Source organism: Beta vulgaris, chromosome 7, assembly GCF_026745355.1.
Source record: "Beta vulgaris subsp. vulgaris cultivar EL10 chromosome 7, EL10.2, whole genome shotgun sequence".
In the NCBI taxonomy this organism is placed as follows: Eukaryota; Viridiplantae; Streptophyta; class Magnoliopsida; order Caryophyllales; family Amaranthaceae; genus Beta; species Beta vulgaris.
Genome location: NC_079208.1, coordinates 12345986 through 12418074, shown reverse-complemented (window position 1 = coordinate 12418074; position 72089 = coordinate 12345986). Strand labels below are relative to the sequence as shown.

Sequence of the window (72089 nt, the reverse complement as noted above, 5' to 3'; positions counted from 1 at the left end):
GATACTGACCATAGTTGTCATAGAAATATGAAGAAAAATAGGCAACTTAAGTCAACTTGGGTGGCAAGACAATTTCTTGAGGTCTTCAAAGCTAGACCTCACTGGCCTGCCGAAGAAATCATAGAAACTGTTAGAAGGGCATTCAAGGTGGTTGTGAAAAAAGACTTTGCCTATAAAAAACTAAGTATGCAGCTCATAAGCTTCTCCATGGGTCAATGCATGAACATTATAAGAAAGTTGGTGGGTATTTAGAGGCTTTGAAGGCTAGTAGTCCTGGTACTACACTGGACTTAGTCACAGACCCAACCCATAAAAAGTTCCCTCCTATATTTCAGAGGTTGTGTACTTGCTTTGAAGGTTTGCAGAAGGGTTGGAGAGTAGGGTGTAGGAGGGTAATATGTGTGGATGGATGTTTTTTGAAGACCTTCTTAAGGGGGCAGTTGCTATGTGCAGTTGGTAGGGACGGAAATGATCAAATGTATCCTATTGCATGGGCAATAGTGGAGAGTGAGAACAATCTGTCCTGGGAATGGTTTTTGTTGCACTTACAGAAATGCTTGGAGCTTGGGGATGGCAATGGGGTTGCTATTATAAGTGATGAGCATCAGGTAACATTCTTTACTCTCACTATCTTTATTATTACACTAACTGCTCTTATTTTATACTACACTAACTGCAATATTATAATAAACCTAGGCTATATTGGCTGATGTTGCATTGGTTCTACCTAAGGCTGAGCACAGTCACTGTCCAAGCATATCTTTGCTTTGTGGCATAAAGTGTACAAAGGAGATGAGCTTAAGATTCTTTTTTGGAAGATTGCAAAAGCCTATAACATGGCTGATTTCAGTGATGCCTTTGCTGAATTAGAGAAGCTAAATCCTGCTGCTGCCACAGCCTTTAAAGGTATAATCCTAAGGTCTTTTAATTTGTAGAGCATACTTAGATCCTTTCATTAGAACTGATGCAATAACTAGCAATATGGCTGAAACATTCAATGGCTATATAATAAATGCTAGAATTAAGCACCTTATTTACATGTTGGAAGATATAAGGGCTGCTCTTATGCAAAGATTAGTTTTAAAGAGGCAGGAAATGCAAAAAGCTACATCTAAACTTTGCCCTAAAATACAATTGAAACTGGAAGGAGAGAAGACTAAGGCTGCCAATTGTGATGTCTTTCCCTCAACTGAGACACTATTTAATGTCAATTATTACCTGGATCAGTTGGTAGTTGATTTAGAGGCAATGACTTGTACATGTAGAAAGTGGGAAATGCTAGGCATTCCTTGCTGCCATGCTATTGCCTGTATCTACTTCCTTCATAGAGAAGCTGAGGACTATGTGGATCAGTGGTATACAAGAGATGTATACCATCAAGCTTATGCAGGTGCCATTACTTTCTTATTTGTCAATCTTCAAGTTTTTTTTTCTTATTTGTATATTTACCATGTAGAGATGTACTTATACACTTCCTAATTGTACTTGGCAGGGTCAATTCCGCCATGTGAGGGGGAAAGACATTGGCCTAGACCTGAATTTCACTTGGACCCTCCTCCCATGAAAATTGGTCCTGGAAGAACAGGATAAAGGACCCCTTTGAGTTGCCTAAAAAGGCTGGAACTTTGTCCAGGACTAGAATGGAGATGATGACATGCTCACTTGTAAAGTCAAAGGGCACAACAAAAGGAGATGTCCGAACAGGGACAGTGCTGCTAGTGTTGTTAGTGAGCCACCTCCTAAGAGACCAAGGGGTAGACCAAGGACTGATGGACAACCCCTCACTCTAAGTCCACACTGCGGCACCCTCTCAACCTCAACAAACCACTCAAACTGTGACATGAGCACCCTCTCACTCTCAACAAAGCACTCAAGCTACTGTCCATGTACATCATCATGCTACAACCCAACCAACTTAACTTGGTAGAGGGGGAAGGATGATAAGGGGTGGCAGAGGTTCTAGGGGTGGGGGAACAAAGAAGGGTGGTAGAGGTAGGGGTACAAAGCAGGTTTGGCTTTTGTTTTTTTTACCAGTATTTCCTCAAATTATGTGTATGGTCTTGCTCACATAATCACTTTTGTTGTTTTTTCTCCCTTTTTTCAGGTGTCAGTTGGGGTAGGGAATTACATTCCATGTGATGGGGCTGCTGCCACAAAATCAAGCCAAGTCTAATGCTTAGTGGATGCTTAATGGATCTTAGCTTACTTGATATTTTATTGAACTTCTAGATCTTAGGAAGAACTTGTATGAGTTGTAATGTACTTTGTTGTTGGTTTTTGGATCTTCAAATTAGCTTACACAATGAATCATATCAGTTGTAATATACTTTGCTTTCATGCTAATATAATGTTTCAAACTCATATCATAATCAGACCATGATTCAAGTAAGCTAACTTCCTTCATTGCTTTCATAATCAAACCACAGTGCATTACTTACAAGCTAATTTAAAGTTCTTTCATTGTTTACTTATTATAGACTACAACAATTGCAAATACAAGCCAAGATAAAGCCAACATAAATGTCAGATTTTTCTCCTTCCTTGAACTCTTCATCAACTCCATAGCATTTCACAAAGATCACTTTTCATCTCCCTTTGCAACTTCAGTTTCTTGATTTTCTGTTCCAACAACTTCTTCTCATGCTCAAGTTCACTTATGGTGTTCTCCTTCTGAAGTAATTGATAACGCAAGTCATCATCTTCATTGTTGTCAATTATCCACTTCATAAAATCGCACTTAGTGTCCTGCAATCACAATCACATATGGTCAACTTTTGGGGGAAAAATTGAAATTGGGGGAAAATTTTGAAATTGGGGGAAAATTTTCAAATTTTAGGAAATGAAATTTAACTTACAGGCCATAAAGGGCAACCATAAAATTTCATTCCAATGTTAGTTCCATTCTTCACAGTATGCACTACAGCATCTCTTCCACATCTACACTTCACTCTTGCACCCCTTGAATGTGAGGAACACCCAGAACCAGATGTTGGCCTACGCATATTCCTCCCTTCAATTTCGCAAAATGGTGGATTAAGAAGGAGAAAAAAAGAAAAATCAGAGGAGAAGATTTTACAAGGGGTGGGGAAATGGAGAAATTAGAGAAAGAAGAAGATTCAGGGGAGAGAGAGAGAGTTAAATAAGGTTGGAACCTAAAAGTAACGGTAATATGCCACGTGGGTTGGTTACCTACTTCTCTAGGTCACTTACCTGTTAGGTGCACTAAAAATTAAAAAAGGTAAAAGGTTAGATTATTAAATAATAATCCAAAGGTTGGATTATTTTCAGCGAATGGCCAAAAGGTTGGATTATTGGAATCAATTTTTCCTTGAAAATAAACTTAGTGTTGCGGTTCCCAACCAAAACCGCAGCAATAGATGTTAACGGGACAATTTTTCAAATTTAATTGACTACTTTGACAAGCTATATTGCTACGGTTTTTAAAAGAAACCGCAGCAATACATTAAAATATTAATATTTTAATGTATTGCTGCGGTTTCAATAAAAAACCGCAGCAATATAAAAGCCCAATATTATTTAATAGTATTCAAATTGCATCTCTCTCATTAAATCCTAAAAAACTGGCGCCCCCCTCACCTCTCTTACTCCTCTCACGCCTCTCTATCTCCTCTTAGTCTCACGCATCTCTCTCCTCTCCTCTCACTCATCTCTCTTTCTCCTCTCAGCTTTAACCACCCAAAGTTTCACGCCTCTCGTAGAGTAGTAGTCGTCGTTCCGTTCCATCGAAACCACATTCGTTCGTCGTCCCAGTCTTCGTCGTTCTAGTTCGTCGTTCGTCGGCGGTCCAGTCCTTCGTCGGTACAGTTCGTCGTTCGTGCGGCGGTCAGACGTTTATTCGACGTCCCAGTTCGTCGTTCTTGACCCACGAAATCGCGAAACCACCGAGACGCGACAACAATCTCTGTCACCAAGCCGTTTACGGCTAAAATCACCGGTGCTTCTCCACCTTGACACGAAAATGAAACCACCGGCCAGATATGTTTTTATTTTCCTTTTTTCGTTTATTTTTTTTCTATTTTTAGATCTCTAAATTTTTTATTTTAGGATTTTTTTTATTTTCAGTTGCTTAATTTTTTAATATAGTTTATTTTTATTATTTTTTTTTAATTAATCATTTAGTTATAACTATTGTTTTTTATTTTTGTTTTTCATTTGGGGTTGAGTATGATTTACAGTATTATTTGTTTTTCATTTGTGATTCATTTTAGAGGATTTTTTTGATCCACTCACACTGTTTTTATTTTTATATGTCACTTTACTTTTCAGTTTGTGTGTGAATTTGGTGAATGAGTTAGTGAATAGTTTTAATCTTTCAAATTTAATTGTGAAATGCAAAAAAAAAAAAAAATTGACTTGTACTAGGACCTATTGCTGCGGTTTTGGGCAATAACCGCAGCAACAGGTTAAGATATTGCTGTGGTTTCTAGTCAAAACCGCAGCAATATGTTGTACTTTTTTAATATAAACTACTTATATTGCTGCGCTTTGGCCTAAAAACCGCAGCAATATTAACCAATATTGCTGCGGTTTAAAACCGCAGCAATATAATTATTACCTATTACTGCCCCCTTAATTGATGCGCGCCCAAATCGCACCAATAGGCCACTTTTTGACCGCAGCAATAAGCATTTATTCTACCAGTGGGTGGAGGATGAGGATGTCGCTTGGATTCTGCTTGTTTTTTTTACCGTTATCATGTGAAAATTTTGTGCAATCTTTCATTGTTGGTAAAGATTTTGTGTCCCTAGAAGAGGTTAGATCATCTCTTCATACTAGGGAATTGCGTCATAAGGCATCTGGTAGTACATGTACAGATAATCAGACTTCTGGATTAGTGGCCAGTAGTAGTGGTAAGGACGTGGTAAAAAGAATTTAAAGAAATCTGAATATTTTAAAGGGGGTCCTAAACCTAAGGATGTCTGTAGTTACTATAAGGAAAAGGGGCATTGGAAAAAGGAATGTCCTAAAAAAAAGCATCAGGAGAATAAATCTGGGTTTGGTTCTGCTGCTAGTGCAGTAGAAATTCGAATTCTGAGGATGATCTTGCTCTAGTTGCTAATGAGCAAACATATTGTAATGATGTGTGGATTATGAGCGTCGTATCATATGATTCCTTGTAGGGAGTGGTTTACTACTTATGAACAGGTAGATGAGGGTAATATTTCAATGGCTAACAGTGCAGTGTGTAAGACAATTGGAATAGGCTCTATCAAGATCTGGACACGTGATGGTACATTCTGCACTTTGAATAATGTTAGGCATGTTCCACAGATGACCAAAAATCTGATTTCACTTAGTCTGTTAGACAGTAAGGCACTAGTGGAAAAACCTTATATGTCACTTAATAACAAAAGCAGTTTTTGTAAAATCGCATCCGAAAATCAACCAAAAAATGGGAGGGAAATTTGGCAAACAAAATCTGATGCGGTCCTTCAAAAACCGCATCAGATTTTAAATTTGATGCGGTTTTTCATGAACCTGATGCGGTTCATGGGACCGCATTCGAAAATCCGTTACTAACACTCGTGGCCCAGTACACTCGTGGCCTCATAATAACCCTTAGGCGTGCATTTCCTTAGGCGCCCCCTCAAACCCTAATGCCTCTCTCTCTCCTCTCCTCACTCAACCCTAATCTCTTCTCCTTCTCAAACCCACGGCGCCATCTCTCCTCTCTCTCCTCCCTCTCCTCATTAGATCTACTCTCCTCTCCTCCCTTTCAAACCCACGAACAACGTCGTCGAATCATGGCAACGCATCTAATTCATCGTCCCTCCTCCCTCCTCAACGAATTTGAGATTTCGAAGCCACGAACGACGAACTGTTCATTTTCTTCATCATCATCAACTTGGTTCATCATCGACCACGAATCGTTCATTTTTTTCATCATCATCAAGCACGAACCGCGAACGACGAACCACGAATCATTTCATCATCATCGTTTTTTTCCAGATCTATGTTTATATTTTTTCGTATTTTGTTCGATTTGTTTTGTTCGATTTTTTTTTGGTTGATTTTTTTTTGTTCGTATTTTGTTCGATTTTCGTATTTTGTTCGATTTTTTTTGTTTATTTCTTAATTTTCGTATTTTGTTCGACTTTTTGGTTATATTTTTGTCTAAGTTTTCGGTTTTTATTTGGTTATATTCATTTGAATTTTTTAGTTTGTACAATATTTGTATAATTAAATACATTTTTAGTTAGTATAATTTTTATATAATTGAATTCATTTTTAGTTTTTATAATGTTTGTTATTAAATCTGAATTTTTTTGAAGTTTCGTTACTACTTTCGAGTGCTGTTGTTTGGGTGTTCCTACTTTGTTGGTGCATACCTGCAGTGCAAAACAGGTTTTTTTTTTAAATTCCTTCAGTCCAAAATCTGATGCGGTCTTGCAAAACCGCATAAGGTAGTGAGAATTTGATGCGGTCATGGACCACATCCGATAATTTTCTTAATCTGTTGCGGTCCCATCTGATACAGACCAAAACCGCATCAGTTAGCCAGATTTTGACCGCATCAGATGACCTTTTTTCCACTAGTGAAGGGTTCAATTTCAGAGGTGGGGGTAGAGTTGTGTATGTCTACAAGGGGGTCAAAGGATGTATTGAAGGGGCTCAAGTGTGGTACCTTGTATGTTTTGCCGGGTTTCACTCTCTAAGGTTATGCTGCTGTTGCGTCATCTGAAATTCAGAAGGAGGATATGACCAAGCTATGGCACATGAGACTTGGACATATGAGTGAGAGAGGGATGCAAATCCTCTCCAAAGCTGATCTTCTGGGTGGCCATAAGGTCACTAACCTGGAATTTTGTGAGCATTATGTCGTTGGGAAAGTATATCGTAGCAAGTTTCCTAAGCGCATTCATAGAACAAAAGGTACTCTGGATTATATCCACTCCCATTGTTGGGGTCCTTCACGTGTGAAGTGTTTGAGAGGTCACACATATTTTGTATCTTTCATTGATGATTCTTCAAGAATGACTTGGTTAATTGTCATGAAGTTAAAAGGTGAAGCTTTAAAGAATTTCAAGCAGTGGAAGGCATTCGTGGAAAATCAAACTGAGAAGAAGATCAATAGGCTACAAACTAATAATGATCTGAAATTTTGTTTGTCTAAGTTCGAAGAGTTATGTAAGAATGAAGGGATTGCTAGGCATCATACTATCAAAAATAAACCACAATAGAATAGTGTAGTAGAATGAATGAATCAAACACTTCTGGAGAGAGCTCGGTGCATGCTCTCCAATGCTGGTATGACTAGAAGGTTTTGGGGAGAAGTCGTTAGTACAACATGTTATATGATCAACCGTGTACCTCACTCTGGGATCAATATCAAAACACCATATGAGATGTGGTTAGGTAAGTCTGCAGATTACTTAGATATGCGAGTTTTTGGTTGTAATGTTTACTATCATGTAAATGAGGGTAAGTTGGAACCAAGGGCTAAAAAGGGAGTGTTTGTAGGCTATGGGGATGGAGTAAAGGGTTATAGAATTTGGTCTCCGTTTGAGGGTAGGGTTATACTGAATAGAAATATTGTCTTTGATGACAATTCTATGTTTACTAGCGTGAAGTCTATTGTTGTGTCAGATAGTAGTAGTGTTGATAAACAATTGGAGCAGCAAGTCACTCATGATGAGAGTGATGATTAACAACATGTTATTTCTGAAGAACCACCATTTTCAATACCAAGTGAAGAGGCACCTAGCCTGATTCGAAAGCGTCCTATAAGGACAAATTTTGGGAAACCCCCAAACAGGTATGATTTTGAAGATATGGTGGCTTATGCACTACAGGTTGTTGAGGAGGTGGATATCTATGAGCCATCCACATACATGGAAGCAATTACATGTACAGATTCTACCCATTGGCTTGCTGCAATGGGGGATGAGATGGAATCACTTCATAAGAACGAGACTTGAAAGCTTGTGCCTAAGCCTCCAAGGAGAAAAATTGTTACTTGTAAATGGATTTTCAAGAAAAAGGAGGGGATAACATCTGCAGAGGGGGTCAAGTATAACGCTCGACTGGTTGCAAGAGGGTTCACACAAAGGGAGGGTGTAGACTACAATGAGATATTTTCACCTCTAGTGAGACATATTTCCATTAGGGTGCTACTAGCAATAGTTGCACATCGGAATTTTAAGCTTGAGCAACTAGATGTGAAAATATCTTTTCTACAATGGAGAGTTGGAGGAGGGACCAAGTGCATCAAGTGCACGCTATAGCAACGAGATGCCAAAGGGATAGATTTAATTTCGTTTAGTTTGCTTCATACGCTAAATCGATGTCAAAAAAATAAAAATCATACTTACATGATTTTGTAATTTTTTCTATACAACATCAATGTTACACCAATTAGGCCTTGTTTGGTTGACAAAACAAATCATGGGAAGTGCAAATTCCTAGGAAGTCGAAGTATATAAAGTTGTTTGGTTGGCAAAACCATGGGAATTTGCACTTCCTAGGAAGTTGTACTTCCTCCAAAATGGAGTAAGTTACTTACCTAGGTCCCCCTAGGTAATTAGAGTTTCCTATAGGAATTTCTACTTCCCATTATCAACCAAACACAATTTTACACTCCTAGGAATTTCAAATACATGGAAAAAATAACTTCCTAGGAAGTATGACTTCCTATATACAACCAAACAAGGCCTTAATGTTACGTATAGGACAAAATCGTTTTTATTCACTTTTGTATCATTTACACAAACTAATAAACATAATTTTCGTTTTAAATTGTAAAAAAAAAAAGTGTTTCAAATTTAATCTACACCAATCAACAACCTTCGAACTTCATATTCTTCCCTATAGATTCATCTCCTTCTCTCTCCTCTTTCCTCTTCTGCGCTTGTCCCACCTCCTTCTCCGTCGGCCATGTCCGCCTGCAAATCTCTCTTACCACCAATTTTCGCCGGCGTCTTCGGTACTCCTGACATAATGATAGTGAAATTGAAGGAGAAGAGGTTATGGTGATCCTCTAGGATTTCTAAGAATTCGATCTGCGCTTGAGAGAAATGGCTCGATTTTCTAAGAATTCGATCTGCGCCTAAGAGAGATGGCTCGATGAGGACATGAAGATTTCACACATAAACTTATTGTGTTTGGCTCAAATATGAGCTTCCTTCAATCAAGATCATTTTGACTAACATCTTTTCCAGAAAACTTACCGTCAATGATTGGAATGAGGAGCGAAGTAGTCTTCTTTGGTGGCACCATCAGAGGTTGTGGAAATTAAGTCTATGTTCAGTTCACCTTATTTTTGCTTATTTCAGATCTAATTAGATCAGATCAGATCAGAAAAAATAAGTTCAGATCAAATCAGAAAAAATAAGTTCAGATCAGTTTAGATCATGCTTATATTTAAAAACTCATTATTACTATTAAATATCTTTCATTACATATTAGTAAAAATTATACTAATTGAATATTAATAAAATACTCATTGAGACGAATCAAACAAGACCCCACATGATATATTTTTTCTTATATATTGAGAAAAATCTAAAAGATTCTCTCTAATTCTGAATAGTGTCAAGATTCTAAGTGAGAAAGATAAAAAATACAAAGGGAGTATTATTATTTACTAGTATATTTGTTCAAAAGGATTATTATTATTGTTGTTGTACTTATTAATTTTTTAATATTGGTAATTATTATTGATCTTGTTGTTACCATTAGAAATGTCATTGTTATCATTATATTAAGTTATTTTGTTGTTATTAAATTATAGAAAATTAAAAGCCACGTGTTAAGAACATAAGATTGACACAAAAATAAGAAATATATATAATATGATAGCTCAAATCCATGACAACGAAACTACTAAGTTCGGATTACATTTCAAAATAAGCCAAGTGTGAGATACAAATTATAAATTTAGAGTCGGTACACCTCTTCCTACCGAATTCCAAATCTCTCTAGCTATTTGAAGTTCCACGCTATTTATTTCTTTTATGCGCAAGTCATAGTTGTTTGTATATCTTATTTTATTTTATATGAAAAAAATAGTTGAGTCTGCCGACTTCTCAAATGTGAAACATTTTTTTTAAGGGAAAGTGTGAAACATCATATAAGTGCTCTTATAAATTAAAGACTTGAGTCATATAATTATTTTTAGTAATAATAATTATTATTATAATTATAATTATTATTGTATGTTGTTCTTATAATAATGATTATTATTAGTATTATTAATAATAAAAGTTGTGTAAAAGGCGTAATAGAAATAAAATGATAATAATAGCAATACTATAAAGAAGATCTTATAATGTACTCCCTCTGTTTTTTTTTATCTTTCTCACTTGGAATCTTGACACTATTCATGCATAGAGAGAATCTTCTCAAATGTTCTCAATTTATAAGAAAAAACATAGTCATGTGGGGTCTTGTTTGATTCGTCTCAATTAGTACTTTATTAATATTCAATCGTTATAATTTTTACTAATATATAATGAAAGATATATTTAAGTTTTAAAACTTGCATTGGAAGACGCGCACAGATTAGTAGGAATGATAAAAAAAAACAGAGGGAGTATTGCATAATAATGAATTACAAAGTAATAATATAATAGTAATAATATATTTTATAAAAGATAAGATCTTGTAAATCAGATCAGTTCAGATCAGATCAGATCATATCAGAAAGAATAAGTTCAAATCAGATCAGATCAGAAAAAATAAGTTCAGATCATATTTGAAAATTTCAGGTGAACTAAACATAGCCTAAGAGAGAAAATAGGTGATCTGAGATGTTCTAGTGGTGATGGGAAATTGGTTAAACAGTTGATTAATTTGTACACATGTAAATCTCTGACGTTATTATACAATAAATTAGTATGTAATTGTTACACCTAAAACTTTTACTTGTATTAAAGGTTCATGACATATATACACTTGTTTATTAGAGTTATATCCCGTAAAAAATTTTAAGCCTAAAAAAATGTTCTTTTAAATTTTTTTCTAATATTAATTTTTTGGAGTTACATCACTTATTCGTAAGAATTATAGCGCGTAAAATTCATTCTCATTTCTCATGTAAGTATGCATTCTCATATGAACTCACTTATATATATATATATATATATATATATATATATATATATAATATATATATATATATATATATATATATATAAGTCAAAATTTTTATGCTAAGTAAAATAATATTTTAATCCATATCACTGCTAGCGCAATAAACAAATACTACCTTCGTACGTATTTTTTTAGTTGCACCATTTGTCTTTTTGCCATTATTTAGCAACCAACTTTGTTAACGTTATGTTGGTACAAAATCAGTTGGTTGGCTTTGCAAACAAGTCAATGCACACCCAATAGTTAGATACTGAGTGCCACATAAGTCTTAGTTCCTGTGGGTTACCGATTTTAATTGATAAAACCTTGCTAACGTACTTTGTTGTAATCTAATCAATTTAACTACAACGTTTAAATAAATTTAGGCGAAAAACATTAACAAGATGCGTAATAATTAATCTATTAATGAAAGCTAAGTATTCTCATTCAAATCACAAACTTCTAGAATAACTTTTTATAACACACATGAGGATAATTCAGGGTGGACAATTAGAGGGAAACATAAAGATAATTACCTTCATGAGTTCCGGCTAAAACAAGAGATGAACAAACTTCTCACTTAGTACATGCTCTAGATCTAAGAACTAAAATATAACCCCAGAAGATGGTTGGCTAGGCTAGGCTAAAGCTACCCTAGAAAGAAAGTTGTACGTTGTTGTGTGTTGTGTTTGTTGTCTTTTACTTGATCCTTTCACTCGTATTTATATTCCAACATGATACGTAACTCCCATGCATCTTTGGAGGGAAATGATTTGAATCATCTATGATTCAAATCATAACTACCTTTTTTGGCGCTGGAATGACCACGTTCAAATGCCCACGTAGCTTGCCCCATGATCAGATTGTTGATTACCCACGTCTTCATCGTCGTTTGACCTCCATCTCCTGAACAATCTATTTGGTTCTTGACTTTTATTGACTTTCTTTTATGGGCTTTTGGTCCTTGACTTCTGTTGACTTTCTTTCATGGGCCTCTTGATATAATTGGGCTTCTACATTAACATAAATATTAAACCCTTTGGGGCCTAATACAACGTACCATAATAAATGATTAGTCATCGTTCTTCTAAAAATGGTAATAACATGTTCAAAAAGTGTCTCGGTAAATGTGAAAAAACAAATGGTTCAACTAAAAAACTACAAAGGTAGTATAGGAAGACGGAAGAGAAAACATAGACTAAGGCTATATTTAGTTCACTTGAAATTTTCTGATCTGAACTTATCTGATCTGATCTGAACTTTTTTTTTCTGATCTGAACTGATCTGATTTACAAGTAGAATATATTATTACTATTATATTATTACTTTGTAAATCATTATTATGCAATACATTATAAGATCTTCTTTAAAGTATTACTATTATTATCATTTTATTTCTATTACAACTTTTACACAACTTTTATTATTATTAATAATAATTATTATTATCATTATTATAAGAACAACAATAATAATTATTATTATTACTAAAAATAATTATATAACACAAGTCATTAATTTATAAGAGCACTTATACAATGTCTCACACTTTCCCTTTAAAAAAATGTTTCACACTTAAAAGTCGGCAAACTCAACTCTTTTTTTCCATATAAAATAAAATAAGATATACAAACAACTATGACTTGAGCAAAAAAGAAATAAATATCGTGCAACTTCAAATAGCTAGAGAGATTTGGAATTCGGTAGGAAGAGGTATACCGAATCTAAATTTATAATTTGTATCTCACACTTAGCTTATTTTGAAATGTAATCCGAACTTAGTAGTTTCGTTGTCATGAATTTGAGATATCATATTTTATATATTTCTTATTTTTGCGTCAATCTTATGTTCTTAACACGTGGCTTTTAATTTTCTATTATTTAATAACAACAAAATAACTTAATATAATGATAACAATGACATTTATAATGGTAACAACAAGATTAATAATAATTATCAATATTAATAATTAATAAGTACAACAACAACAACAATAATAATTCTTTTGAACAAATGTACTAGTAAATAATAATACTCCCTTTGTATTTTTTTTATCTTTCTCACTTAGAATCTTGACACTCTTCAGAATTAGAGAGAATCTTTAGATTTTTCTCAATATATAAGAAAAAAATATAGTCATGTGGGGTCTTGTTTGATTCGTCTCAATGAGTACTTTATTAATATTCAATTATTATAATTTTTACTAGTATGGAATGAAAGATATTTAATAATAATAATGAGTTTTTAAATATAAGCATGATCTGAATTGATCTGATCTGATATGATCTGAACTTATTTCTTCTGATCTGATCTGATCTGAACTTATTTTTTCTGATCTGATCTGAACTTATTTTTTCTGATCTGATATGATATGATCTGATTAGATCTGAAATAAGCAAAAATAAGGTAAACTGAATATAGCCTAAGACTTTTTTTTTTGGATGGGGCTAACTGCTAAGGCTTATTTTCCCAGTTGCCAAAAAAAAGGGAGAAATCATACAAAGGTTTAGATAATTGCACCAAAAGAGAGAAATATGTCGATGGTTTAAACTAGATGCGAAGGCTACGCATAATTTTATTCACTCCCAGTCAAACAACTGGTCAAGAGTCTAAGACAATTTTCTAAAAGGCAAATCTACATAATTCTACCTTAGTGCCCTTTAAGATTATTTGTGGAAAAATGGGAGGTAAAATTCAGTGTAAAAAACAACGGTAGGGAAAATAGCGGAAAATGTTTGAATAACCTTTACTGTTGTCAATTCTTTTAGGCACATTAGAATATAATATTGATATGTATGTAATAAATGAGGAGAAAAGTGATATAAAAATAATATTTTAATGTATTTCTAAATAATGAAAATTCAATAATAAGAGGGTTGGCAACCCTTAGGATCACTCAATCAATCTCCAAAAACAGTACGATGTTTTGTCATTTTACATCGATGGAGCGTTAAGGATAAAGTGTTAGTGTCTCATCTAGGAATGTCAATGGGTCGGATTTGAACCGTATTATGCATACTCCGACTTCGACCCTACAATAAGCCAGATTTTAAATATGGGTCTGAGTCCGACTCCAACATCTGACTCCGAAAATCTGACTCTGCCCCGATTTAAAAATTCGAACATCCGACCCCGAATCTGACCCGACTTAAAATTCGAACATCCGAATATGAACCCGATCAGACTTATTTTTCCGCCTATCTTTATAATAGAAAAATCTTCTATAATACAATAATCTAGTCATTATAATTTTTTGTAATAATCATATGAAAATCTTATATAGTACAAATAATCTAAATATTACTATTATTTTTAACAACCATTTATTCAATGGGAATATATTATATAATACAATTTCTTGAAAGACGAAGTTAGATTGTACATACATAATACATTAATATAAATAAGAAAAAAAGATTAATGAACTTAAAGTCGAAGTCGAATTTGGATGTCTGATTTTTTTATGCGATCCAACTATGTCCCTCCTTAGACTCGAAGTCGAACTTTTTAAACGGAGTCGGATTCGAATTATTGTTTTGTCAGAGTTAGCTCGTATTTTTTCTTTCGGATTGGAGCAGACTTGGTTCGGATCCGGACTTCATTGACATCCTAGTCTCATCGTGAAAGGTTAAAATGGCCTCTCATTTTGGTATTTGGAGGTCGTAACAGTTACTTTGATACCTCTGGTACCAAAGCTCGAGAGGCCAAGTTTTTTCAAAATTGATACCAACGTAAATATAACTGGTACCAAAGTTCAAAGTTAATACAAAATTTTATTTACAATTGGGTACCAAAGTAAGAGTTATTTTGATATTGGTACCAAATTTACTGAACTTTGGTATAAGCTGATATCAAAGTTCAGATCAATTTTTTGATTTTTTGCACAAAATGTCCAAAATATTCATATAAGAGACCATTTTCATCTCTCACGATGCGACATCTATCCAACCTGGATGGAAGGTAGGTGGGAAAATGAAAAAAAAAAAGGGTTTTATGAGTCATGTACTCACTCGAGTAGGTGGGAAAATCAAGTGGGTTTGTTATGTGGGAAGATGTCAACCCAACAACTATGAAGGCAAACATTTCTAAAGAAGCATTATTTTCTTAATTGTAAGTCTGAAACAACTTTTAAAAGAAGGCAATACTTAATTTTTTGCAGAAATTTCATTAAATCAGGCGTAGAGTTAAGGCGAGAGATTTGGGTTCTTTCTTCTCTTTTTAAAAACACCAAGGAGGGCAATTTAAGCAATTTCTCCCTCTTTAATCTCCATGGCCTTACAAAGAAGACAATACTTAAGTTTTTGTCCTCTTTCTTACTATTAAGGAGGGTAATTTATAAACTGAAATTTTTGTAGTTTTTTTTGTTCTCTTTGTTTTGATTTTCACGTTTGCTAATGTACATTTTTGACCTTAAATATCTTTTATTTTGTATTAGTAAATATTATAATAATTAAATATTAAAAAAGTACTCATTGAAACGAATCAAACAAGACCTCACATGACTATAATTTTTTTTATCATATGTTAAAAATAATTTAAGAGATTCTCTCCAATCTCTATTATATAAGCCAAGGGGAGCTATGATATCCCTTTTTGAAAAGACTTTTTAACCCTTCATTCAATAAAAATACTTACCTATTAAGGTTTTGAGATTTTCCTCAATCATAGCCCTTCATAATTTCACTAGTAGAATAATTGCTTATTGTTGCGGTGGTATTGCTGCGGTTTTACCCATACACAGCAATATATCACGCAAAAAAAGTTAAATATAAAATAACGATATTGTTGCGGTTTCGACAATAAACCGCAGCAATATGGTGTTAACAGGAAAACCTTAGAAAAAAGTTGACTATTTGACCAGATATATTGCTGCGGTTCTTGACAAAAACCGCAGCAATATATTAAAATAATATCAAAAAATAATATTTTAATATATTGCTGCGGTTTTTGACAAAAACCGCAGTAATTACATTAAAAAATATTAAAATAAAGTATATAAAGCGTGTTAGGGTTTTTTAATGAACTTTCATTTCTCCTGCGCCTCTTTCAATCTCACAACTCACGCCTCACTCCTCTTTCCTCTCAACGCTCTGTCATAATCTCTCTCCTCTCTCATCCTCTCTCTCCTCTCATCCGTTCTCTCATCCTCTCTCTCCTCTCTTTCTCTCCTCCTCTCTTCCTCTCGACCACAATTGTTCGTCCACCATTGTTTCAACAACGACCGGTCGTCCACCAGAGCTTCAACCACTACGTTCGTTCGTCCGCCAATTTCAGTAGTTGGTTCGTCGCTCGCAACCCTTCTTCATCACTCGCAGACGCTTCGTCGCTGCTCGTAGACGCTTCATCGCCGCTCGCAGACGCTTTGTCGCCGCTCGTAGACCGTCCGGCGCTCGCAGACCCTTCGTCGTTCATTCATCTTCGTCGGCCGTTGATCTTCGTCCTTTGCTCAACTGTTTTGTTCTTTTTTTTTCATTTTTTTTTTGTTTTATTTTTCCTTTTTTAAGATCTTTAGGTAGATTTTTGGTTTTTTTTTTTTGGTTTTAGATGTGTATGTAGATTTTTGTTTTAGTTTTTTGATTTTTTAGATCAGTTTCTTATTTCTTTTTATTATATTTTTTGTTTTTATTATATTTTTCGTAATTATTCAGTTAGTTGTTTTTTTTTGTATTATACCTTTGATTTTTTTTATATTATGTCTTAAATATATTGTAATAATATATTTCAGTTTGTATTTTTTATATTTTTGAATTTTGTATAATAATTTTTTGTCATTAGTTTCAAGTACTGTTTATTTTCTTTTAGCCTTTTTATCTTTCAAATTTGATGGCAAAATGCAAAAAAAAAAAAAATTTTTTTGCCTGTACCAGTTCTGTTGCTGCGGTTTTCCCACGAAACTGCATCAATATGCCCATACTAAATCTGATATATTATAAATATATTGCTGCGGTTTTACCTATAAACCGCAGCAATATGTTCAAATAGTGCTGTGGTTTTAAACCGCAGCAATATATTAAATACCTATTGCTGCCCCCTTAATTGCTGAGTGCCCAATACCGCAACAATATGTCACTTTTTGACCACAACAATAACATTTATTCTACTAGTGTTTAAAATATGTATATCAAAAGAAGTTCAAAGTAGCTAAAATAAACTTTCATAAAAATATGTGTAGTGAAAGAAAACGTTTATGATTGAAGAACAAATTAACATAACTAAGGCAGTTTCTAAATCAATTACAAAACCAAAGATATAAAATTAATTTTGCCTAAACTTTGAAATGCAATAACAATACCAACATCCATTAACAAGTAATAAAAATACCAAGAAAACTACTTCATCAGGTAATTTTTATATTTTTTTTATTTACACCACATGGTATTTAATTAGAACTGATGATGATTGTAAATTATATTCTTCAAAATTATATTTAGATGAAATTTAATGATAATCGGCAAAATAATCCACGAACGCATCGCATGCAAAGAAGGCTAGTTGTGAATAGTGTTAAGACTCTAAACAGGAAGAACAAAAAGAAACGAAGAGAGTATTAATTTAGAGAGTCAATATATAATTGCCTTATTTAATCTTTTGAAATAAGGCAAATTTATGTTGCGTTCTTTGTTCTACTTAAATTGCTTTCTTTGTTGATATTTTGTGTAGTGTTTGTATACATTATTTTTGTCAATAAAATTAAACGTCGTTTATTTTTATTATGTTTACGTTACAATTATATCTTCTACCGCAAGATGGATGTTAGCTTAGATACAAACTTTCATTTTCGGTTTGTTTACTACAGGGTACTAGTAACAGTTAAGTCCAACACGTCGATACTCACATAGCGTGCACAAAACTTTTTGTGTACAAGTGGGGGGGGGGTGATGTCCCTCAAATTAAATTACAACTCTACCATTAATAATAAGAGATGATAACATACATAATAATCATATACAAAATATTGTAAAATAAATTCTCAATCAACTCAAAACCTTCCTCAATCAATACATATCAACAAATTTAAAGTTCATGCACAAGCAAGGCATATTGGACATCATGTTTGACAAAGAAAATAAAAAATGAAAAGTTAACATGTTTTAAACCATACACAATATACAAAATACGAAGTACATTGAGTAACTACCATCTCAAGAATGTTTTTATCTCAAAAAACATCGCATTTTCAATTACAAACACTTAAGAAAAAAACTCAAGATGATTGGAACATCACAAATTTTACGATTTGCAAGCGCGTTATATACTTTCAATTAAGTATGCAATTTGTTTATCATGGTATATAACACATGCCTCCCCTACTAAATTTACAAAAATAGTAGTATGTTAGATAAACATAAGTAGTAAAAATTTAGAAGAATGAGTATTACTCACGTAAAGAAAGAATAGTCTTTAAAAGGCAACGCAATTTTAATTAAAATAAAAAATTCGCACTTTTTGTTATAAAATAATCGTCAATATAAAAAAATATACATAATGCAACAAAAAAGGCATCTAGAATTTACAAAAATGTTATGTAAGTGTAATTTATCTTAAAAATAGTACACATCAATGCAATTTTTAAAATCAAAAATAAAATCAATCATGTTTAAAACACACTTAAATTGAGTAAAATCATACGTGTTTATGATGATGATTCAGTTAAAATTATATTTATTTACTGATTTTATATTATTTTATGATGGAATAATAATATTAAGTCAAAAATGTCATCGCATGCAAAAATCATATTACGTATATGTAAGGCTAGTTACATATTATTGGCGCAAATTATGTGATGGGATAGAGTACGGACTCAATAGATTTACAAGAAATAATTGCACACTTGTTTAAGCAGTACACACCTTAAAAGTTAAAACCTGCATTTTGCAAGTCAACATTATTGCACGAGTGGGCAGCCACGAGAAATGATAAACCTCTAACTGCTAGATGTTTGCCAAACATCTAGCATTCATGTGGCAACATATAAGTGGTACACATGTCACTATATTGTTTATCCAAACAAATTACCTTTTCCAATTTTTTAAACTTGTATATCTCAAAAAATATATTTTAGAAAAAAATAAAAATATACCAATATTCATATATTTTTATTCTCTCAAATAGACATCCATCTTGATATAATTTCATCATATTTTTATTTTACTCTTCTCTATCTCTTATTTAGATATGTAAAAAAAAATACGAACACTATCTGTTTATACACAAACACTATTTGAGTTGCATAAACACTAGTTATAGTTACACGAACACTAGTTCTAGTAGCATGAACACTGTATATTAGCATCGGAATCTTCTAACAGTGTCCAATTAAAAAAATACGAACACTATCTGTTTATACATAAACGCTATTTTTAGTTGCATAAACACTAGTTATAGTTACACGAACACAAGTTGTAGATAGTAGCATGAACATCATATATTAGCATCGAAATTTTCTGACAGTGCCCAATTTTCGAGATTACTTTTTTGTTTGACTGATAACTTTTTTCATGTATATTGACAATTTTACCCCTGCTAGATGTTTATAAACATCTAGCAGTTAGAGGTTTATCATTTCTCGGCAGCCACGACCACAGGTTTGCACTCACTATACTATACACTCAGTACGCTATCTTTTTATAAGGCATCAGCTACTTTTCATGTAAACTTTTTTCAGCTTGTTTGGTAGTTGGTTATAAATTGTGGTAATGAGAATAAATTTGTATGTAAATTTGTGAAGAATATTATTGTCCATTCCCATGGCAATGATAATTTATCCTAAAGTGTTCACTTTCCTCCTTGAATATTCATTCTCATCCAATACCACCCTTGTAGGTGGTAATGAAGATTGCTTTCCCTTAGTAGGGATGGGCGTGGGCGAGATCTGGGGCAGGTCCAACTAGACCTAGACCCAGACCTGCATTTTTTTATTTGGACCCAGAACCACAGGGTCTGAAATTTTTGGACCCAGACCCAATGGGTTTGGTGGATCTTGGGTCCAAAATGGGTCTCAAGCATATTTTGACTTTCTATTTATTTTTCTACCTTGCAACTTTTTATGCACATTTTCCTTAGTAATTAAAATGATATGGGATCAGAATAGTAGTTTAATTCTTCCACAAAATATCCTAAATTAAACAACCACAACAATGTAATACCAAAATGTTACAACTCACAATTGGTCTACAATAAGTTTAAGTTACTCAAATTCATAATAATAATAAAAATTCTTTCAAAGTAGAACTAGGGATTCGAAGTCCGAAGTGAAGCAGAGAGAAATAGGAAGGTCGAAATTCGAAGTGGTCGGTTGTGGTCTGTGTGTATTACTGTGTGTTAGGGTGTAGGGGTTTAGAGTAAAATTAGTTTATATATTTTATACTATTTTTTATATATTTATATGTTAAAAAATACATCGGGTCTCCGGGTCGGGTTTGGGTCTACAATTATCAGACCTGGACCCAGACCCGTTTTTAGACACTTAGACCCAGATCCGACCGGACTCAATGAGTCTCAAAATTTTAGACCCAAATCTTAAATATGGGTCGGGTCCAACCGAGCCTGGGTCGGGTCTTGCACCCATGCCCATCCCTACCCCTTAGAGACAAAAACACAGGTTTAATTAAGGGTGAGATTGATTGCCCATGGGAAAAAATATCTCCTCATGGAGATTTTAAGGGTGCTTTCCTAATAAAGTTACACTTAATATTCATCCCCGTTACCGCAATTTATTAACGACTCCAAATAGGCCCTTTGGGTTTTTGGTAGATGTTGTGAAATCCTTGTAACATTTTAGTTGTTGCTAGGGATGGTAATCAGATTCGAGTCTTCCTATTTGAAGGGAAAAATCCGACTTTACTTTAAAAAAAAAATAATCTGGATCTGACTTTGTTTAATAAGAGTTTGAATCGAAGGAGAGTCGAAGTTGGATCCCATAAAAAATTCGACTCATTCGATTCGACTCCGACGGGTAGTCCAACGCCAACTCCGACTTCGACATAATCCAATCCTATATTCAGATTCGACTCGGATTTTGAGGCAATTGGTCTTTATTTTTTTATATAATATATTATGTATGCATATTTTGACTCCATTTTAAGGCAATTAATCTTATTTTATATTAGTTAGTATTAGATTACTTTATCCGTTTTTTTTAATTGTAACGTTTCTCTTATTTGAAACTTTTATATTATCAGCAACATTTTCTTATTTGGTAATATCTTCTATCTATCTCTCTCCTATCACATGGGTCATATTTTTTACCTATCTCTATATTTTTCCTGCTCACATGAATTTCTTAAAAAACATGTCAATAAGGTATATTGCAATGATTATAGAATGGAGGAAATAATAATTAGTTTATTAAATTTATCTATAATAAAGGGGAGGAAAAGAAACTCGAAATTGGATTAGGTCAGAGTCGAATGTTAGGATTTTAAGTCGGTTCAGATTATGATATCAGAGTCAGATTCGAATTCAAAATTCGATTTCTTTTAATGTCGTAGTCGAATTACGTATGATCAGGTCCAAATCTGACTCGTTACCATCCCTAGTTGTTGCTTTGCTAAAAGAAGACAAGGAAAGTTAACTTGAAAAATGAAAGGATAGGTAGAAGAAGATATATAAACTATACGAAGGAAAATGTGATATTTGTTTTATACTTTAATTAGGAGAAAGGATCGTATAGGTAAAGGATGAAAAAAGTTATGAAATTAAGATTTATTAATTGTTATGGTTGATTTTTGCAGGTTGACATTGACACAATGACTCAACGACTTTTACGTTACGACGTGAGACTAGTTGCACTAATGCGACACGAAGACTAAGTCAATGAAGTCAGAAACTAATAATCCGAGAAAGGAGGAATCAAGCTATATTCTGCTTGGCCAACGAAAGTAAGAGAACCCAGCAACTGCACAAAACCAGGAAGTACTTACAGTAACGAGAGCATAGCACGGAGGATCTCCGAGATTCCGGCAAGACAGCCATTGGAACGGTTTTAGCATAGAACTAGAGTATTAAAGTAAAGAAAAAGCCATAGAAAAGATAACTTGATTGATCAGAGAAAAATATACAAGTAAAAAGCAAGTTATCCTTATTTCAAAGCATCACTTGTACTTAGATAAAAATCATAGTCTGCAACGATCGTTGTTCATCCAAGATGACGGTCATTGATATCAGATTGTTGGAATCATCTCCACCCGCGGTTTTTGCCCAACCACCTACCGTCATTGGGGTTTTCCGCGTCACCATTTCCTTGTGTCATTCCATTGAATTTCCCCCTTTGCACTAATTTCTTACTTTGATCATATAAACATCTGGTTGTTGTGTCCCTAACTTCAATTCTGTCGTAAGCAAAATTTTAGCATAAATAATTTGGCACCCACCGTGGGGCCACAGCCAGATCAATTACTTTCTCCCAAATCCCATCAAATGGCTGAAGCAATGAATCTCGACGAGATGCAAAACCTCTACGATCAAATGAAGGCAGAGATGACAGATATGAAAAAAGCTAATGAACGCCTGTCCTCTGACTTCTCCTCGTTCCAAGAGAAAATCTAGAAGCTGCAAGAAGAGTTGGCCTCGTCAAAGGCATTCTAGGCAAAACGTCATGTCAGGATGGAGGATATCCCTATTATGCAACCCTTCACTGATTCTGACAATGTCGATTCTGATGGCAACGAAGAATTCAAAGAAGAGGATCCCCTGAACGACTCCGAGAAAATCCCTGAAGTAGGAGATGCATATCCTATGTCAAAGCGAATGATCCTGATTGAGAAGAAAAATCGACGCCTAATGGAGCTTATATCCCAACTCCCAGGGACACCAACACGAGGCATTGTCGAGCATCCTGATGGCTATGCAGAGTCACCATTCGTGGAAAAGATTTCAAAGGCGCTTCCCCAAAAAGCTCAATCTGCATGTCCTCATTGCCACATATGATGGTTCTACTGATCCAGGCGAGCATGTCGCCTAATATAAGCAGAGAATGTGGCAAGCGTCAATTCCCTGGCATCTCGTAGAACCTGCATGTGCAAATCTTCCGGAGCCACGTTGACTGGTCCCGCTCTCAAATGGCTCGGATCCTTCAAGCCAGGTAGCATTTGCAACTTCTCCACCTTGGTCAACAAGTTCTACGATAAGTTCGAAGGCAGCCACGGCTTGGAAAAGCAGACCAGTGATCTATATGGCGTCGTGCAAAGACGAAGAGAATCCGTCCGCGACTATTATAATCGCTTTAACAAAGAAATGATTAGTATTAAAGACCTTGACACTAAAACTGCCATTGAATATTTCAGGAAAATATTGATTCTCCGGTCGAAGCTCTACAATCGCCTGACGAAGTATCCATGCCAGACATTCGAAGAAGTCAAAGCCCGAGTGTAACAACCCGCTCTCCTGAGCTGCTAGCGAAGCACACTCAACAATAAGAAACTAAAATTAACTCCTAAATATATTACTTCGCAACGGAAAATAACCTTAATTACACCAATATCTCGACTAATATCCCCAAATATTATATATAACGAAATATAAATAACTATTCTCTAATCAACTATTTAGATACAAACTCAATCCTTAATCTTGGACGACATCATAATCTTGCTTCACTTCCATTCTCGAGCTCTTGATACCAAACCTGCAAATTCAGAGAAGAATTACAAAACAAACAAAATTTCTTAATGAGTGGAAAACTCGTAACCTTTACTTCAGCCCGTTATAAACATTTTATTTCTCAAATCATTTTGAACTCATTACAATGCTGGCATAACTCACTCTCTTAAGCAATTCAGTGGCAAATACAGGCTTTGGACAAAGGACAAACGCTGCCTCCAAGGTTTGTTATGGAGCCCAGCAATACTACCCCCAAGGTTCGTTATGGAGCGTAGCCGACCGTATCAGGTCAAAAGAGTAACTATTTTCCGCCAATACCTTGCCCACTTTCTATTTTCAGTTCATAAACTATGCTAGCAAAACATTTGCATATTCATATTCAATCAATGACATTCATCATCAGATTCATATCTATGGCCATAGTACGAACTTAATTATTAAAAATAGAGATTTACTCAGAAGGGTATGAGTAAATTATTTTACTGAACATAAAAGTTACCTGAACGCATTCAAATTCCACCAACATAATCAACTTCATAATCCCGAATGATACTTCACTCCCAAAATCATCCTTCAAGAATCACCTCACAACAGTAACAATAATCAATAACCAATCTTGCTAATCTAATTAACTTCTTCTAACGCAACCACTATGCTAATCAAACTAAATCCCGCAAATAGAAACTAACTAATTCTATATAATGTCTAAACTTATCTTGGAATATATAAACTCCAATTGAACATATTACTAGTAGTAATAATCACTAGTGAATTATACTAAACTCACATAAGAATTTATAACCCATAACTCTTTCTTGAAATGAACAGAATACTAATTGAAAATGCTAATAACCTACAAAACTATTCTTTTTGGTTTACCAACCACAACTAGCAACAACGCATCACGACACCGACAACATCAACAACAATAACCCAACAACAATACCACCACAAGTACAAAACATAAGGAGGGGAATTTATGAAACTAAACCTATAACTCCTAACCATAACTGCATATCAACTCCAAATGAACTGGCTACTACTCATAACAAATAACTAACTAATAGTTTGAAATTGAAAAAAAATAAATTGGACAAAAGTATACCTCCCACAAAATTGGGTCCTTTGCAATAACAATAGTTAGACACAACAACCAGTAGCACCACCTCAGTTAGGCGCTGACACTAGTCACACGACTGTACAGACGAAGCAGTAACCTATAACACTAGCAGCAGCAGCACATGGGACAAAAGTAGAACATGAACAGGGGAGAGAAGCAAGGACACGCTGATCCCGGCAACAAACAACCCCGAGCAACGAATAACAACGGTAGTAGCACCACCACCAAGCTGAGAGGGGAGTCGTTGCAGCGGCTGTTGGAGTTTATAATGTTTTTGCTTCAAAAGAAGTGAAGAGTCAACGTGAGACTCTTGAAGTCCCTCGTCCCACATTGGAAATATAATAGAGAGAGGAAAGGTTTATAACCTTTTCACTTCCACTACTCTTTGAGTTGAGTAGCAATGAGGATTTTAGTAGGCTTGTGGTGATGTGTGGTTACCACACGCGCGCGCCCGCCCGGTCCGGGCCAGGGCCATGGGCCATGGGCCATGGGCCTTGGGCCTTGGGCCTTGGGCCTTGGGCTTTGGGCTTTGGGCTTTGGGGAATAAACTTAACTAAAGTTTTGGGTCAAAAATCTGTTAGTTTTTGACCATTTTTTGCCAGTAATTAAGTTACCGTTTTTTCCCCTGATTTCCTCCCTTAGTGTGCCGTTATTTCCTAATTACGTGCCATTATCTCCTCCCACTAAGTGTCTGTTGGTAACCACGTTTTTCCCCACTTTCTGGTTTTATTCTTCTATAAATACCGCGCTTACTGTTCTTATTAAACACACAAACTCATAAACACTTTCTTCTTCCTCTCTCTAAATTCTTTTTCTGGGCAATATTCAAGATCGTTTTCAATCTGTTTTTCCATCTACACTGGAAACGTAGAGACCGTGTACCCCTGGAGGTTGATTGCTATGAGGCCGTGTGTTGTAGCGGGGCAAATTCAACTTTAGGGCAGTGAATTCTTCACGCCACGGTTTTCCAGATAAGTTAGATTTATGTTCTTAGCGGTTTTAATTCCTACATTCTAAAGTTGAATTTTCCGAAATATTTTTTTTGTTTTTCGGAACTATGGCTGCTAATATTCCTGATGAAAATGCCCGCATTTTTAATACTGTCCCTATAACCAATCCCTTTGTCCCTAATATGTCAAAGCTAGAACCTTTTGATGGGAAAAACTATAGGATGTGGTCTGATAAAATGGAATTTTTCTTGGGTCAGATTGGTGTTGATTATTGTTTGGCTGTTGATGTTGCTCCTGAAAATTCTGTTAGGGATTTCGTAAAAGATAATAAGACCTGTCGTGGGATGTTATTGCATTATATGACTGCTTCCCTTTATCTGATTTATAGTAAGTCTAAAAATGCTAAGGAGATTTGGGATGGTTTGAATGCGAAGTATGGGACTAATGATTTTGGGACTAAGAAATATGCATGTAGTCGTTAGTTGAAATTTTCTATGAATGATGAGAAACCTATCCTTGATCAAGTTCATGAGTATGAACATTTATGTGCTGATATTGTTGCCGAGGGTATGGCTATTCCTGACCTTTTCCAAGCCAATTGCCTTCTAGAAAAATTGCCTGCTTCTTGGGAGAATTTTGTTCATTCCTTAAAACATAGGCAGAAAGATTTTACCCTTCAAGAGTTAGTGTGCCATATAAAAAATTGAGGAGCAGAACCGTATCCAAATAAAGGGAAAATCAGTTGATCATTCTTCTTGTTCTGCTAATCTTGTGGAAAGTAAGACTACTGCAGGTAAAGGACCAAAAGGCAAAGGTCAAAACCAGTTTCATGGTACCAGGCAGAATAACAACAACTTCAAGGGAAAAGGTAAATTTAAGGGTAACTGCTTTGTGTGTGGTAAGTATGGGCATGCTGCCAAGGAGTGCCGTCAAAGGAAGGAAACCCCAGTCAAATCCAAAGATGGCAAACCTCAAGCCAACCTTGCTGAAGATGAAGTCATTACTGTTGTGGTGTCCGAGGTAAATCTGGTAAGCAATGTTTCAGAATGGATCGTGGATACTGTTGCAACCCGTCATATCTGTGCCAACAAAGAAGCGTTCCAGGACTACCAGAAAGTTCCAGAATCAGAGTGCATCTTCATGGGAAACTCAAGCACTGTGAGTGTTTTAGGCAAAGGAAAGGTTTTCCTGAAATTAACATCCGGGAAAACCATTGCTTTGCAGAATGTTCTGCATGCTCCTGATATCCACAGAAATCTCATTTCTGGTTCACTTTTAAACAAAGCTGGGATTAAGTTGTCTTTTGAATCTGATAAACTTGTATTAACCAGAAATGGTATTTTTGTGGGTAAAGGCTTTTGTAATGCTGGACTTTTTATTTTGGATGTTGTTATTGATAATAAAAACTATACTGCTTCTGTTTATATTGCTGAGTCTGTTTCTTTATGGCATTCTAGACTAGGTCATGTGAATGTTGCCTCTATTAAAAGGCTGTAACGCCCCGATCCTCAATCACAATTAATACAAATCTTAATAAAATAATATCCTAATTTGACTCAAACTTTCAATAGCATTTCCTCTGAAAATTGGACAACCCAAAGTGGGAAATAATTTAAACCTGTTTACAAACTCAATAAAATATAATATTCTCCATCTCAAATCCTAAAACCGACAACGCTTTTGCGGAAACAACCTCAAGAGGGAATCAAACCCAATGGCACTAATCAGTATCACAAACTAATTAAAGAAATCTTCAATCAAAACCTCAACAAGACTAATATAACTAATACATATTTAAACCCAAGTACAATTTACATTTGGAAGTCTTCGAATATAAAGTTCCTCTATGAATTTCCGTCCTCACCTTAAACTTCGCGAATCCAACCAGAAACCTGCTCTAGTATCAACTGCTCACCATTATACAAAGTATATGGATCATTACAGGTTCAACCCCACACGGGAAAGAACAACACAAACAAAACACAAACAAAACACTCATCAGCAAAAGCTGAGTACCAACACTCCACCTTAAGCAAAATCAGAAAACATCAAGATATATACTTCCAAAAGATAAAAGTACTACTCAAATTCTCATTATATTCTTATTTAAAGTTTCCCTTTTATAAACGTTCTATGTCAATCTATATCCATTCAAAGCCAAAGGATTTCGTATTTCGAAGCTACATTAATTATATTCAATGCTCATAATCATCAAGTTCCAAAACAAATTACATAGTCATGATAAGTAAAATAATCATATAAATCATGTAGACAAGAATATAGTCAAATAGAGTTACCAATAAGTTTCATCACCGAAATCACAATGTAATCGAGTAGCATGTTGACGACATTTGAGTATCCTAATATATTAATAATGGATTCATCGAGTCCATATTCACGAGTAATTCATCTTTGATAATCAAATACGAGACGTGGAATAAATATCAATTATTATCAAGTTCAAAGATCATTTCATCAAACAAGAGTTATCAAATAATCCAAAGACAAAGTCAGAGTGGATCCGGGAGCCCCGCCCGACCCACTAAATAGCAAATGATAGACCCGGGAGTCCCAGCCGGTCTATAATAATGTAAAACCCGGGAGCCCCGGCCGGTTTACCAATAATATCAATGGCCAATAACCTATAGTGTGCACACCCTCAACTCAAGCTTTTATGTGACCCGGGAGCCCCGGCCGGCCACGCTAGAGAAGAGGACGGTTTAGTATCTTGCCACATGCGGCGAATATCAATCAATCCAAAATCTTCCCAATTCGTGAGAAGATAATATAACAAAACATCTATATTTCCAATAGTTAATCCATGTAATCTTTCATTTTCCACGATTAATATCTTTTAAGAAATCAAGAGCAACTAGGGTGCAATCTTTCTTTCACAATGATCCAAAAATCAATAACCTTCTCACGTATCAACCAAATCAGACAATATTATCAAGATTCCGAAATAACACGAGTTAATCGATGTATTCAATAACATTGTAGTTCATACTATGCATTTCAATAAAAATCAATTCTATACCATTCCCTTTCTACATCGATGTCATCAATGATCCTACAATCACACGAATGAACCAATACATCTTATATCAGTGTAGTACATACGATATACTTGGATCCATATCAATCATATACAAGTCCATATCCATTTTAAGTAACATAGGAAATAGCCTCAGCAATTCAATACACTAAGTTTCATGTCCACCTTGACAAGTAAATTAGTATATCTCAAACAACTTTCATAGTCATCAAATAATATACAAAATCTCGAAGTTACACTCGAATTATCATCCTTCAATACAACACCAGAGAAGTAAGAATTCATGACTATTAACTCACTAGAAGGATCCATGTTTTAACCCCAAATTTAGTCGATTTAGAGTATACTAAAACTTGACTCAAGCACCCATAATCATTCACATCTTAGGTGACTTCTAAGAATCTAATTTTTAACAATATTGCTTCTCTATAGTCCCATGGTTACAGTAAATTTCACAAGTAGCATGAATTAAGTATCATGAAGTCTAGAATATGACTTATTTGGTCATAGTAATGGAAACCTTAATAAGACCTAAGATTTAGGTGCTCACTCTATCAATGATTATCCAGAAGCAAACTTAGTCCCCTATAGCGAAATCATTTCACAATGATCAAATAATCAATAACATGAAAGGCACCACAATTATACAACTAATCAATCCCTTCAATTTCAAGTGTAACTCATACCATATACTTCAATTTCAATAAATCAACTCCATACCATTCCATATTATTCACTTCAAATAGGTCCATTAATCTATCATAGGTCATATCTTATAACACAAAGATTGTAAAGCGGAAAAGATACTCATCGTAGTTAACCATAACACTATCCGCTACATTTCAGTTTATTAACAATAATTTAGTATGATCTATGTAACTAAGATAGTAATTTACATAGAATAATAATCGATCTATACTAGAATAACCTATACTCCATTTCAAATGAACAGACAAATGTTCTATAATCATATTGATCACATCTTTTCATATATACTCATTAAATAATTCAAGAACATCTCTGAATAAATAACTATAAAGAATCTCATTTAGACTAATTAGGAATCGAAATAGCTCTTTACTCCATAATCTTAAGTCCTAACTGAGAATTTCATATGGTATACATTGAAAGTTGTCATCTTCAAGTATTACATTATAAATGCAATCCTGAATCAAGTCACAACTACTAATATGAACTCTACTTTCGATGAACCAACAATTCTGTCTTCAATTTCGAGATACAACTCCACAATTTATTCTAATATAGACTTTAATTAGTAGTAACGCTTTATCCAACGACTTTATCCAATCTTCATAATCCATAACAAGTTTCAGTTACTTTAAGGTTAAATATTTGGCTTTAGGAAGCTACATATTTCAATCAGAACCTTCAATATGGTTTAAGATAAATCTGAAATTTAACCACTTTAAAGACATTCCAATTCCAATTATCCTGACATCAATGATTTACACATGAAAAATCCAGAATGTCATGAAAAGAATTTCTAAACATAACTCACATACTCAGATTTGATTTTACTAGAATCAAAAACATGAAAACTACTCATCAATATAACTAGCAAACTAAATCACAAATCAAAGAATATATAATTGAAATCAACCTCATAATTCCATCAAAGTTCAAAGGAGAAAACAATAGAGAAGCAAAAAGGGTGAGTGTGGCACCTCACTGGCGGGCCAGAATTGAGCTGCAACACCGCGACAATGTCGGCAGCAGCATCGCGGAACAACAACGCAGCAGCGACAACATCGCTCGATCGTGTCGGCAGCGACATCGACGCAACAGCAGCAACACACAACAGCAACAAATCGAGCAAAAGAAAGAGAAAAACAGGGCAACAACACCGCTAGTTTGCGGTGGCAGACAACGAAGCTCCGACGAGCCTAGGGAAACCGACGAGTTCCAACAGCAAACCAGGGAAGAGAATTAGAGATGGTGCTCAAGGTGGAAGAGAATGAATGAGGGTTTGGTTTTCCATGGGAGAGAGAAACGGTAGGGGGGTTTTGGTTTTTTTTTTCTTTTGTTTCTTGACCGACTAAAACAATAAAGGGGTGGTGTTTATAATTTTCGGGTTTTCTTTTCTGTTCACATCTAAAATACAACACGACTTACTAACTTAATACTGTAAATGTTTCTAACTACAATAAACTAACATACAACGATATTATCCTTTTGAACTCCAAGTTATTCAAAAACGTTTTCCGAAATATACTTGTAGATTAAACACTTCCAAAGTATTGTTCAATTAACATATAATATCAACAATAATAAACTACTAAAATATCGCTAATTAAAATATAAACTTCATATTCCAACTAAAATATAATAAAAAGATCTAACACATATAATTTTGGATAATAATAATAATTAGAACATTCTTAAAAATCTGGGTTGTTACAAAGGCTAAAACAACTTAGTCTTATTTCTGACTTTAGCAATACTTCTTTTGATAAATGTGAAGTGTGTGTAGAAGCTAAGCACCCTAAGAAAGCTTTCAACAAAAATGTGTCCCGTTCCTCTACTTTATTAGAGTTAGTTCATAGTGACTTAGGTGACTTTAAGAATTCCATGAGTAGGGGAGGAAAGAAATACTATATTACTTTTGTTGATGACTTTTCTCGTTATACTAAGGTTTATTTATTGAGTTCTAAAGATGAGGTAGAAGAAAAATTTCTTATTTATAAAGCCGAAGTAGAGAACCAATTGGACCTTAAGATTAAAAGGGTGAGATCAGATAGGGGTGGAGAATATGATGGTACTTCCCTTAAGAAATTTTGTGAGTCTAATGGGATTATTCATGAGGTTACAGCCCCTTATACCCCAGAACAGAATGGAATAGCTGAGCGGAAAAATAGAACTCTTAAAGATATGATGAATGCTATGCTTATTAGCTCAGGTATGCCTACTAATATGTGGGGTGAAGCTATGCTTTCTGCTTGTTATGTCCTTAATCGAGTTCCCCATAAGAAGTTAGATAAGACTCCCTATGAATTGTGGAAAGGCTTCAAGCCGAATCTGGGATACCTCAAAATGTGGGAGTGTTTGGGAAAGATAGGACTTCCTGACTTTCAAAGGAGTAAAATTGGACCTAAGACTGTAGATGGTATTTTTATTGGTTATGTGTCTAACAGTGCTGCATATAGACTCATTCTTAAGGATGCATCTGGTTTTGGTCCTATTAGAGAGTCAAGAGATGTTGAATTTTTTGAGCATATATTTCCTATGAAAGTTATTTGCAATCATGCTTGCCTGCTGCATATTCTTCTGTTTTGCATCGTGACATTGCATCATCTAGTGAGACCTTAGAACCTAGAAGGAGTAAGAGAGCTAGAGCTGAGTCTAGTTTCAGACCTGATTTTATTACTACCTTTCTAGCTGAAAAAGAGTGCTTAGATGAGCAAGATATCAATGCTTTTGTGTTAGAAGAGAACCCGAGAACCTATGCTGAGGCCACGAGATCGGTAGACTCAAGTTTTTGGTTAGAGGCTATTAACAGTGAAATAGAGTCTATTATGAGTAATAACACTTGGGTTTTGATAGACCTTCCTAGAGGTTGTAAGCCCTTAAGCAGTAGGTGGATTTTTACAAAGAAATGCAAGCCTGATGGGTCTTTAGATAAGTATAAGGCTAGACTTGTAGTTGGAGGGCATCGCCAAAAACAAGGGTTAGACTTCTTTGATACTTATTCTCCTGTGACCAAGGTAGCCACCATTAGAGCTTTAATTGCACTTGCATCTATTCATGATTTAATTGTGCATCAAATGGATGTGAAAACTGCATTTTTGAATGGGAGTTAAATGAGGAGATCTATATGAAGCAACCTGAAGGATGTGAGGTTCCTGGTCCAGAGGACAAGGTATGCAAGCTTATTAGATCTTTGTATGGTTTAAAACAAGCACCAAAACAATGGTATGATAAATTCCATCAAACTATTACTTCAAATGGTTTTTTGGTAAATGATTCTGATGCTTGTGTTTATTCCAAAATTGATGAACTTGGTTGTGTTTTCATATGTCTATATGTGGATGATATGTTGATCTTTGGGACCAATATAGACGTAGTAAATACAACTAAGTGCTTCCTAAATTCTGCTTTGAGATGAAGGATTTAGGAGAGGCTGATGTTATTCTTGGAATAAAGATTACTAGAACTTATTCATATGGGATATCTTTAAATCAATCTCATTATATTGAGAAAATATTAAAAAAGTTTGATCAATTTGATTGTGTTCCTGTGAAAACCCCATATGATTCTAGTATTCATTTGAAAAAGAATAAAGGTGATAGTATATCACAAGAACAATATGCAAAAATAATTGGAAGTGTAATGTTCTTGATGAATTATACTAGACCTGATATAGCTTATGCTGTTAGTAGATTGAGCAGGTATACTCACAATCCTAATGAGCACTGGGTTGCCTTGATTAGATTGTTGAAGTATCTAAAAGGCACTACCAATTGGGGTCTACATTATCAAGGGCACCTTGTGTTCTTGAAGGATTTTGTGATGCTAATTGGGTGTCGGATAATGATGAGATACAATCTACTAGTGGTTATGTTTTCACTCTTGCTGGAGGAGCTATATCATGGAAATCATCAAAACAAACATGTATTGCCAAATCTTCAATGGAATCTGAGTTTATTGCTTTAGAATTGGCAGGTCAAGAAGCTGAATGGATAAGGAGTTTGCTTGCTGATATTCCATTATGGGGGAAGCCAGCTCCATCAGTTTCTATGAGGTGTGACTCGCAAGCAGCAATTAGAGTAGCGAATAATCAAGCCTATAATGGAAAGAGAAGGCATATTCGCTTAAGGCATGCCATAGTTAGAAATCTAATTAGAGAAAATGTGTTGTCACTCGAGTATGTAAAATCAGAGAGGAATATTGCTAATCCTCTCACCAAAGGCCTTTGTAGAAAAATGGTGCTGGAGTCAGCACAAGGAATGGGTTTAAAGCCTATTGGTGAGTGAATTGTGATGGATACCCTTCTTAGGAATTCCTAAGTTCAAAGGGTCAAACGAAATCACAAAACAACTCAAGTTATTGTGTACTACTACCATTCCTATTAATAAAAGTGATGTAGTATTTTGTTTTAATTTACTATTATATGTGTAAGGTTGAGCATAAGCTCTTAATAAGTTCATAGCCTTATTTGAGGTGGTTTGTGACAGTACAAACTTGATGAACTTACCTATGTGAATGTGGGGTTACGCACAATCCCCTATGAGAGTCCAAAGGCTTAGGCTCTCTAGAGCATTCACGAGAATCCAGGCTAATTGTGGGGCACCTATATTATATTTGCGAGAACGTATCTTGATTTGAAAAAGGTTGAGTGCGCAACTATGTTTTGCGAACATCGTGAAAGGTTCAAAGAGAAATCTACCTCTTACGACAGTAAGACATATTTGTATGCACTGAGTGTCAATTCAAGTCCATAAGACATTGATACTTCAAAACTCAGTATCTATTGCCCAGATCATCTGTTTTGAGCCCTGTTTTTTCCTGTTTTCTTCTTTTGAATCATATGGGGGATTGTTGGAGTTTATAATGTTTTTGCTTCAAAAGAAGTGAAGAGTCAATGTGAGTCTCTTGAAGTCCCTTGTCCCACATTGGAAATATAATAGAGAGAGGAAAGGTTTATAACCTTTGCACTTCCACTACTCTTTGAGTTGAGTAGCAATGAGGATTTTAGTAGGCTTGTGGTGATGTGTGGTTACCACACGCGCGCGCCCGCCCGGTCCGGGCCAGGGCCATGGGCCATGGGCCTTGGGCCTTGGGCTTTGGGCTTTGGGCTTTGGGCTTTGGGCTTTGGGCTTTGGGCTTTGGGCTTTGGGCTTTGGGGAATAAACTTAACTTAACTAAAGTTTTGGGTCAAGTTACCGTTTTGGGAATAAACTAAACTTAACTTAACTTGATCTGTTAGTTTTTGACCGTTTTTTGCCAGTAATTAAGTTACCGTTTTTTCCCCTGATTTCCTCCCTTAAGTGTGCCGTTATTTCCTAATTACGTGCCATTATTTCCTAATAAACACTTTCTTCTTCCTCTCTCTAAATTCTTTTTCTGGGCAATATTCAAGATCGTTTTCAATCTGTTTTTCCATCTACACTGGAAACGCAGAGACCGTGTACCCCTGGAGGTTGATTGCTATGAGGCCGTGTGTTGTAGCGGGGCAAATTCAACTTTAGGGCAATGAATTCTTCACGCCACGGTATTCCAGATAAGTTAGATTTATGTTCTAAGCGGTTTTAGTTCCTACAGCGGCACTGTTACCCGCAACAACCACAACGACAAGGCACGAACACGATGAAGAAGAAGAGAGAGATGCGATGGTCGAGAATTCGGCGATCAGCACAGCTCCGACAAGCTTGGGGACGCCGGTGAAAAGTCTGCCGAACAGAGAGGTAAACGCCAGGTAGGCGATGAGAGAAAAATCAGAAGGTCTGTGGTTTTCGGGTTTTGAGCATAGAAGACACGAGGAGAGAGAGAAGTGATTGGGGTGGGCTTGGGGTTTCATTAAACCGACAACATATCAAAAGGGTTGGATGGTTCGAGAAGGAAATCGTCTTTGTTTTCTTGTTTGGTCAAATACCGCTCAACTAATTGCACACACAACCCAAAATATAAATTGATAATAATAATAACTTCATAAATTTAAATAAATAAATATTTTACAACACGACAAATAAAATTTATACTTTACATCTCAAATAAAATTTGAAAATCCGAACATAATTAACTCATTAAATATGATTATAATTTAATAAACCCCTTTTAAAAATAAGCATGTTACACCGAGCGTTGGCACAGATGCGGTTGGAAGAAGATGACGCTATCCTCAACACCATCTCTACGCGTCATGCACCTGAAAGTTTGGGGGATCGCAAATCTTACGTCTCAAAGAAGAACACCTCGCGAAGCCACCCTTACAACCGTCCAGGTCAGGTACATAACGTTACAACTATTTTTGACAATGCAGAAACTGACGCAAAGACAGTTAAACCGTCTTATCCTGACCTTAAATCTTTTGGATTCTCTGTCGACATCGGAGGCGTTGTAAATGCGTTAACCACGATCAGAGCGCCCGTCCATTGACCACGAAAGAGTGATCGCCCGGACGCATAGAGAGACCAGTCAAAATGGTGCCAATTCTATCACAAGTTCACGACAATGGCCATAATACGGAAGAGTGCATAGCGCTGCGTCGTGAAGTCGCATTTATGCTCAACAAAGGCCATTTCCAAGACCTGCTGAGTGACAAATGAAAAGCATCCTTCGAAAGGAATCCCGCTAAACCTATCCCACATGCGTCCCCGACACATGTCAAGGTAATCAACATGATTTTCAGGTGGATTTGATGTATGTGGACTAACATATTCTGCAACCAAAAGGCTAGACGCACGCAAGAATCCCCCTCGTCTGTCGTTCCTAAATCTTGCAGGTCTGAGGAAGAACGCAGGCTAGAAGCAATGGGAATCACCTTTGACGATGACTATGTATGCGAAGCAGAATATCACGACGGCTTGGTTATTTCTTTAATCGTCAGCAATTGCCTTCTGCGACGAGTGCTAGTCGATGGAGGCAGCTCAGCCAAAATCATCTTTAAGAGTGCCCTCGAAGGTATGGGTTTATGTGAAAAAGATATAACTAAAAAGTCCACTGTCTTAGTTGGTTTCAACGGAGAAGCCCAGCATACTGCCAGAGAAATCAGGATGCCAACCCTGGCCAAAGGAGTCAACTTGCCAACCAGGTTTAATGTCGTAGACTGCACTTCCGCATATAATATCATCCTTGGGATGCCATGGATTCAAAAGATGAAGGCATTCACATCAACCTATCATTAAACGCTAAAGTTCCCCACCAAATAGGGTGTCCAAGAGATAAAAGGCGAGCAGAAAGCCGCAAGAGAATGCTACAGCTCATCGCTCAAGCCGCCAAAAGCGTCAATCTAGCAATAAATGGACGGATTAGCGCCCGATGCGCCCGACAAACAAGACGTAGATGAAGTGGTGCTCGATCCAACCTTTCCAGGCCATGTCGTCCGAATTGGAGCGACGATCTCGCAAGAAACGTGCGACCAGGTAATTAATTTTTTGAAAGCTAGCAAAGACTGCTTTGCTTGGTCCCATGAGTACATGACAGGTATCAGACCCGACGTCATTACGCACAAGCTTAACGTCGACCCAGAACATCAGTCGGTTAAGCAGAAGCGGCGAAATTTTACACCAGAGCGCAATCAAATCATTAACAAAGAGGTGCAGAAACTGATCGACGCAGGAAAGGTGCATGAGCTAAAGTATCCGGTTTGGCTGGCTAACGTCGTGGTCGTAAGCAAAACGAATGGCAAATGGAGGTTCTGCATCGATTTTACGGACCTCAACAAAGGCTTGTTCGAAGGATCCATTTCCACTTTCGCATATAGAAGCAATGGTTGACGCCACGGCGGGGCACGAGATCCTAACGTTCATGGATGCATATTTTGGCTACAACCAAATCCTGATGCACCCCGACGATCAAGAAAAAAACGGGGTTCATCACGAATAAAGGTATCTATTGCTATAAAGTTATGTTGTTTGGATTGAAAAATGCAGGTGCAACATACCAGCGTTTGGTCAATCAAATGTTCAAGGACTAGTTGGACGACACAATGGAAGTGTACATTGACGATATGCTGGTAAAGTCAAAGCAAGCGAAGGACCACATCCAACACCTTTCAGAAGCTTTCGACGTCCTTCGCAAATATGGTATGAAACTAAACCCTACTAAATGCACATTTGGAGTTACTACAGGAAAATTTCTAGGCTAACTCGTGATGCAATGGGGATCGAAGTCAGTCCTGATCAGATTAAGGCGCTAATCAAGATGCAGTCTCCCATAAACGTTAAGGAAGTGCAGAAGTTGACTGGACGCGTCGCTACCCTAAATCGCTTCATATCAAGGTCGTTAGAAAAGTGTCACCTATTCTACGATGTGTTGAGGAAAAATAAAGGCTTTGATTGGACTCAAAAGTATGAAGACGCATTGCAAGCGCTCAAGCAATATCTCGCCTCCTCTCCGCTGTTGTCAAAACCATGGGACGGTGAGACGTTGCAGTTCTACTTGGCTGTGAGTAATGTATCCGTCAGTGCCGTCTTGGTGCAAGAGAGGTAGAAAGTCAGCAACTTCCGATTTATTACGTCAGTAAGTCTTTGTTAGATGCAGAGACCATGTATTCGTATTTGGAAAAACTTATTTTAGCTATAGTCACTGCTGTGAAAAAGCTAAGGCATTATTTGGAAACTCACACTGTTGTCGTTATGACTAATTATCCAGTAAAGTCTGTCTTGCGACAACCAAAATTAACAGGTCGCATGAGCAAGTGGGCGATAGCACTCAGTGGTTACGACATCCAGTACCATCCTAGAACAGCTATCAAGTCGCAAGCGTTAGCCGATTTTGTGGCAGACTTTAGCCCAGGGTTAAACAAACTCGCAGAAGATGAAGTTGCCCAGATTAATCATATTAACCATGACGCTTGGATTTTATTTGTCGATGGATCGTCTAACTTTTGTGGTGCAGGTCTACGTATTGTGCTGAAGTTGCCACAAGGGGACAAGGTAGTATGAGCCATGTGTTGCGAGTTCAAAGCAACAAATAACAAAGCCGAGTACGAAGCATTAATACCAGGGATGACCCTGGCAAGTGACTTGGGGAAAAAGCATTGAAAGTTTAAAATATTCATTATTGATAGTCAGCCAAATCAAGGGCGAATTCGCAGAAAAGGACTCCAAAATGACGCCGTACATGGAAATAGCTCAAGAAAAAACTAAGATGTTTAACCTATATGATATTTTGTAGATCCCAAGGGACAAGAAAATTCAAGCAGACGCGCTAGCTAATCTCCGATCTTCCTTAACAAATATATCCTTCACTTCTGTTCCCATCGTCCACTTAACAAATCCAGCAATCACCAAAGACGTTAATATATTTATCGCAACGACGCAAGGGTGCATCCAAATTGACGATGAAGATGACCTTGTTGCTTGCGACAACGACCTAAACCCTGCCGACGACGTCGCAATGACGGAAAATCCCATCGATGAGGAGGTAAGTGTTAGTTGGACAAACTATTTCAACGATTATCTTACTAACGACATACTCCCAGCAGGTAAAGCGGAAGCACGCAAAAATCGCTTCAAGGCATCAAAATACGTCATCATCCAAAGGTGTTGTTTAAGAAATCAGTCGCAGGCCTTTACTATTGCGTTGCCTAGAAAAGAGTCAGTGGGGCAAAGTCCATGAAGATCTGCACGAAGGAACATGCGAAAATCATTCAGGGGGACACAATATGACCAACAGAGCATTGCGTATGGGTTATTACTGGCCAATAATGAAGAAAGACGCTATCAGGTATGTCACCAAATGCGACAGCTGTCAACGACACGCAGGTATGACGCATAAACCCTGTGAAGTTTTGCATCCTTCTTTAACTCCATGGTCTTTCATGAAATGGGAAATGGATATAGTTGGTAAACTACCTCCAGCTCCAGGACAGAAGGTCTTTATGTTGGCACTAACCGACTATTTTTCTAAGTGGATAGAACAGACTCCTTTCAGCAAGTACGAGATACGCTATTTCTTTTATATATACTAACATAATTTGTAGGTTTGGTGTCCCATCTGAAATAATATGCGACAATGGTTCGCAATTTATTAGTGACAAGACAAAACACTTCTGTTACGAATGGAACATCTCATTGTTAATGTCAACACCTAGATATCCACAGGTAAATGGACAAGCTGAATCTAGCAACAACAATCGTCATTGACACATTAAAGAAACGCCTCACTGTGAAGAAAAGGAAGTGGGCGGAAGCGTTACCATCTATCCTATGGGCAAATCGCACAACGTCACGCACCGCGACAGGACAAACCCCATTCTCTTTGGTCTATGGATGCGAAGCTGTCTTACCAGCTGAGGTAAGTATCCCAACTGCTATATATGGGTTAATGATAAAACAGCAGAATCACGACAAACTCTTCCACGACTTGGATACTATAGAAGAGTTGTGAGACGCAGCGTTGGTGCGAATGGCAGCTCAACAACAAATCGTCGCAAGGAGCTTCAATAAGAATGTCCAATCCAAATCTTTTTTAGAAGGCGATTGGTACCTAAGAAAAGTATTTCAGAATACGCAAGAGCTCAATGCTGGCATGTTAGGACCTAAGTGGGAAGAACCCTACCAAGTTAGCAAAGTCTGGCAACGGTGCCTACCAATTGACCCGACGCGACGGGAGCCTGGTACCACGTAGCTAGAATGCCACTCATCTTAAAAAATACTTCTTCTAGCTAAGTAACATGTAATGTTTTGTTTTATTTTCCATTCATAGCAAATAAACGACAAAGTTGTCATGTCGATGTCGTTGTCTCCCAGCGACCTTAGTTTTTATTTCGCTGTGCGTTATTTTTTCAGGATGTTTTATTTATCACTGTTCCAATAACATCGCAACATTATGACAACGCGACGAATGACTGTTACTTATCCGATTCAAAACCTGATTAGTTATACATTAATTAATCCGGTTATCACCAAAAATCGGTGATAAGTCATTCTTATATATTATTTTTAGGTGCATTTAGGTTGAATTTTAGAGCATTTAGTTTCATATTTAGTTCATTATTGCATTCTATTCTTAAGTTATGTTTTTCTATTTCTATTCGGTATGTTTTCTTGTTTTTGATGAATTTCAGGCATTGAAGACGTGTTTGGAGTATGATTAGCTAAACTTGAGGATTAGGAGCACTTGGAAAGGAGTTACAATGCATAAGGATCATATGGATATGTCATAGTACGAGTTTGAGCAAAAACGAAGCGGAAAATCATTAGAAGAAATGTGAAAAAGAGTCACGTCTACTCTTCTGATCATCACTTTTGACGTGCTCCTGAAAATTGAGTAATTCCAGCAGATTTGGAAACTAGACTTGAAGAGCTTTCAAACGATAGGTGGCACGCCCCGAGGAGACTTTTAATCAAGGAGTTATACCTTTCGGAAGATTGCACTATTTTTGTTGGAATCTGCCACGCGTACGCGCGGATCACTAATCCGCCTATTAATGATTTATTTAAGACTTTCCTTATCTTGTAAATGACTTTCCAAGTCATATTAGGTTATTCAATATTTATTTAGATAGGTTTTTCATTCTTTCGCTCTCTCCCCCCTCTCACGTTATTTTCTTTTTAGGTTTTAGGTTATAGTTTTCTCTCCTCTCTTTCTCTCTAGTTTTTAGTGTATGTTATTTACCTGGGAACACTACAAGAGGGGGGGGGGGGTGAATTGTAGGTGTAGAAATAAACGTAAATTTTTGCGGAAATTAAAACTTAAACGAATGAACAAGCTAGAGGAACATAAGGGATTTTTACGAGGAAAAACTTCTTGGGCCCAACAAGAAGAAACAACCTCGACCACTAGGGATTTTAAACTCAACTCTTACACTAATTAGGCCAAACAACTTTGTTACAACCTAATTCTAACTCGAGCCACACCTTGAGTTCCTAAAGTCAAGTTCCTGAGCCACTGTTCCCTTAACAGCAGTTCCTCTCAACTTCACTCGAAGTTTTCTCACTCATACAAGCTTCACTCAAAGCCTTTCCCTTACAGAACTTCACTCAAAGTTCCCTTACCCCAAAACCAAAATACAATTGATCGAAATAAGCTTAGTGGAATTAGAGTAAGAAGGCAAAGAACAAATGGCTATTATGAGAGAATGAAGGCACTGACACTTAATTAGTTAAACTCACTTAATTACTTAGTCAGACACACTTTGGAACTCATTTAGACTTCAATATTTATAGTGATAATCACAAAGAACGTGGGAGTAAACTTTGATCACATGTTAAGTCCATTAACCCATGGTGTTCCTTCCCGTAAGGAACACGTTCCTCATCATGTCCCATGATCCCATGATCTTAATATGAACGTGGATATATTTTAGCCACTACTCCTAAGTAATAGGAATTCCTTGAGCTTTATCCGAAAATCAGTTTTATAAAAACAGCTTTTATATTTTAAAACTGAATTTTTAATCTTTAAGAAAATAATATCTTTTAAACAAATTCTTTATAAAACCGGATAATTATTTTCTTTATCTTCTCCGAAAAACAAAATCTTTTTCTTAAACGGTTTTTCTTTTTAAAACTGATTTTATCATTTGAAAGTAGATAAAACTAATTTCCTATAATTTAGGCATGACTTACTCAATTTCACAATTGTACCGTTATACTTTTGCACGCCTAAGTCTAGTTCCTTTAATAAACTAAGTTCCTATAACAGATTCGTTTAGTGCCACTTAGTTTGTTCCTTAGGAAGGAACAAACTCTCATTCTCAAATAATACTTCCACTATTCCTTACCATCTTTACTTTGTTCCTTTCACTGGAACTAGAAAATAAAATGCCTAGCTTTTATTTTTCTTGATCCAATGCTTGCTCCAGTATCAACTTATAGAAACTTCTTTACTTAGCCTTTGAAATCATCTCTTGACTTCTTCCTTGACTTCGTATTCTCCCATTTCCTTGCATTGATACCTTAATCATCATACACTTAAATAACTCATTAGTTCACTACTTAGTTTGCATCTTTGTTTCTTTGCCATCATCAAAACTAGGGTTCAACAGTGTAAACCCTAGTTTTTATTATTTTTCATTAATTCATGAGTTTTATTAGTTTCTTTTGTTGATTTCTTTGATTATGCTTTTCTTGATAGATTTAGATTTCATTATTTATTTCATGATAGTGAAGTTTCTTTTATCTATGGTTGAGTTGAACCCTAGTATGATTTAATTCATGATTGTTTCTTTAAATTCTCATATTAATTGTTAATTATTCTTGCTTAATTGATTGTGCATATTCCAATACTAGATTAGGGATAACTAGTATTGTTTTAATTCCATTGTCTTGATCACAACGGGAGTTGGATTTTGACGGATTTGAGTATTTCAATTAAGAACATGAAGTTCTCCAAGGGAGTAGGTAGAATGGATTGTTAGGAAGTTAAAGTGTCGCGTTCAATGTCTTTAATTTGCATGATTCCACGGGTGTAGGCTTGAATGCATATTAGAGAAGCCATAGATACTCGGGAGAGGTCTATGGTACTTTATAGGGTGGATTTTTCCTTGTGAACATATAATTGATTAGTTTGGGGTAGGAATTATTTTGTATTACTTCGTGCTAGTGGGGATACTTAACTGTAGAGTCTTTTATTCATATATTGATTAGTATAGTTAACTCGACCATTATTATTATTAATCTCCTTTAGTCTTACCATTATTTAAGGAATAATCATAGAACAACTTTCTCTCTGTGGGATCGACTCTGACTTACCCTACTACATAGGTAGGAGGATTGGTTAGGTTTTTTTTTTGTTAGGTGCGCGACACGCCTATCAAATTTTGGCGCCGTAGCCGGGGAGATGGTTTTGTTCTATTTAGTTTTTATTGTTGGTGAGACTAAACTGTATATATTTTTTTCTTTTATTTCTTCTTGTAAATATAATTTTTCCTTTGATTTTTCTTTTTCTAGTTTTAGTAATTTTTTAGTACTAACTTTTTTCATTTTTCCTTTCCACTCTTATATAATATGCTCTAAGATGTTTGCAGGAACATATGATAAGCTTCTTAGAGCATTGAACTATTATGAGTGATCTACTAGTTTTCAACGGTCGTGCAAGACCTTAAATTTGCGCTTCTCGAGAGGCAACCCGAGCATTAGCTTATTTTCTCTCTTATTTCTTTACTTTTTATTATGATTTTTGTCTTTGTTTTTTCCTTTTTGAGTGAGTTTACTCACTTTGATGATTTTTTGTGTGTGTTTGTTATAGGTGGACCGAAATTAAGAGAAAAAAAAGGTTGTCGAAGTCTTGACAGAAACTGTTGACCGCCGCCCATCTGGCGCACCACCTGTTGGAAACCTCGCCACCCCTATTCCTCCAGACTCCAGCAGCACCCTCCCCCCTGTTTCTTTCCTTCCATTCCTTCCCACCATACCAGACCCCGTTTCTTTCCTTCGCACCATACCAGGCCCTCCCTTCCCCTGTCTTCATCGCCCCAATCCCTTCCTCACGCATCCTCTTCTTCCTCAGCCATCGTTTCATCCTTCATCAACCTCACCTCACGCCTTGCTTCTCCGGCAGATAGCCGACACCACACCATCAACAACCGGCCATAAAACCGACCACCCACCATCAACTGATCTCCGCGCCACACTGTCGACTGCTCTTTGCGCCACACATGGACCCCCCAACGCCTTCACCCGTCGCTGGCGTCATTCCGCGCGCGCCTCCCGCCCTCCGCCCTCTGCCCTACCGCGCACCACCATCATCACAGCTTCCGTCTTGATTCACACCACAGCCCGCCTTCCCTTGTTTTCTTCTCTCACTGCGTTTCTTTACTTTGTTTCTTTTGATTTTTCTTTTCTTTTGTCTTTCTTTTCTGTTTCATTATTTTAATTTCATTTTTCTTCTTTTTTTTTTCTTTTCAATGTTTGTTGTAGGTTTCTCTCAAATAGGCACCAAATTGATTCAAGATCACCTTCTTGAAGCATTACGACATAATTTTTGAGAATATTTGAGTCTTCCCCCAATTAATTGGGTCGTACGCATCTTTTCTCACCTATAATTGTTGTTAATGTTCATCTCAGATTTTTGTTTTGATGCCATCTTGTTGAGAATCTTGTACATTAATTGATTATTAGTTTGCCGGATTTTCGGGAATTGTGTGTAGTTTTTGAGGTGTTGTGGCTTTTGGTGGGCGACTTTGGTGATTTGGTGATTGTTGGAGTTCGTTTTCGTTCCTTTTCTGAACTGGTTTATGCAGCGAGGACACTGCAAATTGTAGCTCGGGGGGAGGAATATTCTATCTTTTACTGCTTTTTAGTGTAGATTTCATTGCTTTCGTAGGATGTTGCACGGTTTGTACTGCTTATTAGGAGTGGGAGTTTACGTGTAACCAAAAAAATTGTATTGCTTTCTTAGTTGCATTAGCATATTTCATCTCATATTAGATTTCATCTCATTTTAGTTGCATCTATAGGACTACTGCTAAAGCTTTTTGAGAACCTTGTTGATATTTTACTACATTTGTTAAGTGTCACTCATCTTGTTCATGATACTTCATAGCACGATTGTTTCGCAACTGATTGTTGTGGTAAGATTGATTGATCTCTCTCTGGCTCGATTTAACATTACTATGCAGACACCTTAACCTAAGTGAGCTTTTGTGCCTATAAACTGACGAATCTGTGTCACTTTTGTTCTTTCATGTGTGATTAGTTACTTAGTTGTCGCATTGATCTTGACTTTGACTTGGCACTCCTTGATATTTGATAGTGCATACATTTAGATATGATTGAGGCGTTTCATTTGATGATCTTAGCTCCAGAGCTATTCTTGTTTTCCTATTATCCTTCCTTTAGCCCCGCTAAGCCTTTTTTGACTTTGTTTGATTGATACCTACATTACAAGCCATTGGCCATATTTGATTATTGTCCCAAGCCTAGCTTGGGGGAGCGAGTATTAGTATTGGTTTGGTTCGTATTGAATTCAAGTGCTCTATTTGTGGTTAGATGGATGAAAAATATGTTTAGTGAGCTTGGAAATTGAAATGAAAATTTGAAAAAAAAGAAACACAAAAAAAAGGTGAAAAATCAAATGAAAAAGAAGGGAAAAAAAAAGTTGTGAATAAAGTGAAATAAAAAGGGTTATGATCGAATTTCTCAAGTGAAAAAGGTTGTTGATTTGGTTTGGAGATTATTGGTTGTTGCATGGAGTTGTTGTGATCTTTCATGGTCATGTTTTCAGTTATATGATGCTCCCTCCCCCCTCTTGGTTTGTCCACCACAGTTCCCAAATTATTTCCATACCTTTAACCCCAGCCCCATTACAACCCCTAAAAGTCCTCTTGATCATTATGTATTGTATTGTTGAGTATTAAGTGAGTCAAAAAGTCAAAGTTAAAGAGTATTTGCTTCATCTGAGTCGACTTATTTAGGTTGAGAGTCATTGGTTAACCTTTAAACACATGACAGATTTGAGTGCACATAACTTTAGTGAGGTATGTCATGTTTGGTTAAATCTAGTTTGGGAGAGATGGTCTGTGGTATGATTGGAAAGTCGATTGCGATATATGACATGCTATGCAGCTTTGTTCGAGATTGTTTCGATTCTTGGTTTATGTAATGATTATATATGTTGTGTTTTCAATTGAGTGTTTAGCCCTGTTGTAGTCCTATATTGTAGGTTGTCTAACTTTTCCGATGTCTGTTATGGCTGAATATTTTGACAGGATGACACTGACGCAATGACGTGATGACTCGATGACATGATGCCATCTGACATGATGACGAAGTAATTATGACTTGAAGACACAGCGAAGGACGCGAGATTGGAGCAGAGCATTAAGTGGTACCGGTTCAGCTAAATAAAGAAGGAGTGTAATGAGGCATAAATTCAGTCGTTAAAGAGCAAGGATCATGACGTTGGAGCGTAAGAGAGGAAGATCTCCCATGATTGAAGGACTGAAATTAATGTAATAATTAGGGAATTTATTATGTATTCGTTGAGAAAAAGCCGAGGGGGGGAAATAGGCATACAAAAGGGGGTAGAGAATCATTAGTCATTTTTTACGCATCATTATCGAAGGAACACTAGAGACAAAAGTACTTTTGTAACGTCAAGTCGCTCACTAAGAAAGACAGTGTACCATAGTAGATTGGTGGATCTCCATCCACCCGCCGTTTTTACCCACCTTCATTGGGGTTTTCCGCATCACCATTTTTGTGTGTTCATCCCCTTTGATCCCCATTGCATTCGTTTGTCGCATTGTCTTAAACATAATCTGGTTAAATCGTCCCAAACTTTAAGTTCGTCGTAAGTGATAAATTTTAGCATAAATAATGACTATGTCTTATTGCTTGAGGATAAGCAATGGTTTACCTTGGGGGAGTTTGATAATTCATTTTTATATATAGTTTTTAGGTGCATTTAGGTTGCATTTTAGAGCATTTAGTTTCATATTTAGTTCATTATTGCATTCTATTCTTAAGTTATGTTTTTCTATTTCTATTCGGTATGTTTTCTTATTTTTGATGAATTTCAGGCATTGAGCACGTATTTGGAGTATGATTAGCTAAACTTGAGGATTAGGAGCACTTGTAAAGGAGTTACAATTGCATAAGGATCGTATGGATATGTCATAGTACGAGTTTGAGCAAAAACGAAGTGGAAAATCATTAGAAGAAATGTGAAAAAGAGTCACGTCTCCTCTTCTGATCATAACTTTTGATGTGCTCCTTAAAATCGAGTAATTCCAGCAGATTTGGAAACTAGACTTGAAGAGCTTTCCAACGATAGGTGGCATGCTCCGAGGAGACTTTTAGTCAAGGAGTTGTACCTTTCGGAAGATTGCACTGTTTTTGCTGGAATCTGCCATTCGACGCGCGAATCACTAATCCGCCTATTAATGATTTATTTAAGACTATCCTTATCTTGTAAATTACTTTCCAAGTCATATTAGGTTATTGAATATTTATTTAGATAGGTTTTTCATTCTTTCTCTCTCTCTCCTCCCTCTCACATTATTTTCTTTTCAGGTTTTAGGTTTTAGTTTTCTCTCCTCTCTTTCTCTCTAGTTTTTAGTGTAAACCCTAGGTTTTATTATTTTTCATTAATTCATGAGTTTTATTAGTTTATTTTGTTGATTTCTTTGATTATTCTTTTCTTGATAGATTTAAATTTCATTATTTATTTCATGATAGAGTAGTTTCTTTTATCTATGGTTGAGTTGAACTCTAGTATGATTTAATTCATGATTGTTTCTTTAAATTCTCATATTAATTGTTAATTGTTTTTGCTTAATTGATTGTGCATATTACAATACTAGATTAGGGATAACTAGTATTGTTTTAATTCCATTGTCTTGATCACAACGGGAGTTGGATTTGGACGTATTTGAGTATTTCAATTAAGGACATGAAGTTCTCCACGGGAGTAGGTAGAATGGATTGTTAGGAAGTTAAAGTGCCGTGTTTAATGTCTTTAATTTGCATGATTCCACGGGAGCAGGCTTGAATGCATATTAGAGAAGCCATAGATACTCGGGAGAGGTCTATGGTACTTTATAGGGTGGATTTTTCCGTGTGAACATATAATTGATTAGTTTGGGGTAGGAATTATTTTGTATTACTTTGTGCTAGTGGGGATACTTAACTGTAGAGTCTTTTATTCATATATTGATTAGTATAGTTAACTCGACCATTATTGTTATTAATCTCCTCTAGTCTTACCATTATTTAAGGACTGATCATAGAACAACTTTCTCTCTGTGGGATCGACTCTGACTTACCCTACTACATAGTTAGGAGGATTAGTTAGGTTATTTATTTTTGTTAGGTGCGCGACACGCCTATCAACCGGACCAACAACCACCAAAACTGATCCGATTTTGTTTTGGAAAAAATCGGATTAGTTATCAAATTTGGTTCTAAAGTAATATAATTCAGGATCCAAACTACTACAACATTCGTACCAAAATAAGCTGTTTGAAAAAATATATATCCTTAGAATTATCAAAATTTCTTTGAAGCAAATTAAGAGTATTAAGAAAATATTATATTAGAGACAAGGTGAAACTGACAATATGAACAAATCTATAATACTTATGAGGAAATGAGACTTCAACAGACAAAAGATAGTATTAATCTATAGTCAATAATATAAGGAGGAGAAATCTTGAAGCTTGAATGGAGATTTAATGAAAGTGTTTGGTTGCGTATTTGGAGTGAATTCATTCTAGGAAGCGGAGGAAAAGTTCGTAGGAAAGTGTGTTGTAAAGTTGTGGTAAAAATGTCTTGAAGTCTGTATGTGGAAGTCTGTAAAATGCGCCAAAAAGCAATTCTAGTTATACGAAAACAAACCCAAAAATTATGCAGAGACGATAAGTTTTAGCCTGCTCTAGCAGCATGGCTCGTGCGCTCCATGCATGGAGCGTGCGTTAGCGCATGGCCTTGCGCAACACCCACGACCCTTACACCTAGCGTTGGCTTCTTGCATATACGCTCTTTACTTTGTGTTTCTTCATTTTGCTAACTGTCTCGATGTTGTGCGCCCGCATCCCGGTGCGCTTGATGTAATTAACCTATATCTAAGTGAATTTTGTTTGTTGAAAGATCCTTTTTTTTTATCTTTGATGAAATAATATATTTAAGACTCCGAAATCAGTTATCTTAAAGAATAAAAATATGATTTTTGAAATATCTTTTAGAAAATAATTATCAAAAATAATTGATATTGATTAAAAATACAATTAAGTATTGGATTTAATTAATTGAGCTTTTTGAAAATGTGCCCTAAAAATGCAATTAATTATTGTGAAATAATTAATTGGGCTTTTAAAGTTGGGCTTGAAATTAATAAATAGACTTTATGTTTTAAAACGATTTTTAAGCTTAACTTTTCAGATTGTTCTTCCTTTAGACTAGGCCAATTAGGATGACGGTATGTTATCATTGTGTGCTAATGGTGAGACACAATTATGCGTCTATAATTTTTAATCAAATTCGAATCTGACTTATCGGTTGATATATGGGGCCCACTTCCTACAAAATTCAGATAGGATTTTCATATTTTCGAATTTGGATAGGATTTTTGTGGTCAGATCAAGTCGGACTCAGATTGGGTCTGGAGTGAATGGTTCTCCTTACAATAACATTCACTAGCTTTTTCTTGCCATTTTAGGCATAACTATTACTCAGTTTAAAAATAAATGAAAAATAAAATTATCAAAGTAAGTATCTACGTTCACCTTCATTTAGTGAATAAGAAGTATTTAAATACTTACAAATAGTATCTAAAAACATTTCTGAACTATAAGTGATAAAATTGCATATCCATGTAATGAAAAAGCTGAATTTTTTTTTAATCAAGTTTGTATTTGTGATTAATTTTGTATATGAGTTGTCTTTGCAATGAGAATGCCAGTTTTTTTTTTACTGTCTGTGGTATTAATTTTTGGTAAGTTCTTGATTACGAATTTTTAAAGTTGATTGGATCTAAATTTAATTTGATTGAATCTTTTTTATTGGCAAGTTTATGTGATTGACAAATATATGAGTTGATTGGGTTTAATAGAGATTTGGTTGAATTTTTTTTGTTAAGTTGATTGGAGTATGTTGTAGAGGGGTGAATATGTAAATTCAAAGGGGGACATTATTGTTCGTCCCTAGATTTATATAATAGAGATTATTAAGTTATAGTTACAAATTTGAGCAGATTTATTTTTCATTTTGTGAAAATGTCTCATTCTTCTCTCTTTCATTCCTCTCCCATTATCGGTTCTCATAATTCTTTACATTTTATTAAAATGTTTTCTTTTGTTTCTGTTTTTAAGTTACTTCTTTTTAAACATGATAACTAGTTATTAGGCCCGGGCTATGCCCCGGGTAAGAAAACAAATTATTTATTAATATAATATTTTATGTTAATAACACTAAATACAACTTAGTCCACTGGTTAAGACTTTAGTATATGTACTTGAGGTATCGGGATCAAACCCTATACTACGCAATTTCTAAATCTTTTATTGTACATGGATTGCATGAACTAAAACTCCTTAGGGAGAGGGTCACGTGGCACAGTTTTTTGTTTATGCACACCTTTTTAATATATTTATATAGATGTCATCTTCAAGGCTTTCATAGGGTTTACAACTTTGGTTTTATTAGGTTATTATGTAGTTTCATTTTATTTATTTTTTCAATTTAAATTTTCTTTGTAATTTGATCTCTAGTTTAAGTTTTTTTATTTTTAGGCTTGATTTGTTCATTTTTGAACTTCATGAATCATGACTTCATTTTTTAGGTTTTAAGATATTTACCATTCTGATTTCATTGTTAGATACTTTGATCTCAATTATTGGTTCCTTCGTCTCATTTACAACCTCTCACAATTATTTTTTAATATATTCACTAATGTGTTGGCTCGATTGTTTCTTCGGTTATTACCTTTTTCTTCTTCACAATTGATATGTATTTTTTTCACTCTTATCAAAAATTAATTTTTTTTAAAAATCTAACATTTAATTTACTTTATGTTTGCAATGTATATATAACATTATGTGGATTGTTTATGAAGTACTAAAAAGAGTTGGTTGAGATGGTAACGACAAACTTCTCTTTGCAAGAGGTCGCATATTCAAATCTAAATATTTATTTTGTAAGATGATGTAATGATTTACAAGGCAGATAAGATGATGTGAATAGTGCCACGTGGCGCATATATAGTGAATACTGTTACGTGGCACCGTTTCTTTGTTATGAATGTCTTTTTAATAAATAGTACTAGTTATTAGGCCCGAGCTATGCTCCGGTAAAGAAAAAATTTCATTTATTAATATAATACTTTATGATAATAACACTAAATACAACTTAGCCTAGTGGTTAAAACTTTAGTATATGTACTTGAGGTCTCAGGATCAAACCTTAAACGATGCAATTTCTTAATTTTTTTTATTGTACATGGATTACATGAACTAAAACTTCATAGAGAGAGCATCACGTGGCACAATTTCTTGTTTTCGCACGCGTTTTAATATATTTGTGTAGATAGATGTTTCTCACTTTTAACGAGATATATACTTCGTATTTAAGCCTGTCTATCTCACTTTTTAAAACATAGGGCTAACTTTTAAGAAAAGGAATTTCAACAAAAGAAAAGACCCGTATGTAATGGTACATTCGTTGTACTTGTACCCAAAACATACTAAAAAATTTAGGCATATATCAATGAGAAATCGACGCTCTTTTGGTTTTTACTTTAGGAATAATGTATTTAGATTTAGTATACATTACTCTAGCAAACAAAAGTTCTCTTATTCCTATTTTCCTCTAGAGATGGAGGAGAAGAAGAGATATATGGGTTAGTGAAGATAGGGGAGCTGTAATAAGTATATAGGAGTTGCGTTTATTATGAGTGAATTTGATTCTATACTTTTTCTTTTTGTAACTTTGTTACGATATATTAGGCATTGATTTTTAAGAGATATTGATTTGATTGATTCTTTGTATTTCCTATTCTTTAGGAATATTTCCTATCTTTTAGGAAACTATCTTATCTCTAATATTGCCTCACTTATGAGGACTCTAGGTTGTATATTTACACGCCTGAGTGGTTGAATGAAAGCGAAGCCTTAAGCCTCTAAACTCTTGTCATGGTATCACAGCAGGTACATACAACCACCATTGAAATCTGATTTTTTTTTCCTTCTGCCATGGCTGGTGATGAAGTTCCACCGCCACCTGCCAAACTTGAGTCCAATTCCCCTTTTTTCCTTGGACCACAAGATCGTCCCGGGGATTTCATCACCCCCACACGTCTTAGTCACGACAACTATGCTGATTGGGCCTCCAATATTCAGCACGCGTTGGTTGCTCGTCGTAAATTCGGTTTTTTAGATGGTACAATCACCGCGCCTATTCCGCCGTGTACTGAGTCATATTGGAATACTATTAATGCGATTTTGGTTTCATGGATTACCAACAATATCACCCCAGAGGTAAGGAGTACATTATCTAAATTTCGTGAGCCGAAACGTTTGTGGGATCATCTTCACCAACGATTCTCTTTCGTTAATGGCCCTAGAATACAACAAGTTAAATCTTCTATTGCTCGTTGTGAACAATCTAAAACCATGTCCATCTCTACGTATTATGGCAAGTTACATGCTTTGTGGGAAGAGCTTTCTCTTCTTGAACCTCTGATTTCTTGTACTTGTTGTAGTAAGTGTAATGCCATTGAACTTCATAATCAGCGTCGCGAGACTTCCCGGTTGCACGAATTTTTGATGGATCTATACCCAGAATATTACGCCCAATTACGGACTCATATTTTGTCTTCGGATCCCTTGCCCACCCTTGACCGTGCCTACCAGCTGGCTATTCAAGATGAACGCGTCCGTCTTTCTACTGTTCAAACCGTTGACAAACCTTCGGAGGCCTTAGGGTTTTCAGTTCGGGCCCCACCAGTGCTGGACATGGTTCCTCATCACGTCTCGTTTGTGGTCAGTGTAAAAAACCTGGGCATGATACTGCTTCTTGCTGGGCCCATTTAACTTGCACCCATTGCAAGAAAACGGGACACGGAGTTACTCATTGTTATGAGATCCATGGATATCCGGATCGCGCCAAAGGGGTTGGCCGGGGTCGCGTCCTTGTACGCTGCGACCAACAGCCCTGCTGTGGTGGGTTCCACCGGTTCTGTCGTGGCTTCTTCTCCTTCGGGCAGCAGCTCCTCTCCTTCCCTTTTCACTCCGGAGCAATGGAAGGCTCTCACGGGCCTCTTTGGTAATACAACCGTTCCTGCACATCAGTTGAATGGTGAGTTTGATAATAATTTATGGATAATTGATACAGGTGCCAGTCACCATGTTACTCGGGAGAAATCTTGGTTACTTGATGTTCAAAAGATTAATTGCCCGGTTGGGCTTCCTAATGGTACATGTGTACTTTCTACACTGGTTGGTTCGGTTTGTTTATCCTCTCAAATCACTCTTAAGAATGTTCTTTTTGTTCCGAATTTGAGTTGCAATTTACTTTCTGTTTCTCAGCTTAGCGATGATTTACCATGTGATGTCCAATTTAACTCTTCTTTGTGTGTCATTTAGGACCCCATGAAGGAGCTGATTGGAACGGGGATTAGGAAGGACGACCTTTACTACCTTGCAAGCAATGATTCCATCCACCATGTCTCTCTTCCTCCTGCTTCTTCGCTTATGGAGTTGTGGCATCAACATATGGGTCATCCTTCTGAGAAAGTTGTAAAATTACTTCCCCCTCTTTGCAATCATAAGGGTAGTTTAGATCCGAACTGTGAGATTTGTTTTCGTTCTAAACATTCTAGGCATAAATTTCCTTCTAGTAACACTAAAGCTTCTCGTATTTTTTAAAAAAATCCATTGTGATTTGTGGGGGTCTTATAGGCATGTTTCCTCCAGTGGTGCCCGTTATTTTTTAACCATTGTGGATGATTTTTCTCGTGCTGTGTGGACATATTATTTATTGATTTGAAGTATTTGCTATGTTCATGTCTTTTGTGGCTATGGTTGACTGCCAATTTTCTCAAACCATTAAAGTTGTTCAAAGTGATAATGGCACTGAATTCAATTGCTTGCTAGATTACTTTGCTGCTACTGCCATTCTTTTCCAAACTTCTTATGTGAATACCCCAGAAAAAAATGGGAGGGTAGAGCGTAAACATCAACATATTCTCAATATTGCCCGTGCCTTACGATTTTAAGCCCGTTTGCCTATATATTTTTGGGGTGAGTGTGTCCTTGCAGCCGCTCATTTAATCAATCGAACTCCCTCTTTGTTACTTCATGGAAAATCTCCTTTTGAATGTTTATTTGGTCATCATCCCACTTATGATGCTATTCGTGTCTTTGGGTGTCTTGCCTTTGCTCATAATCAAAAAACAAAAGGTGATAAATTTGCTAGTCGTAGCCGTAACTGTATGTTCCTTGGTTATCCTTTTGGCAAAAAGGGATGGAAATTATATGATCTTGACACCAAGCAATTTTTCATTTCTAGAGATGTCAAATTTTTTGAATCCACCTTTCCCTTCCTTTCTCCTGAAGATGTTAACATTGTGCCTGAAGATATGTTCCCTGAGCCTCCTTTCTATCATTATGATTTTGAGGAGTATGAAGTTTCCTCCTTGCATGACCCTCAATCCACTCCTACTTCCCAACATATTCCTGCACCATCACAAAATTCCGTCCCACATAATCCTGAGCCATCTACAAATTCAGCCCACAAAAATTCTCCACCTTCACCACCCTTAGCCCAAAATCCCGCTCCACATACTTCTCCACCTGGCCCAACCGCCTCCTCTTCTCTCCACCCGGCTTCCTCTTTGCCTTCCCTAGGCCCAGTTCCTCCGATCCGTCTGGCCTAGTCAATCCCTCCTCCTCTCCTGGCCCTGCCTCGCCCATTTCAGCGGGCCCCGATCCTTTCTCTTCGGCCCATGATCCAGCCTCCCCTTCTTCTCCTACAGCAGACCCGGTTCTTGAGCCTTCTCCTGCTCAGGCCTTGGGTCGTGGGCACCGTGAAAAAATACCCTCCACCCGGTTACGTGACTATGTAACCAATTCCATCATTGCTCCAAGTAGTAGTTCGTCCTCTCCTCCTTCTGGTTCTTCTCATCCTTCAGGTACTCCTTACCCTTTGACTCACTATATAAATTGTGACAACTACTCTGTAAATTATCGGAACTTTCTTGCAGCTCTTATTTCTGAACAGGAACCTCGTTCTTTCAAAGAGGGCATGAAGCATGATGGTTGGAGAGTTTCTATGCAATAGGAGATTCAGGCTCTTGAGGATAATGGCACCTGGACCCTTGAACCTCTTCCTCCGGGCAAACATGCTTTGGGTAGCCAATGGGTTTACCGCATCAAATATCATTCAGATGGGCGGATTGAACGCCTCAAGTCCCGGTTGGTTGTTTTTGGTAATCATCAACAGGCCGGCATAGATTACAATGAGACTTTTGCTCCTGTTGCCAAAATGACCTCTGTTCGTACTTTTCTTGCCATTGCTGCTTCCAAAAATTGGGAGCTTCATCAGATGGACGTTCACAATGCCTTCTTACATGGTGATCTTGATGAAGAAGTTTATATGAAACTTCCTCCTGGCTTTGCGCGTACTGATCCAAATCTTGTGTGCAGATTACGAAAATCATTGTATGGGTTAAAACAGGCTCCTCGGTGTTGGTTTGCCAAACTTGTCACAGCTTTGAAAGGGTATGGTTTCTTACAATCTTACTATGACTATTCTTTGTTCACTTTCACCAGAGGCCCTATTCAGATCAATGTGCTGGTGTATGTTGATGATCTTATCATTTCTGGGAATGATGCTGTTGCACTTTCTTCTTTCAAAGCTTATCTTGGTGATTGTTTTAAGATGAAAGATTTGGGTTCTCTGAAATATTTTTTGGGCTTGAAGTAACTCGCAGTTCATTGGGCTTATTTTTTTGTCAACGAGAGTACACTCTTGACATCAATTCTGAAGTTGGTCTGTTGGGTGCAAAGCCTGTTGGTTTCCCTATGGAGCAAAATCATCGTCTTGGTCATGATACAGGCCCCTTATTCGATGATCCAGAGCGATATCGTCGACTTGTTGGTCGTCTCATATATCTTGTTGTTACTCGTCCGGATCTTGCCTATTCCGTGCACATTCTTTCTCAGTTTCTCCAGGCTCCTCGTTTAGCTCACTGGGAAGCTGTTGCGCGTGTTGTTCGTTATTTGAAAAGCAATCCTGGTCAAGGTATTCTTCTTCGTGCCGATAGTGATCTCACTCTTGAGGGTTGGTGTGACTCTGACTGGGCTGCGTGTCCTATTATGCGACGCTCTTTATCTGGCTGGCTTGTTTTCTTAGGTCACTCTCCTATCTCTTGGAAGACTAAGAAGCAACACACTGTCTCTTTATCATCTGCAAAGGCTGAGTATCGATCCCTGACAGCCATTACTTGTGAGCTAAAGTGGCTAAAGGGGTTATTGCTGAGTCTTGGTGTGCATCATCCTAAAGCTATTGCTCTCTTTTGTGATAGTCAGTCTGCACTTCACATTGCTAATAATCATGTTTTTCATGAGCGCACCAAACACATAGAAGTTGATTGTCACTTTTTGCGTGATGCTATCCAGGATGGATTGATTGCTCCTTCTCACGTCCCCACCTCAGCTCAGTTAGCTGATGTTTTCACCAACGCGCTTGGCAAGTCTCAATTTGATCTTTTGATGTCCAAGTTGGGCATTTATTCTCCCCATGCTCCAACTTGAGGGGGGGTGTTACGATATATTAGGCATTGATTTGTTAGAGATATTGATTTGATTGATTCTTTGTATTTCCTATTCTTTAGGAATATTTCTTATCTTTTAGGAAACTATCTTATCTCTAATATTGCCTCACTTATGAGGACTCTAGGTTGTATATTTACACGCCTAAGTGGTTGAATGAAAGCGAAGCCTTAAGCCTCTAAACTCTTGTCCAACTTGCAAGTTACAGAACCTCATGGTTATTTAGCCAAAGAAAGTTTCTGAATTGATACATAACACAAATACTTCTAAAGAAATTATATCAATATCTTCAGAAACTAACTTTACTTAGAATATTGAAATACAAGTAATCAAAAGTGAATCACGATATTTGCACCAAAAAAAAAACCCTAGTGAATCACAATATTTGATTTTTTTTGGGTGCAAATAACAATATTTGATTTTAGATACCAGTACATTACAAAAGACAATGTTCACAAATAACAAATAATTATAAAATTCTTCCTCTCAAGTCTCTACAGCAATTTTGGATGTAATTACTTTGCCTACAAAATAAGAAAATCATAACAATAGAGGTCAGCAAGCAAAATAGTTTTTAAAAAAACAAACAAATTCACAATTTGTTTTCTAATATGTATGGCAATGTCGAACCTGTTCAATCATCGTTGAATAAGAAGAAGAAAAACGAAAAAAAATGGTATAAAGTTAACAAGTCTATATCAATTAACAATTACAATCAAATACCCAAATTTCACAATTATAGGTAAGTAGTTTCAAGAAATTATTGGGTGTAAGGATCAGTTTGATTCTATATGGTAGTTTATAATTTCACAATTATAAGGTAAGTAATTTATTGTGAGTGTTTAATATCTTATTTTATCTTATAAGATTTTATCTTTTCTGAAATAAGTTAAAATAAGTTGAACAGAACAGAGCCTAACGGTTATACCGTATCCTATGGTGTAACAACCCATAAACCAATATATCTTTTCTAAAAAAAACTCAAATGACATGAAATAATGACAAAATGATATCAAATTCATGTCATTATTTGTATAATTCCTGTGATTTTTGTTGAAGTCTACGTCATTATCTACATATGAGCTTTTTTACACAATAACTTATTTTGTAAAATATTACATTTAAGAAGTTATTGTTTTAGTGGCTTAGTCAAATTGTTTGATTTGAACATTCTGATAAGACACAAGCTAAAACAGTTAATGCGGGTCATATTAACTAGTGGATTAAAAAACTTTAGATACTTCAAAAACTACCTCTATCTCTGAAAAGCGAATTTCTTCATTTTCTTTCATTTTGTTTTTTTAGAGCACCATTATTAATGATTTTAAACAAAGATCATCCCACTCTCTTTCTAACTTTCTCTATCTAAAAAATAACATTCAACAATCTTTTCCTACATATCCTCCTAATCATGAACAAAAAAAAATCATCCCAACTCATTTTTCCTCTTTCTTTCTTATTTTTTGACCCCATCCAACTACTTTTCTCTCTCTTACTCTTTACTTTTATTTTTTTGAAGTGTAAAAATGAAAGATATTTCATATAAAATAAGCAAAATTAGAAATAATAAGTAAATAGCTGAAATTTTTTTAAATCCAAAATATAGCAAAATGAGCCTCTATTTATTGAGCTCGAAAAAATAGAGCTATTGGTATTTTTTTTTATTCTTTTTCACTTTGGATTTTAAAAAATAAAACCGTTGAAAGTTTTATAACAATTACTATATTCTAAAATCTAGTCAGAATGTCACATTTGGCACCACTCATACCACAATTTTATCCCATTTCACTCACCCTATACAAAAATTTCTTTCCAATCAACCCATGATATTTTCATTCATTATTAAGAGCATTTTTGTTAAGATCATCCAGTTGATCTTTGTTTTCAATCACCACTAAGGGTGCTCATAGCTTTTTGTTGGCACTACTTTAACTATTAAAAGTTTTCTTAGAAAGATACTTCCTCCATTCCTACATAAATGTTACGTTCAGTAAATTGACGTTCTTCATCAACTAACTTTGACCCTATTTTCTCGCTATAATGCAAAAATAAACTATATAATAGTCAAGTGAGATATAGTTCTATTCATCCCAACATATACTTTTGAAATATTAACTTTTCATGTTTTTACTTGTGCACAATAAGAATATTAATGATCAAAGCAGGGTATTTTGATTACGTAAAAAAGTGTAAATGTAATACTTATTTGAAAACGGATGAAGTATATTTCACCTAATGCCACTTTAATCTATAGTAGAATTTGACTTGGTCAATACTCTAAAAGCAACTAAAAGGGTGCATGTCACCTCCGTATATTAAAGAACTAGTACTTTGGCCGGGGCGATGCCTCGAATCGGTTACAATAAATAAATATGTTATTATTTTTAAATTACATAATTTATTTTTGCATTGAAATGTTCATGTCATGACGTGATAATTAAAAGAATTTGAAAGGTTTAAGTTTGAAAATAATAGCTTAAAAAGAATTATATTAAGAGAATATGATATTAATAGTCTCTTGTTAGTTACGTAATAAGGGGTGTTACAGATGTATAAACTTGATAAGCCTTTCTACTCAAATATAATTATTATAAGATTTTATCATATTTTCTTTAAAACATTAGACAATAAAGTCATAGTATATTGATGATTAAACTCTTACTTTAATTTTCATTTCAAAGGTCACGTGTTCAAGATCTTGTAATTACACCATATATATATATATATATATATATATATATATATATATATATATATATATATATAATTGAGGAGTACGCATGCGTAATATATGTGTATAGATTGTTAAATGTAATGTTCTCAGTCCTTAATCGTAGCGAACATCCATGTAAAATATTTATCATTAATTATTGATCTATATGTATCAGTGTTCATAATGCCGACCATGTTATGTTTATTTGTTATTCTATTTATGATTTACCTATTTTATAAGGTTTTAATGAGAATAAGATAATCATGGTGACATGGTGTACCATGTACACGAGAAAATTAAGCATTGAAATGGTTAGAATGCCATCCCTGAATAAAACAATTCCTACTTTTCTAGTACGTTAATTGTCTTAAAACTGATTTGATAGCTAACCAGTACGTAGATTATAACATGTAAGAGTTAGTACAACAATTAGTAAAACAACTACCACTCTACCACAAATTACCTTTAGTGAACAAGCCAATACATCAAAGTAGGAAATACCCCCATTACCATATACTTCTCAAGTCATTCAAACCAGCACAAACAAATATACAAATATAACCTTAATCTTCAATTTTAAGTATTGATTTCTATACATACACCCAGTCCTTAGCACCAATTTTTTCTTAATTGAGTGTATAATCCTTTTTTTAAATTTTGGAGGATCAGACAATATAATTAGTGTTGCATAATGCATGCGCATGTACATATGTACGTTTATGATTAGTAAATTAATTAGCATATGATCTAGTGCTAAGAGAGATTCATACTGACTTGTAGATTATCAAATCAAAGTCCATCAAAAGCACTTTAAGGGTAGAATTCTTTTATTATTTTCCCGTACTTTCAAAGAACTTAATTTATTAAAAACTATATTCACTTGGGTCTTTTTTCCCGACCAATTCAAAAAAAAAAAAAATGCATTTAAACAGAAGTATGTAAATATGTAACAGGTGCAGATATACAAGCCCTCAAACTACTCATGTGTATTTTCTTTTTGAAGCCAAAACCATTCATATTGAAATGCCTCAAAAGTTGGAAAGTCTAAGCATGAACAAGTTATTTTAAGTTTTAACGACGAAGAAAATATCTCACATGTTTTCTTATCATGTTTGCAGGTCTTTGCTCAAATTTTGTCACAGCCTTGTGATGTATGTAAGGAGGACCTCTTTTCATTCGATCTGGCGGAGGAAGACGAGAATGCGTCTCTGGACCTCTATAATCAATCTCATATACATCTTCATCATTCAGATTTCTAATTGCTGCGGTTCCTACAGGTTAAGTATAATCAATCTCATATAGGATATCTTAATAACTACTAAAAAACGTGTATGTCTAATAATATATGATGTTAAGAGAAAAACTCACATATGAGTTTAGTACACTTAAAGAGTAGCCTACCTGAAAAAATGTACGGCGTAACCAAGAGGTAGAAAATTAAGATAGCAAAAACACAAGAGTACTTGAGCTCCATTGAAGTAAAAGATGTTGATCCTTATGCAATATTTTAGGTATATATGTAGGAATATGAGAAGAATAGCTAGCAATGAGAGGAGATAAAAACCATTGTGCTAGTACTTTTCATGCCTTTTCATTATCAAAACCGTTGTCTTGGTACTCAGTACAGCAAGGCGGTGATGCGTTTGTTTGTGTTGAGTTGGAGCATTTAATTTTAATATATATGCCCCATACCATACATACGGTGCCATTTCCATAAGCATTAAAGTTTATGTATACTTTTTTGCATTTATTACTTCATTTTGTTGGGAATTTACTTCCTTATTTTGCTGTTTCAAGTTGTTTAATTATGTACCATTGAGGTGTCTCTAAATACGATATCTTTGTATTAAATTATCTTAATTGCTATCACACCCAACTAACACCTAACTTGGCAAACCCTACTGAATTTCGAATTTAATTGCTTGTCAGGTCATAGAACAAAGCTAAATGGGCGGGATGGTTGGGTCAGGTTGAGGTATGCAAACGAAAACTTTGATCGGGTTTGGCTTACATCAATTTGGTTACGGTCATATTCGGAGGATGATTCATATGATTTTGATTAAAACAAACTAGTTTTTAGCCCTATACAATACACGAAATGTTAGTTATGTCGAGGAAAGAAAGGAGAGAAAAGAAATAGATATTAAGCTTATAAAAATAGAGTTTTTTTATCAAAGACAATCTTTTATATATACTTTTTTGCGATAGACAACCTTTTAAATTTTTTTGGGTAACTTCAAACCTTAATGAATTTTTTTTCGTCAAAAATAACCTTGACCGACATTCCGATGTTGACTCGCCGGAAACCGGTGTTGACCTTACTTAAACGATCATGTGCCCCTCACATGATTTTTTTTCTCCCTAATTTTACTTATTTCCTACCATTTTCCCTCTTAATCCCCTCCCATCTTTTCTTCCCTCCCATCTTTCCTTCCCTCCCTTCTGCATTTTTACTCCTAGCCCCAATTCCTCATCTTCTCTCTTGAATTTACAAATTAAGATCGTCATTTTTCTAAGGCTAAAGTCGATTTCCCCTTAAACTCCTTAAACAAAGCATGAGCTTTCTCAACCCTTTTGGATTTACAGAGTATATATATCAAGATGGGTATTGCAGGTGGTGAATTCGCGTAAACCAGCGGAGAGAGTGGGAGTAATGCAGGTGGTTTTCGAGGATGGTGAATAATTAAAGGCCTTTTGGGCCATGGTTCCAGAGGAGTTTTAGGGTTTGATTGACAAGAGGTTTGTAGAGGACGAAATCTGTGGATGAGAGCAGGTTTTTTAGAGGGTTTTTGGGTCTTCTATGGAGAAGATGAGGTTGGCTATGGACGTCGCAGTTGAGGAGAGAGAATATGACGGCAGAGGAAAGGTGATGTTGGTGGATATGGGCTTGAGGAGTCCACGGTGGAGTTGGAATGGGAGTTTTTGGAGGTTTAGAATTCAGAACCAATCTTTTGAAATAGCAAGATAAGATCATGGCATCTCACGATTACAGGTAAATTTTGCTCAGCAACAATTACAAAGAGAGAATATGAGGAATTGGGGTTGAGAGTAAAGATGCATAAGGGATGGAAGAAAAGATGGGAGGGTGATTAAGGGGGAAAAAGGGAGGAAAATGGGTAAAATTAGGGAGAAAAGAAATCATGTGAGGGGAACATGATCATTTAAGTAAGGTCAACACCAGTTTCCGGCGAGTCAACGTCGGAATATCAGCCAGGGTTGTTTTTGACAAAAAAAATTTCATCAAGGTTTGAAGTTGCCCAAATTTTTTTAAAAGGTTGTCTTTCGCAAAAAAAGAGCATATAAAAGGTTGTGTTTGACAAAAAACTCAAATAAATATTCATAAAAATGTGAAAAGAAAAGGTTGAAAACATAGGCGTGTTTTCAATTAAGTAGATCGGATGGAAACAAATACTATCACATTCCGATTAGAAATTCATTCAAGTCGATATAATTAAACTAGTATACTTAGCTTGTTGATATTATTGGAGAACAACAAATTATAATAAACCTAATTAGTAAAAATGGAGTCTAGAGTAAGAGAAGGAGAATGGAAAACTAGATAGAGAAGCCCTAGACTATGGTGCAAAGGAGAAACACTAAACACCAAACTCCCATGGCCACATGAACCCGTTTCATTGACCGTCGTCCCCGAGACGTCACGATTATGAGCTTGAGAAGCTTTTCATCCCCTATAGAACCATAACCAACATCATTATACCCCATATAATTTTTGACCTAACCACATATTCCAATATGCCTACGTCCCATTCCATTCCCCAAACTCTCCTTGACTTGCCATCTAAAATGAAAATGGAAAGAAATAAGACCTATCGACTTCATGCAGCCAAACGAGACTGGCATCCTCTTGACATCATTCCTAAACCTATATTAGAGGAAAAATAGACTAAGAGATGCGGTGAAAGGATCGCAGTTATCTAAAAAATGCAACCCTTAATTACAAAGGGATGTGGTTAGCGCAAAAACTGCTGCCCTTCATTACAAAGGAATGCAGTTAGCCTGAAAACTGCAGCCCTTCATTACGAAGGGTTGCGGTCTTTAAACAACCGCATCACTTCACCCTTAAAGTTTTATTTTTATTTCCCCACCTTAAAACTTCCCTTGGTGATTCACGCACTTACACCAGTGATGATCAGAACCTAGCTGCTAGATCCCTCGCCCCTCTCTCTCTCTCTCCCTCACGCTCCGACCTCTCTCTCACACACACTTAAGCGGTCACATCCCTGACCTCCGACCTCGACTATGGTCATCGCCTCGTTGCTGTTGTTCTCCTCCTTGCATCACTCTTTTCTATCCTCAGTCGCGCCTCCTTCCCTCACTCTTCTTCTTCTTCTTTTGTTTTCATCGCTCGACCACTGATGTTGTAGTGGTTGTATGGCGACTTGAAAGTTGTGGTTGCATGTTAGCTCGTCGCTGGTGTTCTCCTCATTCCCTCACTCTTCTCCAGGGGCGGATCCAGCGTGGGTTCAGTGGGTTCAACTGAACCCACAGGATCCGCGAAAAAATCTGGGTAAAGAGCTGAGAAAACTGGAAACTAATATTTAAAACATCTTAACAAACATAATACTACATGTATAGCGTGGTTCAGCGGTAATTCCGCGTGAAATTTCAGTCCTCCTGTCATGAGTCGCGGTTCGAATCCGTTGAAGATGTCATCTTTTTTAAACAAACATTATTGTCTTTTTTCTCCATTTTCACTATCCTCCTTTTATTGTCTTTTATAATTACCTTTTATGTTTATTTGTCATCTTTTTCTATTTTTTGTCTCCTTTCCTTTAGTTTTCTATGACTACAGTCTACAGCTTAGGTAATAAGTAGGTATTGATTTAAGAATCCCATTATTTCAAATTCTCTTTTTTAAACAATTAATTATTTTTACCTTTACTAATATTACTCACTAAAAATTTAATATAGGATAAAATCATATAAAGTAAAATAAGGTTTATTTAATCTAAAAATAGAAATGTAGTGTTCTTAATATATTTGGATTGAATAGGATTGGATTCAAATTTTAAAAAAATTGTCGTGGTTGAGTTGGACTAACTTATGAGAAGTTTGTTTATAAGAAATTGATATTCTTTTGATAGTACTCCCTCCGTTTCTTTTTAATTTACTCACTTCATTTTGGGGGAGAACCAAGGAGAAAGTACAAAAGTATAACCGTCTGACCCAAATTTGATAATTTCGTGCCATGTTTGTTTTTTACAACACTAGTAAAATGTGTAAATAAATTGGAATGACAATTAAATTTATTCTTACGTTCGAACAATTTCGAACCCACGTGACTCAATTCATGGATCCGCCACTGCTCTTCTCCGACGTGCGTCGTTCATTGATGGGTCTGCTCTTAAGATTTTGAGGTGACCTACGCTTTGTTTTAGAGAAATGTCAGTTAATTGAGTTTGTTTGAGGCAGATTTAGTGGCTGTGCACTTATGCTTGTGATTTTAAGCTTGGTTAAGGTTCTAAAGTAGTTGAAATGCGATGTGTTTATACTTTATTTATTTAAGTTTGTGTTTTATTTTTATTTTTTTATTTTGTTGATGTTTGGATGAGGGTTCGGTCATTTTGGCATGTGAGACATCGTTTAAAGTTGAAGGTTGCAAAATATTCTTCGTGGAATTTAGTAATTGAAGTTGATTAAACTAGATTTAGTGGTTGTGCTTGAAGGATTTATGTCCTCAACTTAAATGCAATTACTAATTATATTATGGATCGTATTATGGAGATAATAAATTCGTTCTATTGGGTCGTCTATATGTCTTGCTAGAGACTGCTATAGAACTTTGGGTTAGGAAATTATAAACTCGAAGCCCAATATAATGGATCCTATTAGGCCACACATTAAAACCTTGGATCAACAAAAGAAACCTAGAGCCCATAAGGGGCCCTAGGGTGGCCGGCCAAGAGGAGGGGAGAGGGGAAGTAATTCTAATTAACCTAGATATATTTATATATTTGGTTAGACAATCAAAAGAATATAAAAGATATCTCTTATTATTCTTCTCTCTCATATTAATTCCTAAAGTCACAAAGTCTCCATTAAAGTAGAGCAAGAATTTCTTCCTTCCAACTAGCATTGGTGGAGAGTTGATCCGGGTTGGTAGACCAAGTAGAGGAATCACAATTGGGGTTCTTTATTCGGGTTATACAAGCTTTGTGGAATTCACGCTACAAAGGTTAATTCTAAACTTTTATGTGATCCTTGATTGTATATGCATGTGATCTTATTTTAAGTGCTTATGAATTAGATTCATGAAATTTCGCTTATAGTACTTATAGAATCCTACAGTGCTGTGATTTTAAGTAGTTGAAATGAGAAATGTTTAGATTCTTTTGATTTGAGTCTTGTTGGTTTTGTGAATGATTGAATGAGGATTGGAGTTGTACACAATGAGAGTTAAATATGAGGGAACTGGTTATGGTCGTTTGGGCATGTGAGTTCCTCATCCTCTCGAAAGAGCAAAAAGTCGTATTTGATTGATTTATTGATCAATACAACTTACTATCATGTTTCTATTCCCTCTGTTTAGTTTTTCTAAGTTGCATATATTACTCTTGGGTCTTAGACATCAAAAGACATGTATGTGAGCGTAGTAAATGATCTTTCCAAATAAATTTTCCACAGGTGATTTATCATGAATAAGAGGAGATGGTAAAACATGTAGCAAATATGTAAATTTGTCACTATCTCTAAGGCATGAGGCCAATAAGAGAGAGGGACGAATGCATATATAAAAGAGGATAACACGCATAACATTGTTAATTGTACGGAGGATGCGTTTGGCTATTCCATTTTAGAAAGATGTATGTGCACAAGAGAAGCGAAAAACACTGCCAGTTTTGATGCAAAATTATTAAAAGTCTCATTATCGAATACAATGCCCATGTCTGCTACACTTGTAGAGGCCAGTAAGGTTGTTAGACTTGGTTACGGGCTGTCTCGGAGGCCCGTTGAGGGGGTTTTTGAGCCTCGAAAAAGTCTGGGGTTGTTGTTGAAAATAATGTTTCTGGTTTAAAGTTCCCGTGCCACGACCCTTCCCTTTTCCTCGTCCACTTCCATCACCCCGACCACCATCACGGTTGTCGGTGCCACCCCACGACTCTCTGCTATTTAGAAGACGAGGTATGTGATGTCGGTTCCGGCAGTTCAAGTTATACAGAGAAGGATTGAGCAGGTGTTGTCTCATCATGAGCTTTACGAGATGCTTCTAAAAGGAGTTGTGATCTTGCCGTTTCAAAAGTTAGTAAAGGATCAGTTTGTTGAATTAGGGAGGCTATAATGTCAAAATCCGTGTTTACCAAGCTGGCCACCAAGCAAAGTACGAGCTTTTGTTGCCAAATAATTTGACCGACATTGGCTAATTGGTCTTCAATGTTTTTCAAAAACTGTCAGTAAAAGGAAATATTCGTGAAGTTGGACATATGCAGGGCATTGAATTAGTTATCCAAGTATAGAGCGCGTGCTATGCGTTTATTACCTTGGAGAATAACCTTGATGGAATCCCACGTCACTTTTGATGTAGCACCACGGTTTAGCATCTGTTTGTAGGAGGTCATGAGATATGATGTCGTGAATCCACTTCTTCACAATCGAGTCAAGATTATCCATAAAGCTTTGGAGATGCAGGGTCATGGAGTGGCGGAAACGTGATAAAGGACATTGCCGCGTGGCTATTTATCTCGAAGAGCTTGACCAAGTTTGAGTAATGAGCCGAGCGATTAAGAACGATGGAGATATCGTTTTTATGTTGATTGATTGTGCCGATGATATTGCGAAGAAGGTGGTGGCGGTGGAGAATCTCCGGCAGCTGTATCGTCTTTTATCATGGTAGGAGATAGCGTAAGCAAGGAGGTATGTAGGTACTGAGGGGAGGAAAGAAAAAATATCAAATTTTTCCTTTGAGATGGAAACTGGTAGAAAAAAAAATAATATTTTTCTTTTGGTAGTGGAAACTAATCAAACCTATTATCTTAATACTAAGTTAGACTTAGTGACCATGTGTGTCGTAGAGATCTCTAATGATCACCATATATAGAGGTTGTAAGGAACCAATTAATCCTAACTATGTTAGGAAACTTGAGAGGGATTATTTTTCCAAAGATAAATCAAGGATAAAATAATAAGAGCAGTCCCAACTATGATCCCCCTTCCATATAAAAGGTCCCAACTTTAAAATTCACCACAACAGTCCCAACTTTATGTCATTTTTACAAGAGTGGTCCTTCATGTAATTTACCTGCTACAGCAGGTAAATTATATCATATGTTGTTCACATGACTAGCACATTGAGCACTCATTTCCCTTGCTTCTTGGGATATTCCTCTACTATATATGCTCTCTTTCAATAACAACCTTAACTTAAATTCTCAAAATTCGATCTCATGAAATTCAAAGTACTCATATTAATTGTAGAAAAAAGGCGGAAGATGATGCGCCATTGGATGATAAAGCAAAGAGAATGAGAGATTTGTTATCTAGGTTTTACTCAACAAATCAATCTTGTAACTAAGTCAAATGCAGTTTCTTCAAAGTATGCTACCACTAGTGCAAAAATGGTCAAATGCTCCAGTTAAAAAGCTCACAAATGCTCCTAATATGACTTGTAATAGCAGACGTCATAAGAGCATTCGAACATCTTACAAATGTTCCGGTTGTGTTAAAATCGGAGCATTTGAGCCTTTGTTACTATATCCAATACCACAAATGCTTCGATTTTCCATAACAACCGGACCATTTGTGTTTTTTATACAGTAAAAAAAAGGTTTCCAACTAAGCCAACATGCGTTCTAGCAGCAACCACTAGCATACTACAATAATTCTGAATGAGACAGATTGTTGCACATTAATAAATCTCAAGCGATTGTTTAAAATAAATGTGAGCCTTATTTATTTTCAATCTTCATAACATAATTAAAAAAAAATATCATTGCTCTTACAAAGGATTAAAATCATAGTTTGATAATCTACTTATGCATAGAGATGTGAAAGGAACAAGGAATCTATTCCTTCCCTCACCTGCTCTGTTTTCAGTAAAAGAGTGAATTGTAAATAGGCTCCCTTTTCAATCTTCACAAGATAGTTAAAAAGAATATCAATGCTTTTACAAGGATTAAGATGATAGTTTCATAATCATACTTATAGAGATATGAAAGGAACAAGGAGGCTATTCCTTCCCTCACCTGTATATTTACTTAGTAAAAGGATACCATTTTTTTTTGTTGCTTTATTTCAGTATACATCCATTGGTGCAATGTGCATGCATCTTGCTCCATGACAAGGTATAGTACTCCTTGATGTCAGTAGAAATGATATGAAGTTCAAATTTCTATTTCTCTTTTCTAATAGCCCTTGGGGTATTGACTAGCTGAAGATAATTATTAATACTTTTCCTTTGTGCTAACTTCGTCTACTTATTTCTTGCGCTCTCTCCATACAAAATATCATACCTATAGTTCAACAAGATTTTTTGATTTTAGATGCTTTTGATTCTGGGAGGTTGTATTCTATCTGTATGAGGTGTTTATGTCGATTTGTAACAAGTACGCAAAAGGTATTGGGGAGCCATCAACAAGAACAACATACTAATTTAATACGAAATAAATGATGAATAATATGATTACTAATAAATAATATGATTGTCAATAAAAGATTAAGAATGCAAACGATTGTTGACGCGGAAAACCCAAATGATGGGAAAATCGCGGGTGATGCTCTTGACCACCAATCCACTATGAAGATGTCTCCGTCAATGTTGGCACTTGAGTACACTATCTATCACAATAACTTTGTAAAGAATTAATGAAGAGACAAGGAATACTAGCTATGGAGTATTTGAGAATGAGTAGAGGCTAGAGAGAGAGATACAATATGAGCTATTTTATGAATAATATTAGAGTACATCAAAATTAGTTATTTATATTTGATCTAATGCTCCCCCTAAGATCTGTTGCCCAGTCCCCTTGAATATAGGTAGTGCCTTGGTTATCTCTAACTTCCTCCTGATTTTCCTCCAGTAGTTATACCCAAGGTCAATGCCAATTCCATGATTCTTGCTAACTGATATTTTATTCTTTCTTTGCTAATATGAAATTTTCAAGGCCCAACAATTGCCCGTAATTGATGTTCCGCTGCACAACCGTCTTGGGAAGTGGCATCAATTACACTCTTTCATAAATCTTCTCCTTCAAATGGCTTTAAGTACGTTGTTTGTTCACTTCGGACGCCGTCACTCTGTCTTAGTTTCCTTGCTTATTTTCACGCGTTGTCATTAGGAAACACCATGTCTACTAGAAACAAATCTCCTTGCGTCAACCTCTTAGAGGAAAAACGCTGGAAAGGATGCATAAGAGGAATACAGAAAAGACTGAAACCGTCTGCCGCCGTCACCTCTACTGCAGTGACGTTGTAAAGGAGGAATTGGACCTCAAGAATGCTCAGATGACGTTGTTGAAGGAAGCAATGGGCGCGCGACATGCTGAGATGGAAACCAAGTTGTCGGCATTACAAGAAGAACTCCCCGACACCGCCAGCCTTTACACTTGGAAAACCAAGGCGAGGCTGATGAAGCAATAAATGGAAGGTCAGACGGAGTCATGGACTCCAGAAGATGACGTCCATAAATTCCTTGCGATTTTTGGAACTCTCGACGACATGCTTCTTGACGGCGCACTGCCGCTGCTGAGACGACGACATTGGCTGAACAGGCCCCTGTTGTAGAGGACAAAGATGCCATGGAAACAAATTAGTTTTCCATGTTAGTTTTTGTGTGTAAAAGTCGTTGCATATCTTTACTGTGTATTATGCAAATGTATGTTTGTAAGTATGTGTACGTATGTATATGACTTTAATTTCCATCGTGACTAGAGGTTCAGTTTTAAAGCTAAATGCTATCATCCAGGATATGTCGTCAAGTGTAGGGCCCTTATGTTTGTATGAATGTGTGTACGTATGTGTGTAGGTACCTTTGATGTTTGAAACCACTTGCAGTATTAATTGTTACGAAGGGCTAAATTGCCTCTTTTAGTTTATTACGTGTGGTGTTTTGTATGTTGTTGTGATGACTTCTTAAGGTGTATGTCCCTTTTTGTATAGAAGTCATGTTGTGTTCACATGAATGCCGTCAAGCCTTGATGCCCCAGCTTAAAATTGTCGCCGTAATAATAAAGGTCGGCGTCAATTATGATGTCGTCGTTGATGCTGATGATGGCATCATGTTAATGTGAACATTGTGGTGTTCGATTGTCTCAAAGTTGACTGTCAACTAATCCTCGCCCCCTATGCATGTCTTCATACAACAAAGGTGAGATGATCGTTGACTTCCCCCAACGGTCCTACGACGCTCAAGTTAGTATAATATAAAGAAATAACGCTTAAAATACGAAGGAAATAGAAAATGTTGAGAACAAAATGAAATGAAATAACTCAATTTAACTTGTAGGTTACTTACATGTAGTGGCGTCCCTTTTGTTCTCAACATATATAATACGATTAAAACAGACAAAGTTTTAGATGGTTGACGTTCCAACTTCAGGGAACGTGCTTACCCTCCTTGAGATATGAAATAATTGACGACGTCCAATTATCAGGCATCGTCGCAAAGATTTTGTTGACGTCGACATCACTTTTTGGACGACGTCCAACTAGGATCTCACTTTCCAGTCGTTGGCTTGACGAGTCTGACATACGCTATGAACTTGTTGCTGGACGATCATAAGGCCTTGGACGCTACAGACTTTCTTTGTTAGGCGTCGACTTCCTGCTGTCTTGGTAAGTTCTTTGTATACAAATCTGAGTCTTCATTCAGTCCTCGTGGGAAAGCTTTAATCGCCGTCTTAACGTCGCAATTTGAAATCGACACCTTTTCCCAGTTAAATCTATGAATTTTTTTTTTTTCAAGGATTCATCATATTTCCGCACGATTCTATCTTCTATGTAAGTCACTAGCCTGTTTTTCTATCTTACGACTGCTAGCAAACTGTAAATTAAAAATATTAATCAATTGAGTAAAGAAAGAGATAGTGTCATTGCCAAGGTCGATGAACCACTGCAGGGTTGATCCAGTCAATGTCGATTCGAATCCTTTGCACATGCATGCCTCGTGCATACTACGAGGAATTGAGATGGTGATCTTTCGTTGTTTATATTATGTGATATGGTAATTTGGATCTATAGTGTCGTTGTACATCTTCATGGTTGGGATGGAGAATCACTTTGGAACCTCGATCATGGCAATGGGATAAATAAAAGGTGAGTCTGCATAGCTGTTCGACGTCGCTTTCTCCATAAGGCGAGGGACGCTGGGGATTCTGGCGATCATGTCTTCTAGCTGCTGAAGACGCTGCTAGATGGGATCGTCGGCGACAGATTACGGTTGCCTCTTGGCCTGTTCTCCAATGATGTCGGCGTCAGGTATTTTGGCTTCGGTCACATACGCTGCGGAGCTTAGAGCCTTTGGACTTTTGAGCAGATTTCAGGCTTTGATTCTTCATGCATGATGCGACATAGCTATTCTGTAATTCCGCCATAGCAGCCTTGACACAGTTGAGTTCGTCTATGACTTCTTGAGTCGTTACATAATCTCCTGCCATTGCAAACACAGAAAAAGAGAAGGCACAAACGAAATCGTATACAAAATGAAAGT

At 36.0% G+C, this 72089-nt stretch overlaps 2 protein-coding genes and 1 long non-coding RNA gene across 4 annotated transcripts; 1 reads left to right on the top strand and 2 right to left on the bottom strand.

The window, feature by feature from the left end:
* The first annotated feature begins 215 nt into the window (after positions 1-215).
* On the top strand, positions 216-1590 carry LOC130589463 (uncharacterized). The gene is made up of 4 exons (XM_057390728.1): positions 216-608; positions 744-906; positions 1049-1390; positions 1493-1590. Exons 1-4 carry the CDS (start codon positions 216-218, stop codon positions 1588-1590), a joined length of 996 nt encoding a protein of 331 aa, XP_057246711.1.
* Positions 1591-27366: 25776 nt separating this feature from the next.
* On the bottom strand, positions 27367-30611 carry LOC109133605 (uncharacterized). Its single transcript, XR_002038752.3, has 2 exons — positions 30506-30611; positions 27367-27672 (listed from the first exon to the last, which is right to left on the bottom strand). It is a non-coding gene; the product is annotated as an uncharacterized LOC109133605 (long non-coding RNA).
* A 26356-nt stretch (positions 30612-56967) lies between these two features.
* LOC104908930 (uncharacterized) lies at positions 56968-61085 on the bottom strand. 2 transcript variants are annotated; one of them, XM_010698101.4, is made up of 3 exons: positions 60830-61085; positions 60524-60690; positions 56968-57239 (listed from the first exon to the last, which is right to left on the bottom strand). In XM_010698101.4, exons 1-3 carry the CDS (start codon positions 60900-60902, stop codon positions 57231-57233), a joined length of 249 nt encoding a protein of 82 aa, XP_010696403.1. In that variant the 5' UTR covers positions 60903-61085; the 3' UTR covers positions 56968-57230. The 2 variants fall into 2 exon arrangements, with proteins under 2 accessions (XP_010696403.1, XP_010696402.1); XM_010698100.4 differs by having other exon boundaries at positions 60524-60699; positions 60830-61076.
* Between the last annotated feature and the right edge of the window lie 11004 nt (positions 61086-72089).

Coding starts and splice junctions, on each gene's coding strand:
- LOC130589463 (XM_057390728.1), top strand. CDS start 216: ATGCATGAACATTATAAGAAAGTTGGTGGGTATTTAGAGGCTTTGAAG. Junction 907..1,048: donor TGCTGCCACAGCCTTTAAAG/GTATAATCCTAA, acceptor ACATGTTGGAAG/ATATAAGGGCTGCTCTTATG. Junction 1,391..1,492: donor ATACCATCAAGCTTATGCAG/GTGCCATTACTT, acceptor TGTACTTGGCAG/GGTCAATTCCGCCATGTGAG.
- LOC104908930 (XM_010698100.4), bottom strand. CDS start 60,902: ATGGAGCTCAAGTACTCTTGTGTTTTTGCTATCTTAATTTTCTACCTC. Junction 60,700..60,829: donor TACGCCGTACATTTTTTCAG/GTAGGCTACTCT, acceptor CTTAACCTGTAG/GAACCGCAGCAATTAGAAAT.